This window comes from Lathyrus oleraceus, chromosome 5, assembly GCF_024323335.1.
Source record: "Lathyrus oleraceus cultivar Zhongwan6 chromosome 5, CAAS_Psat_ZW6_1.0, whole genome shotgun sequence".
NCBI classification, from domain to species: domain Eukaryota; kingdom Viridiplantae; phylum Streptophyta; class Magnoliopsida; order Fabales; family Fabaceae; genus Lathyrus; species Lathyrus oleraceus.
In genome coordinates this window covers 630,121,460-630,193,548 of record NC_066583.1, presented here as the reverse complement: position 1 = coordinate 630,193,548, position 72,089 = coordinate 630,121,460, and the positions used below count along the sequence as shown (strand labels likewise).

Genomic DNA, 72,089 nt, shown 5'->3' with positions numbered 1-72,089 from the left:
GACCTTAGAACACCTAACCCATCTTGGCCTATGTAGGACGTAGTGCGAAAACTGTTCAGGTGTAGACTTGATAACAGTTGTTAAACGATACTACACTCAGACGAGTTTCTCTTGAGAATATTATGGGTCGATGAGTCAGTCATCTTAACCTGTAATATCCGATAGATGGAATTAAGACTCTGGGAACTTTTTAGAACATGATCTACAGGTTTTTATCCTTAGTTCACTCCTTTGGGATGGTTCTTACCCAAACTCCATGCTCGTGACTTGCAACAAACCCTTGATTCTTGGTTGATCCAATCAAGTCTTGTCAATATCAATGAAACTTGGGTGTTGATAAGGTGAAAACCATAATCCACCAAAATGGATGATTGATCTTGACAATGACTTGATTCATCCCTTGACCTTTGTTTGCCTTGTGTGTGATCCCTTATTTGTGATTGTTGCATTCATGCATGCATGCGCATCATAACATTCATCACACGAAAATTTCAAGGAACTAAGGTATCATTTGCAAATATTTTCAGACCATGGATTATGGACGAAGGAAAACTAAGAAGTATAGTTTCAGATGTCCAGAATTTAAAGAGTTAAGGAAGCCAACATCTTTTGTATTAGATCCCTTGGGCTTCAAACAACGTCATGGGAAGCTTTTGTCCATCTTGTCTGCTGATATAGTTGAAGGACTCTTGAGTGTGTTGGTGCAGTTCTATGATCCTCTCTACCATTGTTTCACTTTCCTAGATTTTCAGCTTTTGCCTACCTTGGAAGAGTATTCTCATATTTTGGGGATACCCGTTTCTAGTAGTGTGCCTTTTAGTGGATTGGAGGAGATTCCCCGATCTAGTATTATTGTTGAAGTTATTCACTTGAAGAAGTCTGAGATAGAGGCTCATTGGGTGAAGAAAGGAGGGTTATATGGGTTGCCATCTGATTTCCTCATCAAGGAAGCTACCATTTTTGCTCAAGCTGGTAGTGTGGACACTTTTGAAGCTATCTTTGTGTTTCTCAGCTATGGATTAGCTTTGTTCCCTAACATTGATGGTTTTGTTGATGGTAACGCCATTAGAGTTTTCTTGATTGGGAATCCTGTGCCTACTTTGTTGGGTGATATGTATTTCTCTTTGCATCTAAGGAATTCTAAAGGTGGTGGAACAATTGTCTGTTGCATTCCTCTTCTGTACAAGTGGTTTATTTCGCACTTGCCTTAGACACCTGCTTTTATGGAGAACAAACAATGTCTAAGGTGGTCTCAGAGACTTATGTCTCTCACTAATGATGATATAGTTTGGTATGATCCGTCCTTAAGCATTTTGGAGATTATTGATAGTTGTGGTGAATTCTCTAATGTGCCTCTCATTGGTACACAAGGAGGAATTAACTACAACCCTGCTTTGGCTCGCCGTCAACTTGGGTTCCCCTTGAGAGACAAGCCTAATAACACTTTGTTAGAAGGTCTTTTCTATCAAGAGGGTAAACATCCCCAACATTTGAAGCAGAAGATTGTGCATGCTTGGCATAATGTGCATAGGAAAGGAAGATCCGAGCTTGGTCCGCGCAATTGTGTAGCTTTGGAAGCTTACACTCTTTGGGTGAAGAAGAGAGCTATGGAGTTGAAGATGCCTTATCCTTGTGAAAGACCTATGTTTATGGTTGTGGTTGAGCCATTAACTCTCCCTAACCAAGATATAGAGGAGTTGGAAGACACACTCATCAAGATGAAGCAAGAGAAAGACATGTGGGAAGAGCGTTTCCATGCTTTGAGCAAGAAGCATGAAGAGTTGCTATTGGAGTCTAAGGACAAAGATGCACTGATTGAGCTACTTGAAGACCGAGTGACGAAGAGATAGAGAGAGCCAGAGGTTTCATCTTCTAGCATGCCTCAGCCTTCCGTTGCTTGGAAGAAGATTGTTGACCATCTTGTCCTCGAGAAGACTCAGATGAGGGCTTCTTTTGAGACCGAGACTAGTCGCATTCGAAGGAAGTACGCGCCTTCATCCAGATCTTCTGACATTGTTATTAGGGATCCTTAGGATGACTAGTCTCCTTTTCTCTTGTATTTTTGTTTTTTGGTTTCTGAAATTGTACTCAGTGTAATCCTTCCAATTTAGATAAATAAAAAGAAAATTTTGGTCATATCAAATTATTGCAATTGCCATTTCAGTATTATATATTTGCAAATGATAAAGTAAGTTCCTTGGAAATAAAAATAATCAAGCATTGCATTTCATGCATCATTTGCATAAGCAGGTTTTTGCCAGGTGTTTGATTGGTGTTCTTCTGTGCTTTAGCCAAGCTGACTCACCGGTACAACCCCAGAGCTAATCGTCCAAGAATCATGGAGCACCTTGAGCAAGAGAATCGTGATTTGAAAGAGGAGATTGTCCAGCTGACTGCCATGATGGAGTCAGTTCTTGCTGCCCAAAGTCAAGCTTCTCCAACACCTGCAACTCCTCCCACGAGGACAGTTATTTCTAAAGTGGTTACCTTTACCGTGCCTGCTGCTACCGCCCACTTCGCGCCAAACCTGCCTGCCGGATTCCCGTGGGGAATGCCGCCCAATTTTGTGCCAGAAGGCTTCGCTCCTACTTTTGCTTCCATGTCGGCATCTAGCCCGGTCATGTCTGTGCCACTTCCCGTTGTGCACACTTTACCTCGCGTAGAGGACACCATCTATCATTCTGAGTCGTCTGAGGGTCCGGATGTTTATGAGAAGATGGACGAGATGAAAGATCAATTCCTTGAGCTGTGCAAGGAACTGAAAACGCTGAGAGGCAAAGATCTATTTAGGAAGAGTGTTGTTGAACTGTGCTTGGTACCCAATGTGAAAATCCTAGTGAAATTCAAAGTGCCTGACTTTGAGAAGTATAAGGGGAATTCTTGTCCACTCAGTTATCTTGTGATGTATGCCCGCAAGATGTCAACCCAGATAGATAATGATCAATTGCTGATTCACTATTTCCAGGATAGCCTGACAGGTGTTGCACTCCGTTGGTATATGGGGTTAGATAGTGCAAGCATTCGCACTTTCAATGATCTAGGTGAGGCTTTTGTGAAGCAATACAAGTACAACGTGGATATGGCGCCAGATAGGGACCAGCTGAGGTCCATGTCTCAGAAAGATAAGGAGACACTCAAGGAGTATGCGCAGCAATAGAGAGAGTTGGCTGCCCAGATCACTCCTCCTTTGGAGGAGAAAGAGATGACAAAAATCTTTCTGAAAACCCTGAGTTCATTTTACTATGAACGCATGATCGCCAGTGCCCCCAGTGATTTTACCAAAATGGTAAACATGGGGATGAGACTTGAAGAGGGGGTCCGTGAAGGAAGATTGTCAAAAGAGGAGACGTCAACCAGTAAGAAGTATGAGAGTAGTTTCAGCAAGAGGAAGGATGATGAAACTAATGCAATTTCTAGTGGGAGGCAGAGGAGGCCTCAAGCAAGAAGAAATCCACCACCCCGTCAACATCATCATCATCAAGTATCTTCCGTCATTCCAGTATTCTCTAATCAGCAAACAATACCAATTCAACAACAACAACATCAATATCAAAATCAACGTCAACAACAACAACCGCAACAAAGAACGAACACCTACAACAACAACAATTCCAATAACAATCATCACCAGCAACAGAATTTCGAGAGGAAGAAGGTCTCTTTTTACCCGATTCCGATGACGTACGCAGAACTGTATCCATCCCTGGTCCTCAAAAACTTGATTCAACCGAGGAACCCACCGCAGATCCTAGAACCACTTCCCTGGTGGTATAAACTCGAGCTTCGCTGTGCTTTTCGCCAGGGTGCACCTGGACATGATATTGTAAACTATTATTCGTTGAAGTACGAGGTGCAAAAGCTTATGAAGAGTGGCATGGTGTCTTTTGAAGACCGCGCGCCTAATATGAAAGCTAACCCTTTGCCCGCTCATGGGAACTCTTCAGTTAATATGGTGGATGGTTGTCCTGGTGAGTACAAAGTTTTTAATATGCGTTTTATCTGTGGATCCTTGGTGCAGATACATAAGGATATTTGTATGGTGAGTGACTGTGAACATGATCATGATGGTTGTGTTATTTGTAGCATGAACCTAAGGGGGTATGTTATGGTGAAAAGGGACATCTAGCGTCTGATGGATGAAGACATGATTCAGATTTGTCGATCCCGTCATGAAGATGACGATGTTAATGTCATAGTACCCGTTTTCAAGCAACCAGAGCGGTTGGTGACTCAGTATGATAGTAGCAGTAACAAGAACGTCAACAATAGATCAGTTTCGCCATTAGTAATACGGTTAGCAGGCCCAGTCCCGTATGCATCTAATAAGGTTGTACCATATCAATACAATGCTACGATGATAGAGAATGGTCAAGAGGTCACGTTGCCTACGACCAGTTCAGTGGTGAGCATTGCAGATGTTACGAAGGTGACCCGCGGTGGTCGAGTTTTTGGACCGGTGTTCCCGGAGAATAAAGAAGAAACAGTTGTTGGTAAGAAAGTGGAGTTGCCCAATGTAGATCCGGTTGGTTGTTCAAAGAATAAGTCCGGTGAATCCAGCAATTTGAAAACCAATGATGATGATGAGGTACTCCGACTGATTAAGAGGAGTGAATTTAATGTGGTTGAGCAGTTGCTCCATACCCCCTCAAAGATTTATGTGTTGTCTCTGCTTTTGAATTCTGAAGCACACAGAGAAGCACTCCAGAGAGTTCTTGAACAGGCATATGTGGAGCAGGATGTTACTGTGGATCAATTTGATCACATTGTGGCTAACATCACATCATGCAATAATTTGAGCTTTTGCGACGAAGAACTCCCTAAGGAGGGACGAAATCACAATCTGGCTTTGCATATTTCAATGAACTGTAAGGAAGATGCTTTGTCAAACGTGCTTGTTGACACCGGTTCGTCACTCAATGTGCTTCCGAAGTCAACATTGTCAAAGTTATCTTACCAAGGAGCTCCCATGAGGTACAGTGGAGTAATTGTCAAAGCCTTTGATGGCTCTCGCAAGACAGTTATTGGAGAAGTGGACCTTCCAGTCAAGATAGGTCCGAGTGATTTTCAGATTATTTTCCAGGTAATGGATATTCACCTGACCTACGGCTGTTTATTGGGAAGGCCTTGGATTCACGAGGCAGGGGCTGTTACTTCCACTCTGCATCAAAAACTCAAATTTGTCAAGAATGGCAAGCTGGTAATTGTTGGAGGAGAGAAGGCATTGTTGGTTAGCCATCTGTCATCTTTCTCCTATATGGAAGCTGAGGATGAGGTTGGAACTCTGTTCCAAGCCTTATCTATTGTTGTTGAGAAGAGAGTTGGGGCACCTATGTCCTCTATGAAAGATGCACAGAAGATTGTTAAAGAAGGTGCTATTGATTCATGGGGGCGCATGGTAGAGGTCTCCGACAACAGAGGAAGAACTAGTTTGGGGTTCCAGAAGGGCTCGTCAGCCGTTAGATCTGAAGAGATGTAACTCAGCTTCCGTAGCGGAGGGTTCATTCATGGCAGTGAACAACACTTAGCTGATGTGCTAGAGGATAGCAAAGAGGAAGACTGCACCAACTTTGTAATGCATGGAAGGACATGCAACAATTGGACTGCCGTTGATATTCTTGTTATTTTGCATTGATCTAAGTAATTGCTTTTATATTTTAAAAAATCCTTCTCCTATGCCTAAGGGAGAAGTGAACATTGTTTGGGCATTTTAAATGATCATCAATAAAATTAATTATATTCATCCACATCTTTGATGTTTGTTTTTACTTTTTGCTTTATTCTGAAAATGGTAATCACAAAAAATATAAATAAACAATATAATTATCCATCTACATAATATTTGATCACAAATTCACTTCTCTAAAATCAAAATATCAAATCATTATGCAGGTTGGTTCCTAACCCCATTGAATACAATGATCCTTCTCCTTCTCCAAATTTTGAATTCCCTGTGTTTGAAGCCGAAGAGGAAAGTGATGTAGAGGTGAGTGAGGAATTGTCTCGTCTTCTTGAGCAAGATGAAAAGATTATTCAGCCGTTTGAAGAGCAGATTGAGCTAGTCAACTTGGGTTCCGAAGATGATGTGAAGGAAGTCAAGATTGGGTCTCGACTGTGTCCAGATGCTAAGAAGGGGTTGATTGATCTTCTTCAAGAGTATTCAGATGTGTTTGCTTGGTCCTATCTAGACATGCCTGGGTTGGATTCTGAGATTGTGGAGCATAGATTGTCGTTGAAGCCAGAATGCCCGCCAGTCAAGCAGAAGTTGAGAAGAACGCATCCTGATATGGCTGTGAAGATCAAAGAGGAAGTGCAAAAGCAGATTGATGTCGGTTTCCTTGTAACTGCTGAGTATCCATAATGGGTGGCCAATATTGTGCATGTGCCGAAGAAAGATGGAAAAGTCCGCATGTGTGTCGATTATAGAGATTTGAATAGAGCCAGTCCGAAAGATGATTTCCCTCTGCCACACATTGATATGTTGGTAGACAATACTACTAAATTCAAAGTCTTCTCGTTTATGGATGGATTTTCCGGATATAATCAGATCAAGATGGCACCCGAAGATATGGAGAAAACCATATTCATTACACCCTGGGGAACATTCTGTTATAGAGTGATGTCTTTCAGTATAAAGAATTCTGGTGCAACTTACCAGAGAGCAATGACCACTCTTTTTCATGATATGATGCATAAAGAGATTGAGGTATATGTCGATGACATGATTGCCAAATCAATTGATGAAGAGGAACATGTTGAGCATTTGTTGAAGTTATTCCAGCATTTGAGGAAGTATAAACTCCGCTTGAATCCCAATAAGTGTACTTTTGGTGTTCGTTCTGGTAAGTTGTTGGGATTTATCGTCAGTGAGAAGGGTATTGAAGTTGATCCTGCCAAGGTCAAAGCAATACAAGAGATGCATGCGCCCAAAACTGAGAAACAAGTCAGAGGTTTTCTCGGCCGCTTGAATTATATTTCCAGATTCATTTCCCACATGACTGCCACATGTGCACCTATATTCAAGCTTCTTCAGAAAGATCAGTCTTGTGATTGGACCAAAGATTGCCAGAAAGAATTTGATAGTATCAAGGAATATTTACTTGAACCTCCGATTTTGTCTTCACCTGTTGAAGGAAGACCGTTGATCATGTATTTGATTGTACTTGAAGATAGTATGGGTTGTGTTCTTGGTCAGCAAGATGAGACTGGAAAGAAAGAATTTGCAATTTACTACCTCAGTAAGAAGTTCATCGACTGCGAGACTCGGTATTCGATGCTTGAGAAGACTTGTTGTGCATTGGCTTGGGCTGCTAAGCGTCTGCGTCAGTATATGCTGAATCATACCACTTGGTTGATATCCAAAATGGATCCAATCAAGTATATATTTGAGAAGCCTGCTTTAACTGGGAGAATTGCCTGTTGGCAGATGTTGTTATCAGAGTATGATATCGAATACTGATCTCAAAAAGCAATCAAAGGTAGTATCTTAGCTGACCATTTGGCTCACCAACCAATTGAAGATTATCAGTCAGTGCAGTATGACTTTCTTGATGAAGACATTTTGTACTTGAAAATGAAAGATTGTGATGAACCATTGCTTGAAGAAGGGCCAAAACCTGGTTCCCGTTAGGGCATTGTATTTGATGGAGCTGTTAATCAATATGGAAATGGCATTGGGGCAGTGATTATTACTCCTCAAGGCACGCACCTACAATTTACAGCTAGATTGACTTTCAAGTGTACAAACAACATGGCAGAATATGAAGCTTGCATTATGGGGCTGGAAGAGGCCATGAATCTCAGAATCAAATATTTGGATGTCTTCGGTGATTCGGCTTTGGTTGTGAATCAAATCAAAGGAGAATGGGAGACGAATCAACTCGGTTTGGTACCGTATAGAGATTATGCGAGGAGGATTTAAACATTCTTTACAAAGGTTGAATTTCATCATATCCCTCGAGATGAGAATCGGATGGCAGATGCTCTTGCAACATTGGCGTCAATGATTGTAGTGAAGTATTGGAATGAAGTTCCCAATTTATCTGTGATGCGTCTTGATAGGCCAGCTCATGTGTTTGCAGTAGAAGAGATCAAAGATGAGAAGCTGTGGTATTATGACATCAAGAGTTTCCTCCAAAGTCAGATTTACCCGCCTGGGGCATCTTTGAAAGATAAGAAGACTTTGAGAAGATTAGCTGGTAATTTCTACTTGAATGGTGATATACTATACAAGATAAACTTCGATATGGTTTTGCTCAGATGCGTGGATAGACACGAAGCAGACGTGTCGATGATTGAAGTGCATGAAGGTTCTTTTGGTACTCATTCCAATGGACATGCAATGGCGAGGAAGATGTTGCGAGCAGGTTACTATTGGCTGACGATGGAATCTGACTGTTGCAAATTTGTAAAGAAGTGCCACAAGTGTCAAATTTATGCTGATAAGATTCATGTTCCTCTGACACTATTGAATGTTATCTCTTCCCCATGGCCCTTCTCCATGTGGGGAATTGATATGATTGGGATGATTGAGCCCAAATCTTCGAATGGACATCGTTTCATTTTGGTGGCAATTGACTACTTCACAAAATAGGTTGAAGCGGCATCATATGCAAATGTAACCAAGCAAGTTATTGTAAGGTTTATCAAGAATCAGATCATATGCCGTTATGGTGTGCCAAGTAAGATCATTATTGATAATGGATCGAACTTGAATAACAATATGGTGGAAGCTCTTTGCAAAGACTTCAAGATTGCACATCATAATTCTTCTCCCTATAGACCCAAGATGAATGGGGTTGTTGAAGCTGCGAATAAGAACATCAAGAAGATTATCCAGAAGATGGTTGTAGCGTATAAGGATTGGCATGAGATGCTCCCATTTGCTTTGCATAGGTATCGTACATCCGTCCGCACTTCAACAGGGGCAACCCCTTTTGTCTCTTGTGTATGGTATGGAAGCAGTGCTCCCTGTAGAGGTTGAGATTCCTTCATTACGTGTGCTCATGGAAGCCAAGTTGACTGAGGCTGAATGGTGCCAGACCAGGTTTGACTAGTTGAATTTAATTGAAGAGAAGAGATTGACTGCCATGTGTCATGGCCAGTTATATCAGCAAAGAATGAAGAAAGCTTTTGATAAGAAGGTAAAACCTCGAGTGTTCAGAGAAGGTGACCTTGTGCTCAAGAAGATTTTATCGTTCAAACCAGATTCCAGAGGAAAATGGACTCCCAATTATGAAGGCCCATATGTTGTTAAGAGAGCCTTTTCAGGCGGTACACTTATTCTTATAACTATGGATGGTGAAGAGTTCACTCGTCCCGTGAATGCAGATGCAGTCAAGAAATACTTCGCCTAAAAAGAAAAGAACGGCTCGCTAAGTTGAAAACCCGAAAGGGCGGCTTAGGAAAAAATGAATGTCTCGGTGGATTGAAAACCCGAAAGGGCGGTCCAGACAAAAATTAGAGACATAAAAAAACAGAAAAAATTCCCGATAAGTTGAGTACCCACCTTGGGGCAACTTATGCAAAAATTAGGGATTATGGCAAGTAACTGCATTATGTTGATCTTCAGTGATTTTGAAGACTTATTTGAGCACAAGGGTTGACATCAGTTCATCATCCTAGTAGCGGTCAAGAGCACAGTGGTTATCAAAATTTGGTAGAGGGATTAAAGATCATTTGTATTCGATGTAACCTTTTCCATGTAAATTACCACTTTCAACTTTGTAAAATGTATGGAGTCTTGTCATTGACAGACTACCATCCTATTAAATAAAGTTGAACTTTTATCCAATTGTTTCTACTCTTATTTACTTCAGCCAATAGTTTTAAATTTTATTATGATCATTTTAAAATTAATGTTTTAAATCAAAATCAAGGTTTTTTAAAAATATAAAAGCAAGAACTTTTCCAAAGCAAGTAACAGTGATATCAACAGCATTTCAGTGAAAAGCAAGTTTTTGAGTGTGAAGCATCGGAGGTCCCCCAAGCAGTAACTCTTCGGGAATCCCTAGACATTTAGTGTTGATTCATTTCCTCAATGGATTGTTGTTGTCCCCAGCTAACAGATTCAGTTCCCCGGTGGAGTGTTTGATCCCCAGTGGGACTTCATTCTTTTTCCCAACTGAGTTGGTTGATTAAGATATCCTGTGGAGTATCCTTGTCCCCAACAGAGTTTCGTCCTTCCCCATCAGAGTTCGTATTTCCTCAGCAGGTGGATCTTCATCAGAGATGTTTGGTATTTTCCCTAGTAGATCGCTTTGGTGTCCCCACCAATCGCTGTATCTTTGCTCCCAGTCATAGTTTCCTCCTGGTTTTTGAGCAGGCTTTTGTTTCCTCTGTAGGGTTGTCTCCCATTTTTATGGTATTGACCTAAAATTCCCCCACAGAGTTGACATTTCTCTTTCTTCAGTGGATCTCCTCTCTCCCTAGCCAGAGTTGAGCCCTTGAGATGTTGATCTCTCTGTTCTCCAGCAGTTTGTCTCCATATTCTGTGGATTGACCGAGGATTGTACCGGTGGTTCAATTTCTTTGCGACACCTCTGTATCCTTCGAGATCGTTTTGTCAGCATAATCATCATATATACATATACATATACATTCATAAAATTTCATAATTTGCATATCTTGCATATTTGATTTATTTGAGATTCTCATTCTCTGTTATCGCGGTACTTTATCCCCATAAGAAATAGGGTGTCTGTCCTCCTTCAATTATAGAGTGTCAACCCCTTAAGCAGAAAGACTTTAACCTTTCTCTGTTTCCCCACTGAGTTTGTTTCCTCGTGGATGATTGTTATTTCCGTTTCCTCTCCGGCAAATTTTTTGGATGGAATTACTCCCCTTGAGTTATGTCCTCATTGGATGGAGTCTTGATTGACCATTTTCTTTCTAGCTCTTACCTAGATAGATATTTTGGTCCCCTAAGAGTCTATTACCCAGTAACTGGTAATATTCTTCTTAGCTTATAGTGTGTTACTTCTTGCCCAATACCCGACAAAAGTACTCTTTTTCTCCTCAGCAGTATCCCCAGTGGATCTATTCCCCGCAGGAGTCTATCCTTGATATGTTCACTTTAACCAGTGACAGATATTCTCGCCTTTGGTATTCTATCCAGTAACTGATAGATGTAATCCCTATATTTTCTCCCCTTTCAAAGTTTATCCTTGATATGTTCATCTTAACCGGTAACGGATTTTCTCTTTGATCGATCTTCTACCCAGTAACCGGTAGTTGCAAATCCTACTTTGTCCCCTCGCAGAGTTAATATTTGATATATTCATCTTAACCGGTGACGGATTCTCTCCGACGATTTTCTATCCAGTTTTGATAGATGTAATTCCTCCTTTTCTGTTAAATTGGTATATCCTTGATATGTTCATCCTAACCGATGACGGGTATCCTCCTTAACATCCCCAGGAAAGTCTATCCTTGATATGTTCACTCTAACCGGTGACGGATTTTCTTCCCTGTTGAGTTTATCCTTGATATGTTCATCATAACCGATGACGGATACTCTCACCCTTGGTTTTCTGCCCAGTAATTGGTAGTTGTAAATCCTATTCTTGTTTGCAGTTTTCCCCAGCAAGGATATTCTTACCCGGTAACCAGTAATGAATACTTCCTCCTGGCGGTTCCCAGTGAGTCATCCTTGATATGTTCATCCTAACCAATGACGGATGGTCTCTCTGTCAGATCTTTATTATCTCCTCACCCAGTAACAGGTAGTAGATAATAGATTTCTGCTCCTCCTATGTTGGAATTTTTATTTCTCCCCAGTTGAGTTGAGTGCGTTTTTCCTTAGTGAAATCGCTTTCCCCTGCACGAGTCGAGTACTTCAGTTTTATCCTGACTTAATCGTATTCCCTGCAGATGATGTTTGTTTCCCCGACTGAGTCTTTCCATTTTGTGTGGAATCCCTCTAGTCTCCCAGCAGTTTTAAGTCGTAGCCTGGCCTACGCATAACTCCTCTTTTCCCCCAGAGTCTCGGTCTCCCCAGTGAGTTTTCCTTACGGAATTCATTTCACTCCTGCGGACTTTCGGTCTCTCTGATTTCTTTTCCTTTGTGGCAATATTTCCTCACAAAGAATTTACTTTTGCAGTCATATCATATGCATCATGAGGTCTCTTAGGGACCAAAATTTGTTTCTATATGTTGTTATTTAAGCCTATTCTACTGAGTCGACATGAAGATTTTAACCTTCACCTCCTCAGTTAGAATGTCCTTAAATAGGGGCAGCTATAAGACCCCAATTTTGACCCTAATATCCCTCATGCAATTCCATCATAAGCATCAGCATTGGGATCATGTCTTGGCATACTCCTTACCCCTCTTCCATTGGGTTTGTTTTGGGAGAGATCACCAAGCACTTTGTGATTATATCATACTTGTATTTTATCACTTCACTAACCAAAATAACAAAAATATGTCTTTGCATTTGCCTAACTCTTTTGTAGGAAGGGCATGATCTCATTGATTCATCAAGATCACATCTAGGGTTTAAGACCCTCATGAACAAAGAGCACAACCAAGAATTGATTCAATAGTGGTTATTAACATCATATCTGAGTCCCAATGATCTCTACATGTTATATTGATCAAGTTTGCTTCAAGAGTTTGAGGGTGATTTTCCTTGGAAGCCCCAGTTTGACTGGGTATCTTGAGTAACTTCTCCAACAAGCTATCTCACCAATTGATCAAATTTCTCAAGGTACACTTCAAATTTCATCATCTTATGCATATATGATCTACCATGAGCCAATAAAGTCAAGAGAATTGGAAATTAGCAAGTTGGTTGATGGTGGTTGGCCAGATGAATTCATCTGATCAAAACTGGGTCTCCCTAGACCCTATCTCCTACAATTTTAACCATATGAAAATGATTCCAAGAGAAAACTTACTCTAAATGACATTACAAACAACTTTCACCTTTAGACCTAGATCTAGTTTTGCTTGGAAAATCATTTTCTATGTTGAAACATTATAGGTCATTTTGTCTAAACCCTAACTTGAAAGTCAACTTCCCAAGGCCATAACTTGCTCAATTTTTGTGAGATGAAGTATTTCCAAGTTGAAAAATAAATTTTAATGTTTCTACTTCAGCTTTTATGTTTGGAGTGGGAGCTAATTCAACTTTTTTGAGCATGTGATATGAGGCTACATTATAGGTCACTTTTGACTTATACCATTGATCAAGTGATTTTTCCAAACTTCAAAAATGCATAACTCTATCATTTAAAATCCAAATGACATGAAATTGGTGACAATTTTGAAGGTCTTTGAGAGAGATACAACTTTGATGAAGACACTTTTCTCATTTGAAGCTCCTATAAAAAGTTAAGCAAGGTGGAATATTGAGACATATGGCTTGACACTTAGAAAAAAATTTATATGTCAAAATTTTCCAAACTTCCACCTCAAATTTCTCCAAGTTACAAACTCCAAATGAAAAAATGTTCAACATCAAACTTGTTCCTCTTGATATCACCTTTCCAAAGAGCTCAAATTCATTCATTTTGGATGAGAAATGCATAGGCTGCGCATGGCTTAAACAGGCTGACATCATTTGGCATGGATCCAACTTCAAACAATAATGTTCAATTGCCTTGAATTCCAAGCTAGCTCCAACACATCTGATCATTCATTTTGGACTTCAAGCTATCAGTTCATGGGCCTATGCGTGCCCATGCACCATGCTATCATCATTTTCCAAATTTGGAAGGTTGAAAAGAGTGTGCAAATATCACATGGATTTGGCGATAAATACAGCTGCATTTGCTCAGAAATCACACACATATTGCGCTAGCTTTGAATCTCCATTGATAACCCTTCAGTCTCATAGGATAACCCTGGTAATTTCATTTGAATTTGAGCTTGAATCTCCACTATTTTGGAATTCAATTCTCCAGGAGTCCATTGCTTCTAAACCTTTCCATTCCTCTCCTGCAAGCAATTGAAGTGAAGCAAAGCACAATTCAAATCAAGATCCATCGTGTTCAGACCTCCATTGAAGGTAATTTGCAGAAATTTTAAACTCTTCGATTCTCTTAAATTGTTGCTTAATTCCATTGATTCTTTGGTTGTCTGAAGTCCTGCCAATGTAGGCAAGAAGATTCAGTTACTTTGACGCCAAATCGAAGTAACTCGGACCATGTACCTCATTTTTCAATTCCACATATCTCTTAATATATTTGGAATTGGAAGAATTGGAGGTCATATTCATGCTTAGTGATGTTTTTTTCTTTAAGATCATGTCCCTGTTTGTTATTTTGGTGATGGTTCATGTTGACCAGTCCAGTGAAGCTCACCAGAGAAGACAACCGAAGCTCTGGCCCCGGTAATGATGTGTCTTGTATCTGAGCCACATGATCCATGTTTCACGTTTTAATCTTAACTGTCCATTGTAATTACCAATGGTACAACGCAGTTGACTTGGACACATGTGGAACGCGCGTTTTGGATCATCCGATCTGCCACCTCAATTAATGAGGGAGATCTGATGGTCCACGTATTTTTGAATTTCAGATATTCTATTTTAATTGCATTTTCTTCAATAATTCATATTAAATTTAATATTGATCCAAAACATATGGGACTTTCACCAAAAAAATTCAAATATTTCTCCCTTTCATATTCTGAATTAAAATTATTTTTTGGATCATTATTAATATTTTTCATGAATTATATGATTTTACATTTGTTTTTAATTATTTAAAAATATTTTTAAGCGTCCAAAAATTATGAAATTTTATCCCCAAGGTCCTTTGACCTTGTTTGACCTATGATAAATCTCATGGTCATTTCTTTGGTGTTTTGATGAGATTTTAAGATTTGGACAAAACATATTTGAATTTAATGCATTATTTTATTATTTTTAATTGAATAAATGCCATTTTAATTGTGTTGACCATTTGTATTGACTTAATTGTGTTTGATTGTTTGTTGTTGGGCCTTGGTCAAGGTTGATTTGACTTTGTTAAGTTAATATCATTGAATTTAGGGGATTGATGGAATATACATTCCATCTCCCAAAATGAATGAATGATATTAATTTGGTAAAAGTCCTCCTTTGACCAATTTGTGATCTCATTCATCCCCTTCCCCTTCATCTAATTCCCCTTCTTCATTCATTCATTTCCATTTGGCCAATGACATCTTAAAGTCCTAATGCTAGTTGATTGAAAGATTAACATGAGTATGGATGAGATTAGGCCACACATTTTGCTTATTTTTGTGTGTGGTATGTTTAATGAGCATAGTTCTTAATACTATGTTTCCAACATGCATTAACACCAAAATTTTATTGCCCGGCCACAAATAGTTGTGACTTCTACATAAGTCCAATTACGATTGCTTAATATAGCGCTAAATTTGTGACACAAAAGGCATAAGCATTCTAGTTAGTGAGATTGTAAGTCTCCCCTCTTCCATGGTATTGTGTGGAAACTTGGCCTTCTTTCCTTCCTTTGGAAGATATTTTGGTTCAAGGATCCATGCTTGTGGTAAGTGGGTTGAGTGTTCTCCAAAGAATGTCTTGAAATGAAAAGCAAAACAACACTAACTATTAACTCACTAACTATTAACTTTTAACTTCAAGTCTTTACTTTAATGCAATTTACTCTTAGCACTTTATATCATTTGCCATTATACATATCATTCTAATTGTTTATGATAATGTAGTTTTCACTTTGTCCACTTGAACCATATTGTGTGATTTATTTTGTTTGTGTATACTTTGCTTGTTTGTGTGGTCTTTGACCATTTAATGTATATAATAACAACAAAAACCCTAAAAGACTTTTGAGTGGACTGTTGGTTTGATCTGTGGACCATTTGGACTTAGAACTTAGGTAACATCCCTAAGCTAAAGGACTTGGCCAATGCCAATTTGTTGAAGAACCAAGTGCTTGCAATTTGAACTTCACCTGATACATCTCTGAAGATCTCTCTAAGATTCATCTGCAACATGATTATTATGAAGCTGTTATTTTGAACTTATGACTTGTGGGATTCATCTGTTACATGGGCTATTTTGAAGAGGATCGTGGAATGGATAAGCTTGGATGAGGCCATCTTTATTTGATGCCTTGCTCTTCAAGATGATATAATTGTGCATTTGTGTGTTGCTTAATTCTAAAAGTCCAAGGGAATTCTGGGTTTCTATTGACATACTTGTCTATTGGATTGCTATCCATTTGGTCAGATCTTTTCAACTCTAAACTTTTAATTTTTGTGCATAGGGTAGCCTCTTCATCTTCTCCCCATTTCTTTAATTTCAAAATCTCTCCCTCCATTTTCAAAACCTTCTTTATGTGAACTACTTTTGTTCTAAACTTAGACCACTTTTGCAAAAAGATAGAAACTTTGGCCTTATGCCATTGCCTTTTTAAACTTATCTTCTTAAATCAAACTTGTAAATAAACTTAACTATACTTGACTTAAACTTTCAAAAAGCCAAAAAGAACTAACCCATTCAAACCATTTTAGGCATTTGTGCCTTCCAAACTTAAATTTGGTTAAAATCAACACACTCATTTTGAAATTTGTATCACGAACTACGAGGTTTTGATCCCTCATTTTTATGTTGGTACGTAGGCACAAGACCGAAAGTCTTGTCAAACACAAAAATATAATTAATGAATTCTTTTCTCATCCCCCCATTCTATTTGTTTGTAAATATCACTTTGTACAAAATACATATGCACACAAAAAGGGCTCCCTAGGAGTACCTAGGACACTTTGGGTGCTAACACCTTCCCTCTATGTAACCAACCCCCTTACCTGTAATCTCTGATTTTTATTAGTTTTTATTTGAAAACTTCTTACTATTTGGGTTTTTTTCGTACTTTTTCCCTTTTCCCTTGGAAACAATAAAAGTGTGGTGGCGACTCTTGTTAATTGATCCCTAGCTTGTCAATAGCTTGATGATCATGAATTTCCCGTTACAGATTGTCAAATCCAGAACTGGAGATGATCACTTGAAATATTTGAGGAAATTATTTGTCAGACTCTGAAAGTTCAAGTGGCGATTGAATCCAACGAAGTGCACTTTTGGTGTCTGATCTGGTAATTGTTGGGTTTCATAATAAGTCAGAAAGGCATTGAGGTTGATCCCGATAAAGTTCGAGCAATCCAAGATATGCCACATGCCCGAACATAAAAAGAAGTCGGAGGTTTCCTTGGTCAACTTAATTATATATCCAGGTTCATATCACATTTAACAGCTACTTGTGAACCAATCTTCAAATTGTTGAGGAAGAACCAATCGATCATGCGGGATAATGATTGTCAAGTGTCATTTGACAAAATAAAAAAGTATTTGCAAGAATCATCGATCCTCATACCATCTGTTCCTGATAGGCCTTTTATTATGTACCTCACGGTACTTGATGAATTTATGGATTGTGTTTTGGGTCAGCATGATGACACAGGCAAGAAAGAACATGCAATATATTATCGAAGCAAGAAATTCACTAAGTGTGAGACCATATACTCACTCTTAGAGAAGACTTGTTATGATTTAACTTAGGTTGCTCGACGCTTGAGAGAATATATGGTTTGTCATACTACTTTGTTGATATCCAAAATGGATCTGATAAAATATATATTTGAAAAGCCTGTTGTCACTGGTAGAATTGCTCGTTGGCAAATGTTGTTGATCGAGTATGATATCCAATATGTGACTCAAAAAGCTATAAAGGAGAGTGTTATGTCTGACTATCTAGCTCACTTACATGTGGAGGGTTATCAACCATTAAGGTTTGACTTTCCAGATGAAGATATCATGTTTATCAGAGACTACGCTATTTTAGGCCCCGAAGAAGGCCCTGAACTAGGATTGCGATGGACGCTCGTGTTCGACAGTGCTTCTAATGCTCGTAGACATGGGATGGGCGCAATTATTACTTCTCCAGTTGGCTTCTCGAGAATGGAACCAAGGAGGTGAATCGAGAACGGGATGACGGAGACGGATCGAGAATGGAACGGCGAAGACAGGTCGAGAATGGAACGTTGGAGGTGAATCAGAACAGAATAACGGAGATGGATCAGAACGGGAACGAGAGTGGGGATGAGTGAAAATGAAAGGAAACGAAAAACTTTTAAAAAATGTGATTAAAATTAAGTTTTAATTTTTTAATTAGTAAAGTTAAGTTTTATGGTTTTTTTAGTGTAAATAATAATTTTATAATTTTATGTTAAAATATTATTTGTTCGGAATAAATAATTGTTAAAATTTTTTAATGGATAAAATATATTATCTTCCACTAGACCAATCATTCAATTTAATTGTAACATACAACATGAATATGTATATATATTCTATAAATATTTTATTATTATTAATTTATTTATTTATTTCAATTATAAATTACTTAATATTCACTAAATACTTATGTATTAGTATTTCATATTATTTAATAAATTAATTTTCATTTTATATTAATACTTATGGTTAAAATAATTGATTAATTACTAATTTTTATTTCATATTATTTAATATTATATTTTATTTTTATTTTTATTGATATTATGAAATAATATTAATATTATTAAATAATTTATTAAATATTTCAACTATTATAGATTAAATAGTTACTTAATATTATTTCAACTATTTAATGGCAACATATCAATGTGTCATGGTAACCTTCTTTTACAACATGATTCATAAAGAGATTAAGGTTTATGTGAACGACATGATTGTCAAATCCAGAACGGAAGATGATCAGTTGGAATATTTGAGGAAATTATTTGCCAGACTCTGAAAGTTCAAGTTGCGATTGAATCCAGCGAAGTGCATCTTTGGGGTCCAATTTGGTAAATTATTGGGTTTCATAGTAAGTCACAAAGGCATTGAGGTTGATCCCGATAAAGTTCGAGCAATCCAAGATATGCCACATCCCCGAACAGAAAAAGAAGTTTGAGGTTTCCTTGGTCGGCTTAATTATATCTCCAGATTCATATCACATTTAACAACTACTTGTGAACCAATCTTCAAATTATTGAGGAAGAATTAATCGATTGTGTGGGATAATGATTGTCAAGTGGAATTTGACAAAATAAAAAAGTATTTGCAAGAACTATCGATCCCCATACCACTTGTTCTTGATAGGCCTCTTATTATGTATCTCACTGTACTTGATGAATCTACGGATTGTGTTTTGGGTCAGAATGATGACACAGGTAAGAAAGAACATGCAATATATTATCTGAACAAGAAATTCATTGAGTGTGAGACCAGATACTCACTCTTAGAGAAGACTTATTGTGTTTTGGTTTGGGTTGCTCGACGCCTAAGATAATATATGGTTTGTCATACTACTTTGTGTGATATCCAAAATGGATCTGATAAAATGTTGTTGACCGGGTATGATATCTAGTACGTTACTCAAAAAGCTATAAAAAGGAGTGTTATGTCTAACTATCTTGCTCACTTACATGTGGATGGTTACCAACCATTGAGGTTTGACTTTCCAGATGAAGATATCATATTTATTAGAGACTACGCTATTCCAAGCCCCGAAGAAGACCCTGAACCAGGATCGCAATGGACTCTCATGTTCAATGGCGCTTGAAATGCTCGTGGTCATGGGATAGGCGCAATTATTACTTCTCTAACTGGCTTTCACCTTCCATTTACCGCTAGATTATGCTTTGAATGCACCAACAATATGGCAGAATATGAAGAATGTATCTATGGTATAGAGGCGCCCATTGACTTAAGAATCAAAATTCTTGAAGTGTACAGAGATTCCGCTCTGGTAATTAGTCAGGTTAATGGTGACTGGGAGACTCGGGATGGCAAATTGATTCCTTACAAAGAGCATATCAAAAAATTGATTCCCTACTTTGATGAAATATTCTTTCATCATATCCCTAGGGAAGAAAATCAGTTGGCAGACGCTATGGCTACGTTGGCATCCATGTTTAAGGTCAAATGGAAGAATGAAGCACCTGTTATCTATATTGACCACCTGGATAAACCATCACATTATCTAGCAATCAAGGCAGATTCTGATGATTAACCTTGGTTTTGTGCAATGTTTTAAAAACTGGACCGGAGATCAAACTGTTGAAACTTCTAGTTTAAGATTTAATTGGTTAAACCTACGGTCGAACCGTTTATTAAATGAACTAATAATATGAAACTAAATTTCATAAATATGTCACATATAATCATATATTCATAACTTAATAAAATAAATCTTTCAAAAATCCATTACAAACTTAATACAACATTATATAGTTGTACACTTTATTTTAACTTTCATTTAAGAATGATTCATATAAATTAAAAAATTACAAAAAAAATAAGTTATATTAATTCAAACCAAAATTAAAATAATAAAACATAATAACTAAAGCTCAAAAAATTAAGAATACATAAATTAAATAAGATAGAATACCAAAATTAAATAATACAATATACTTAATTAAACAATAAAAATCGAATTCGAATTGAACTACGACAAACAAGTCATAATTGACAACAACAAACAATATTGACTTTAACGACAGACAATATTGAGTTGAACGGCGTGATTATGTTTGAAAGAGATGGCATGATGATGATGAAGTGTGGTTGAAAGAAATACTATAACGGAGTGACAAAACTTAGAAGCTTGTATGGTTGTAAAAAAACACAGAGTTCTTTTTTGTGTTTGGGAAATGTATGTTAAGTTTTGATATTGAAATAGTATACATTTTTTTTTTAAATGGTCAATTTGATGCATTTTTTTGAACCAGACGGTTTCACAAAACCGCCTCCGGTTCGAATGGTTTTGGACTGTTCAATTTGGTTTTTCTGGTTTTACTCCAGTTTTTAGCCACTAGCGATTTTGAAAGGTTGATCCAACCGGATTCATCTCTGGTTCCTGGTCTAACTGGTTAAACTGGCCAGTTTGGTCTGGTTTTTAAAACATTGGTTTTATGACATAAATACATATCTAGAGAAACAACAATATCCCGAGGGTATACCCATTACTGACAAGAAAGGTTTGAGAAGACTTTCCTCCAAGTTTTTCTTGAATGGTGATGTGCTATATAAGAGGAATTATGATTTTGTGCTGCTCAGATGCATGGATAGACACGAAGCGAGCACGATCATAAAGTCCATACATGAAGGTTGCGATGGTGTACATGCAAAAGATCCTGCCATGGCCAAGAAGATCCTTCGAGCTGGTTACTATTGACAACAATGGAGGTTGATTGTTACAACTTTGTTAGAAGATGTCACAAGTGATAAATATACGGTGACAAGATTTTTGTGCCACCAACTCCGTTGAATCTTTTGACTTCTCCATGGCCGATCTCTATGTGGGGTATTGATATGATTGGAATGATAGAGCCGAAAGCTTCCAACGGCCATCGATTCATTCTAGTTGCTAATGATTACTTTACAAAGTGGGTCAAAGTTTCTTTATATGCCAATGTCAATCAACAAGTGGTTACCCGGTTCATTAAGAAAGAGATAATTTATCGCTATGGTATTCCTAGCAAGATCATCATGTAACGGTTTCTTATTTTTATTATAATAATTATTACAACTTTGTTAGAAGATGTCACAAGTGATAAATATACGGTGACAAGATTTTTGTGCCACCAACTCCGTTGAATCTTTTGACTTCTCCATGGCCGATCTCTATGTGGGGTATTGATATGATTGGAATGATAGAGCCGAAAGCTTCCAACGGCCATCGATTCATTCTAGTTGCTAATGATTACTTTACAAAGTGGGTCAAAGTTTCTTTATATGCCAATGTCAATCAACAAGTGGTTACCCTGTTCATTAAGAAAGAGATAATTTATCGCTATGGTATTCCTAGCAAGATCATCATGTAACGGTTTCTTATTTTTATTATAATAATTATTAATAATAAAAAACCAATTTTAATGTGGTCCATAGTTTTGGGATTTTGGTTCTGAAAAGGGTATAATTTATTTTGGTTTTAATGTAAATTGACATGACAATTTAATTGGGTGGTAATGGGTTTTAATGACTTTAAATTCTTGATGGTAGAAAGTCTATAAATAGTCTTTGGTCCCCAAAGCTTTCTCGGTTCTGAAAAGGGTATGATTAAATTATTTTTCTATTTTTTCTATGGCTAGGTATTGGCATTCATGAATGTTACTGTTGGGCTACTTTGTTAAACATGTATTTTAATTCTGTTCATATTCATATGATTTCATTTTTACTGATCATTATGCCTTATTATTTAATCTTTGAATTAAATTTGTGCATAAAATAAAATTGATTTATAATGTTATTATTTTGTTAAGCAATTGTATAAGAGATCTTATTTATTTAATTTTGTTCTCTCATATAATTGATTTACTATGTCTAGTGATCGTTATAATTTTGATTAATTTGGATTAGCCACAGCATCCTTAAATTAATTGAGATTATTTTTTTAAAGTTTTGAGATCATATAAATTATCTACTTTTAATATATAAAAGTTAATTACCACCATAATTACTTAATTACCCTAACTACAATCCATAATACAGCTAATTTCATGTTCCTATTAGTAATTTCGTACTAAACTCTATTTAATACTCTAACTAACTCTACCATTTTACAATTTAATAAATTTGCCTCGACAACATAAAAATTGATTCAACTATATATTATATAAAATATAATTAAAAAATTGATTCAAATATATCAAAATACATTAATTAATATATAAAAGTTAATTACCACCATAATTACTTAATTACCCTAATTACAATCCATAATATTAGGGTTTTATTTAATTGAATAAATTGATATTATTATTATTATTAATATTGTTATTTATTAATATTTATTATCATCATTATTAATCCCATTTACCCACTTAATAACTCAAAATATTCCAAAACCACTATTTCAAAACCACCGACAATATTATACCATTTTAAATGTAATGGATACAGATATGCAACTTCCAATACACGTGTTTCAACCCTAAAAAATCAGTATATCCACACCTTTCACTTCAATATTTTTTGCTTATATTTGAAGCAAACTTTCCCAGAAGTAACCATCATTAATGCTCTACTTTAACCTCACATCAAACCTATATCTATCATACTTTTCAATAAAGATAGAAACCAAATTTGAATAATATAATATTAATTTTTTTGAAATCTAACAAATTTATTTCATTCCCCTATAAGATTACTAAAATACAATTTTAAATTAATTCCAGGTACAATATTCTGTTTGGATTCATATATATATTTTTTTTAAAATCATTATGTAATTGCAATTTTTATAAATTCATTCTGTACATTGACAATATTTTTTCTTAATACTGTTTTTTTCTTACATTGACAATACTTTTTCTTACCTATTTATACTACTAAAAAATATTACCGTTATTTTATTGTTGTTGCAATCTTATCATTCCAAAACGAAATCAATATCCTGAAATCAAATTAATTATTATTGTAGTTTTTTTGCCAAATATTATCGTTGCTTGATTTTCTTTAAATGACAAAATGAATTTTTTTAATAATAAATATTACCGTTATTTTATTGTTGTTGCAATCTTATCATTCCAAAATGAAATCAATATCCTGAAATCAAATTAATTATTATTGTATTTTTTTGCCAAATATTATCGTTGTTTGATTTTCTTTAAATGACAAATTGAATTTTTTTAATAATAAATATGAACCACTTAAATTGTAGGAGCGTGTGTTTCTTTATGGACATTGCAAATGAGAGATCGTTGGAAAATCTCAAATATCCAAATGCTTCTGACACAGCAACATCGGTAAATGTGTAGGAACTTGGGAAAACTATAGATAAACATGCTCTAATGAAATCCCTTTAGGTTTTACGGCTATATTAATACATAGGCTGATGAAAAACTTTTCATTTCCCTATATTACACATATCCACATGTTACGGAATTGCCAATTATTTTGGAGGGAACAGACGAATTTTCGTACCAAATATATATATATATATATATATATATATATATATATATATATATATATATATATATATATATATATATATATATATATATATATATATATATATATATATATATAATGGAAATGATCCATTCTTAACATGTACCTTATATATTATATATTAGCATTTCAAGTATTGTTCCAAATTCAAGAAATGAACTTATCATGTTGAATGAGCAAAAGCTGTAAGAAAACTTTATTCAAATAAAGCCATGGCAATGTAAGTTATGTTTTTTATCAGGTGAACATTTGATATTTTTATTCACTATAAAATTATATATCTTTTGTTTTATTTATAATGATGAAGATATATAATATCTGTTATATATGTGTAATTTTTTCAGATGTATGATCAAGTATGATCATTTTGAATTATAGAGCCTGAGTGAGTACTATAATAGAAAATATTCAAAATGGTAGATGAAGAATTACATTTTAAAACTATTTTGAGGAGGAAGAATGTTGCAAAAGCCAGAATTTATAGAAAGAGTGTTATTAATGACAAGAAATCTAAGAGGTTGAAAACTGCTCTAAAAGAAAACGGTACATTTGATAAAAGACGCGGCAATGACTCAACAGCTTTGAGGATACCACTATCAGAACTTTCGCCAAACATACTAAATGACGGTCGTGGTATAGCCAACGTTGAAGTAAGTCGTCAACTTCATTCGTCCTTAAAGACTAAGCCAAGTACCAATAATAATATCAGATCAAAAAGGATATCAAGCAGAAACATTACCAAATTAGGAGTTAACTTATCTAAGAGGTTTGACAATACATTTGCTGCAACAACATCAAACCAAGATCCAATACCAGAATTGCAACTCAATGAGCTTTTTGCATCTGATAGTGGAGACGATAATATGAATGATGAATCTGACGGTATATTCTTAATAATTTTTCATTTGAGTTAATTTGTTTATGATATGTCATAGAATATTACAATATTCTTAACACAATAAATGTTATGTCAAAAGGTTACAGTTCAGCAACAAATTCAAGTTTTGATGAAGATGAAATGTCTAATGGAACAGATGCTATGGAAACTTTTGAAATTACATAAGGTATTTTAAAATGATTTACTATAAATAATATTTTATTATTATGAAATACAACTCATTTAACATATGAATTAAATACTATTGATGATCATGAGGGTATTATGATATAGGGGATCCTGTCATTGAATGTCAATATTGTGGTGCAAATATGTGGTATTCGGAAAGGAAAAACAAATGCCGTCATGCGTCCAATCCTAAATTTTCCATGTGTTGTGGATCAGGAAAAGTTCAGTTACCTTTGTTAAAACCCGCTCCTAAAGTTCTATAACATCTGTTGTTTGACAACGAATCATGTGAATCAAAAAATTTCCAACAACAAATTCGAATGTACAACGTTATGTTTGCATTTACATCTCCCGGTGCGAAAGTGGACAATCGATTTAACAACGGTAGATTCCCTCCCAATTTTCGTATCCAAGGTCAATCATGTCACCGAATAGGAAGCATGTTACCGATGTCAGGTCAAAATCCACGATTTGCACAACTATATGTTTATGACACTGAGAATGAAATTGAAAACAGAATGCATGGATTCAGGTTAGATATCTATTATTTTCCAAACTTTAAATTTATTTATTTAAGAAACTTGCAATAAACTGTTTCAACTCTTTTCATTATAGGTCAAAAAGTGGAGTTGATGTTAATATTGTGAGAAAACTATCTGAAATGTTATATGAACATAATGTTCATGCACAATCATTTCGCATGGCAAGGGACAGACTTTGTGAAGAAGGTGTTTCTGATTTAAAACTTCGTTTAATATCTGAACGAAGAAATGATGGAAGGATATATAATCAACCAACTGTATCTGAAGTAGTTGCTTTAATTGTTGAAGATGTCGACACTGCAGAAAAAAGAGACATTATAGTGCAAAAACAATATGGCGAACTTCAAAGGATAGATGAGTATCATACCAGTTATTTAGGATATCAGTACCCATTATTATTTCCATATGGTGAGGATGGATATAGACCTAATGTGAGGCACCGTGATAAAGGGACAAATATTCGCCACTTCACAGACATAACACAGTCAGAACAGAACAATAAAGATATTCCTTGGGAAGAAGCAACAAAGCGAAATCGACTTACAATAAGAGAGTGGTTGGCCTTTAGAATTCAATCAAGATCTAATGAAGCACAAACATTGTTGCGATCAAGGAGACTTTATCAACAATTTTTGGTAGATGGTTTTACAATAATGGAATCAGAAAGACTTAGGTGGCTTCGAAAGAATCAGTCAAAACTGAGGGTTGGCAAGTATCACAATTTGAATGAATATAATTCAAATGGAGAAATGCACGGGTCAAACACAGGTAAGAGGGTTGTGCTACCTTCTTCATACGTTGGTAGTCGTAGATATATGGATCAACTATACTTTGACGGAATGGCAATATGCAGCTATGTCGGATTTCCAGATCTTTTCATTACATTCACATGTAACCCCAACTGGCCTGAAATTCAGCGTTTGCTTGGTTCTGTTCATCTAAAAGCATCAGATCATCCTGACATCATTTCAAGAGTCTTTAAAATGAAATTTGATGAGCTTTTGTCTGATCTCACAAAGAAAAGTCTATTGGGGAAAGTTCTTGCATGTGAGTAACTTATTCCATATTCAATTAATCGTATTGTTATTTTCAAATTTATCATTCGTGTGCTGACTATTGTATATATTTTATATATTTATTTTTATAGATATGTATACAATTGAGTTTCAAAAGAGAGGATTACCACATGCTCACATCTTAATTTTCCTCCATCCATCTAACAAATATCCAACTCCAAGTGATATTGATCGCATTATTTCAGCTGAAATACCTGACCAAGATACCAATGAAGAGTTGTATAATTTGGTTAAAACTCACATGATTCATGGCCCGTATGGATTTGCAAATCGATCTTCACCGTGCATGAAAGATGGAAAATATTCTAAATATTTTCCAAAACAGTTTCAGCCCGAAACAATTGTTGATCAAGATGGATTTCCGGTATATAGAAGAAGGGACAATGGACATACAGTTCTTAAGAATGGAATTCAAGTCGATAACCGGAATGTTGTTCCACACAATGCAAAGTTGTTGACAAAGTACCAAGCTCACATAAACATGGAATGGTGCAATCAAAGTACATCGATTAAGTACTTATTCAAGTACATCAACAAAGGTTACGACAGAATCACCGCTGCCATTGTACCGAATGATGATGGAACTTCCAACCATCCACAGAATATTGATGAGATCAAACAGTATATTGATTGTAGGTACGTTTCTAATATATCACTTGAAATATGATGTCATGCAATTTATCTATTTCAACTAAAAGTGTGCAATTTTTCTTTACGTGCATGGTGTAGAAAATTTTATATGTACACTGTTTTGACTATATGTGTTATAATAAAATTTATATATTATGTCTACAATAATCATTCTATTAATTTTAAATCCATTGCCTTTCATTATATTATTTGTAGGTACGTTTCTCCGAGTGAAGCATCTTGGAGGATATTCTCCTTTCCAATCCATGGTAGAAAACCAGCTGTTGAGAGACTGTACTTTCATTGTGAAGGTCAAAATTCGGTATATTACACTGATTTTGATCGTATCAATATAGTTCTGGAAAAACCAAGTGTAACTGAATCGATGTTTACATCATGGTTCGAAGCAAATTGCAAGTATCCTGAAGCACAAAATTTAACTTACAACAAATTTGTTTCAAAATTTGTTTATGTTAAGAAAAAAAGAGAATGGAAACCCCGTCAAAAAGGTTACACAATTGGTAGGCTTATATGGGTTCCTCCAACAACTGGCGAATTGTACTATCTTAGATTGATGCTCACACATGTCAAAGGCCCCCGCAGTTATAATGATATAAAAACAGTGAATAACGTAAAATATGATACTTTCCGGGATGCCTGTTTTGCTATGGGTTTTATCGGCGATGATAGAGAATTCATTGCAGCTATTAAAGAGGCAAATCATTGGGGTTCAGGTCAATATTTGAGATTACTATTTGTTCACATGTTATTATCAGGCAGCATTAACAGGCCAAGACATGTATGGAGTAAAACATGTCATCTCTTAGCTGATGGAATACTATATGCTCAACAGCGAATTGCAAACAATAAAGGTATTATTTTTCCTATATTGTGAATTTTTATTATATTTATTTGTTTGATTCTTAAAAGTAAATTTGTTTTATAGTTTACACTTATAATTACTATTGTATAAAGGTTTGAGGTTGTCGGATGAAGAGATAATGAATTTAACATTAATTGAGATTGAACGAAATCTTCAAAGGAAGAGCCGAAGTCTAAAGGAATTTGCTGGAATGCCTTATCCAAGTGGATATGTGGTTGAGCAGTTGGGAAATAAGCTCATATACGAAGAGCGGAGTTACAATCCAGCCGAACAATTGCAAGAATACAATAATTTGTTCTTAAATCTTACAGGTAAATATGTTAAATGTTTGTAAGTTTTGTCATAATTTTATAAAGTTAACTTTTAAAGTATGATTTTATCTTACAATTTTTTTTAATGTATAATTAATTTATTCACTGCATGTTTGCTATGTATTTTTTTAAATTAGATGAGCAAAGAGGTGTATTCAAGCGAATAATGGAAGCAGTAAACAATCAACAAGGAGGCGTATTTTTTTTGTATGGATACGGTGGCACAGGGAAAACCTACATGTGGAGAACTCTAGCTTCCTACATAAGATCAAAGAAACAAATTTGTTTAACTGTTGCTTCATCGGGCATAGCTTCACTACTACTTCCAGGAGGTCGAACGGCTCATTCAATGTTCAAGATTCCAATACCTACAATGGAGTCTTCTACATGTAATATCGACAAAGGTAGTGATCGTGCAGAGCTACTAAAAATGGCAAAGTTGATAATTTGGGATGAAGCTCCAATGGCACACAGATTTTGTTTTGAAGCGTTTGATAAAACCCTTAAAGACATAATGGGGCGTTCCAATTGTTCTGACAAATTATTCGGAGGGAAACTAATTGTATTTGGTGGAGATTTTCGGCAAATATTACCAGTTGTACCAAGGGGCAGCCGTTCAGATATAATACATTCTACAATAAATTCATCATACATCTGGGATCATTGTGTTGTGCTGAAGCTTACAAAGAACATGCGACTCCAACAAGCCGGCAATACTTCAAGTACATCTGAATTAGAATTGTTTTCTAATTGGATATTAAAAGTTGGCGATGGGAAATTGGAAGAACCTAACGATGGTTACACGGATATTCCTATTCCAAATGATTTCTTAATTTCTAACTATGATGATCCACTAGAAGCCATTGTTAGTGAAACATATCCGAATTTTCTTAACAATTACAAGAATCCAAAATTTTTGCAATCAAGAGCTATATTGGCAGGAACAATTGAAACGGTTGACATCATAAATCAATACGTTTTGGGATTCATACCAGGTATGCGTTATCCATTGTAAACATATTTATAGATACATTCATATATTTATATGTACTAACATAGATTTATAATAATAAAATTTCAAAAAATTTCCCAAAGGTGAAGAAAAGGAATATTTAAGTTCAGATTCTGTAGACACTTTTGACGGTGAAGGAAATGAAGCTTTTGATGTTTTGACCCCGGAATTTTTGAATACACTTACAACTTCCGGTCTACCTAACCACAAGATTAAATTGAAGATTGGGACCCCTATTATGTTGCTTCGAAACATTGATCAACCTGAAGGTCTCTGCAATGGAACAAGGCTTATAGTTACAAGATTGGCAAACCACGTTATCGAGGCAAAGATTATATCTGGAAAGAATATTGGAGGGGTTATCTATATTCCAAGAATGGATATGACTCCAACACAATCTCCGTGGCCATTCAAAATGACTAGAAGGCAATTTCCCATAACTATATGTTATGCTATGACAATTAACAAATCTCAAGGTCAGTCATTGGATTATGTTGGATTGTATTTGCCTAGAAGTGTATTTAGTCATGGTCAACTATATGTTGCAATATCAAGGGTCAAAAGCAAAAAAGGGCTTAAGATATTAATCCATGACAAGGATAACCATCCATTGAATTCTACAACAAACGTCGTGTTCAAAGAAGTTTTTGAAAACTTATAGAACGTAAGTTTTTCATTAGTTATATTATATCAACAAATGTCGTTGTTTATTATTAGAATTTTATTGAATGAGTTGTATAAAATATACATTATGTTTTAACATTTGTTTATATGGATGGTTCAATCTTGATATGATCAGATGAATCCAATTGAAGAAAATCATTTGATGTATGTCTGCCATGGTCAGTTGTACCAAAGACGCATCAAACGAGCTTTTGATAAGAAGGTTCTTCCTCGTGAGTACCACGCAAGAGAACTAGTGCTCAAGAGACATTTTGCTATTCACTCGGATCCCCGGGGCGAATTGACTAACAACTATGAAGGACCTTTTGTCATTAAGAAGGCCTTCTCAGGCGGATCCCTAATCCTCACCACCATGGATGGGGACGATTTATCGTCGCTAGTGAATTCCCACATAGTCAAAAAATATTACGCCTAAAAAGAAATGATGATAAAAGCCCGCTAGATTGACTTTCACATGGACAATCTAGGCAAAAAGGGGTATCCCGATAGACCAAAAAATGAATTATCCATGTAAAAGTTAGGGATCAAATGAAAATATATAAAACTCACTAATTTGAAAACCCGAAAGGGAGACTTAGGAAAAAATGAGCATTCCGGTGGACGGAAAAAATAGAAAATGTCTAGACAAAAGTTAAGGATAAAGGCATTTGACTATGTTCCTTGAGCCTATCTCACTACAACTATATCTCAGACGGTCGAAGATCGATCCAATCATCGTCAATCAAAGTGAAGTATTGGAGCTTAGATCCTACAGTGGATGATTTCCAATGTTGTAATCAATGGAAAAATACTAAAATATTTCACATTGTCATTTCCTTAATTTTTCAATTTTTGTAGTTTTCTCTTTAAGGACTTTTGCATCCTTGTACGCATTGTATGTACAGATTTTATAATCAATAAAATTCATTTCTTTTACCAATTACTTTTCATTTCTCATGTATTTTGTTTGCGAAATAACTGATTTATTTTGATCACACAACGCTATAAAAATTAGGGAATAATAAAAGCTACATAAAAAGAAAACCTTATGCATTACTTTAACCTCCTGAAGAATCCTAAAAGATGATCGGTATTTTGAATTTTTTTGCTTAACATCTGGAAATGTCTTGATGACTCCCCGGTTAGATCATATATCTTTGTACTCGTCAGCAGAACCATGTGGAATCCCTAGCAGTGGTGGTAATACATAGCGTTCTCATTAATAACATTTTCTTTAGTATAATCAGTGACGAGTCAAAGTCTCATATCTTGTGAATGACATTCATATGGCACACATCACATGTAACATGCATATCATGTTCCTCATTTGCAATTAATATCCCCACATAATATCAATAAATCCCACCAGATGAACCTATAAAAGTCAAGCTGTCATCACAATATTCCGTGTGACCCGTTCTCAACAGAAATTTTCGGATACTTTGGTATTTAATCCTCTTCTACCTTGAATACTCGAAAAGTTCTCGCAATTCGTGTATTCAGATTTAAGAAGATTAAACAGAGGTTGCTGTTATACCCCAAAATTTGCCCTCCCCTTTTCACCTTTTTACTCAACCCTTGACTTGAGAATCATCTGCACACACTCATTATTCATTCATGTGCATCATTCATTCATTGATACTTGATAGTATATCAATATATATTCAAAGCTCTTGGCTTATAAAGATAAGGTTTGTGTATGGACCAAACCTTAAAGGTGTGACTTGGCTATTCATCTGATCATAGGGGAAGTGAAAACCTGATTGCTTGGTCTTTGAGGCATGGATTCAAGAAGACCTCACCGTTGCATTTCTCTAGGGAGCGAAACACTAATTCTTGATCATGTTTCTATGGGACTTTGTGGATGCTCTTTGGGCCTTATTTGGACCATCTAAGCTCGAATGGAGGGCTCGTACATTGGATATTTGCTCGTGAAGCATCTTGATTCATTCAAAGGCATTGTTTGAGGAGTATGCCTCATTAAAACCCTAATCAAGGAAGGTATGGTCCTAATGTGCCTTGTGACTTGACTTTTCATCTAGTGATAAGGGAAACCCTAATTTCTTGATCTTTGATTCAAGAGACTTCATTATGGTATGCCTCAGGTCATCAAAACCCTAATGTTGTCTCTTTTTCATTGGAGGGCCTCCTAACCATAGTTTCATATGGTTCTTCAACCATTGTGGTTTGATTCCCCTACTTGATCAATGTTCGCCCAATAACCTCTTGTTCATAATGCATTCATATTGTTACCTTGGGTTTTGATTCTATACATTGGTGCTAGTCCAAGTTCTTGACCTCACAAACTTTATCTACCTCCATTCATTCATCTGATCATGGTCATGTTATCATTGATTGGTCAATGGTTTTTTTATGCTCTAGTACAATGCACTATATTATCCTTCTCAGCAACTTGACCAACATTTGTCATTCTTATACGGGAAGAATGCCTTACTACAATGAAAATAAATAAAAATACAAAATATATTGTTTGAGATTTCATAGTGAATATAGAAAGAAGAATGAAGTGCGATTATAGAATATACTTTCACAGCTTTATATAACATCTCAAAATTCTACCTATAACCTAACTATATTAAATAGAGAAACATAGCATTTGGTTTTCTAACCTGATAGAACATGCGATGTTTTCTAAAACCAAACAAAATAAATGTCATATAATATTTTCTGAAACCAAACAAAATAAATGTCTTGAAGAAGGAATGTGGAGACAAACCATCAAAATTCAAATCTTTTTTTCGATCATTCCATCTTCATCACACGCTTTCCAATAAATATTTATATTTTTTAAAAATATATTCGTCTGATCTTAATCACACGGTTATCCACATTTTAACGTGTGATTTTATAACATATTTGACTGCACCAAATCTCAATTCGTATAATATATCTCTCTCCCTTTGATTTTGATCTTAGGGTTTAAAAACATAATATCTTTAACTTTTTATTTTTAAATATAAATAACCATTTTAAACGTGATATAACATGTACTGATGTTTGAAACACAACACTAATATAGAAAAAATATATATAAAATAGAGAAACATTCAATCTATTACCATTTGATTTTCTACTCACCCAACCTTAATATATAAGAAAATATACATCACATGTGATATAACATGCAGTGATACTTGAAATCACACCTATGATATAATACACAGAATGTGATATAACATGCAGTTATACTTGAAATCACACCTATATATAACATGTAGTGATTTTTGAAACCCAACAAAAATCAAACAAAAATAGAAGAAATTAATGTGGACTAAAGAGAGAAAAATGAGTACAAATCATGAAATTCAATCCCTTTTTTCCAATCCTTCCATCTTTATCCCAACAAATAATTATATTTTTATTTTATAATTTTAAAATAATTAGCTGCTATTATACAACTAGAGTTTACAATAGGGTGTTTAGCCAGCGCGAGTGTTGAAGCCTTGGCAAGCAATGATGTCATAGTAACTTTCTTTGATTTAATCTGATATGTCATAAAAACAAAATAAATAAATAACATGATAAAATCTTACCAATGTGATAATCATCTAGCTAACATGACGAGGCTTTGTATAGAACAGTGCTCTAGATACCAGATGTTGGAAATTCTCCAATTTTCCTTCAAGAACTTCACCAAAACTTGATGAATTCCGAACCAAATCTTGATGATCAAGAATCAATCTTTCTAATTGATTAATCCTCTTGTTCTTCACTCTTTACTCGAGTGAATCAACCACACTTTGGTTGCAATATTTTCGTTGAAACAAAATTGAATTGGGAAGAAAATAAGATTAGGGTGTCTCGAGTAAGGAAGAAGACAAAGAAATTTCTGCAGAGTTTCTCTTTGCTCTCAACCTGAGAATTTTATTCTTTGTAACGGAAAATTCTCAGTGTATTACAATGATAGGTGTTACTCCATATTTATAGATTTTTTGCTTGCTTGCTCCTTAAGCAAAGCCCAAAATACCTAATTCTACTAACACTATAAAATTAAACCTAAGACAAAATTCATGTCGAGGTACACTCCTTCGACATTTCAACAGCTATCACAATTCGGCACTTCCTTACTTATGTTGAGCAACCTGCTTCGACACAAGAAATTACAATTCAACAATCATAAGAGTTCCAATGAGTTTAATAAAACGGATAACTTACTTTGAGAGTTTCGGTTTGCAAATTTTCCTTATATGTATCGGATATCTTGTACAATGAATTCTAGTATTTCTATTTTTCATTTTGTATCGGAAGACTTCGGATGCAAATAAGGTAAGATTTCAGACACAAATGAGTTCCAGTTGTTGTCATCGCCTCCTTATGTCACTGTCACCTACCGCCTCTGCCACCTGTTGCCTTCGGCTAGCTCATTTGGATATCTTCTTCTTTTCGTCGTTGTCGGTGTTACGGTCTTAATTGTTTTCAAACATGAGGTAAGATTTGGAAAATTGTTGAATTTCAAATTTGTGGGTTGAATTCAACGGTTCTTGTTTGGTCAAAAGTTGAATTCAACTGTAAACTAGGGCTTCTCTCAAAAACAAATCACACAACCTTAATTATGTTTATGAAACATAAAACTCTCCCCATGTATCATGTCAAAATTGGACTATGATATATTTGGTTTGTATTATGCGGACATTGTATGTGAAGAATGGAGTGTGATATGTTTGGATTATGCAGGCAAAGCATGAAGGAGAAATTTTGGCGCACTTACTATGCAGACACTTGTGAAGTATAACAAGCAAAATACTTTCAGACAATTTTTGAAGCATAAAGAAGATAAATTTTATTCAAATAGTACACTTGTGAAGCATAAAGAAGATGAAGAAACAAAATAGTTTTAGACCATAATGTAATTTTAGGATATAATGTATAAGTTGATAGTTTGTTTTTTCAAGTTCAAGTAAGAGGATCAATTTATGATCTCTACCAATATAAATCTTAAGCTGCTGTTCATTTTGGTTACGAAATCCTGCTTCAAATTATACTTTCAAAGTTCCAAAATTCTGCTTAAAATCATGTCTAAATGCAGAATTTAACTAAGCATGATCACATGCAGAATTTTGATTTCCAAAGTTCCAAAATCTTGCTTAAAATCATGTCTAAATGCAGAATTTAACTAAGCATAATCACGTGCAGAATTTTGGTTTACAAAGTTCCAAAATCCTTCTTCAAATTATGTCTAAATGCAGAATTTAACTAAGCATAATTACATGCAGAATTCTGGTTTACAAAATTCCAAAATCCAGCTTCAAATCATGTCTAACATCTTGGTTCATGACATAATTCTACATATCAATAACAACTTCATAATACTACATCATGAGCTACCAAAATAATAGCATTTGCAGTTTACTCTAATAATAACATCGGCAACTTTATGTGATTATCTCAATAAAAATTTCTATATTTTCATCTTCAAATTATGAAATTGTGCAACTCTGAAAGATGCTAAGGAAGTAGATTTGGGGACTAGAAAAATTGAATTTTGCATGTATGGCGTTGTAGAGAAAAAAAACACACCAAAATTTGATATTTATTAAATGCAATATGCTCTTGGAGGTTGATTTATATGCTTTTGGTAGCAACTTTTCTTGTCACTTATTTAAGCCGTACTATACATATGATTGAAGAGGATAAAAGCTGCAACAAAAATTATTTTTTGTTTAAAGAAGCTTAAGATGATCAACATGAAAGGGAACAAACTCACTTTAATACACTATTTTCCAGATCAACAAAAACAATAATAAAAGAAAGGTAACAAACTTGATATACTATTGAATTGGAAAGGAAAGATTTCCAAGTGAAAATTGGAGGTGAATGTTAGTGGTGATGATTTAAAACTGGTCTAGCAAGTGAGGAGAAACAGACACAATCATTTTGTTTCCTATAAACTAATCCAAACATTTCTTCTCCAACATAATTGTCTCTGCTTATGTGACAAATCCAGTATAAGTACCAAAGAAACAAATTTAATTATAATTGCATATAAAACTTAATTACTTACACTTTGACATTATCAACAACACCATAGACTTGGAAACAAAATAATTAACATCAAACTTTTAATAAACCTTAACTGGTAAATGACGGGATGAAACTAGGAATAACTATGTATCTAAAGCTCACATCATAATCATATATTGCATTAAGGCTGCAAGAAAATAAATAGAAACAATTAATTTAAAACATTACAGTTCCATTGTCAGATATTTATAAAAAATTTAAAACATTACAGTTCCATTCTAATAGGTTATGGAGGCATGAAGTTTCAAGTACATAGCTTTCGACCAAATTTTTCATAAAATTTCTTAACCCAAGTCCCTTACTTTATTTTTTGACACAACACCATAATCATATCTTATATTTGAGAAATAGTAAAATGGATATGGATTATTTTTATTTAATATTTTATAAAAATCCAAATCCTATATTTACTAATTCATTCAAAGGAAGGAGGAGTTGGAGTTGGAGGAGCAGGAATATGAATAAAAAGTATACACTTCCCCCAATTTTTCCCAATGCAGCAAAAGAAACATTTCTTGTTTCCCTGAGTGGCAGTAGCTTCAGAAACATCAACTGCAGGACCAACAACTTCACCAAAATCTATCATATCAGCAACTGGACCAAAAGCCTCACCAAAATCTACCTTCTCAGCAACTTGACCAACATTTGTCATTCTTATACGGGAAGAATGCGTTACTACAATGAAAATAAATAAATATACAAAAGTTATTGTTTGAGATTTCATAGTGAATATAGAAAGAAGAATGAAGTGCGATTATAGAATATACTTTCACAACTTTATATAACATCTCAAAATTTTACCTATAACCTAACTATATTAAATAGAGAAACATAGCATTTGGTTTTCTAACGTGATAGAACATGCGATGTTTTTTGAAACCAAACAAAATAAATGTCATATAATGTTTTCTGAAACCAAACAAAATAAATGTCTTGAAGAAGGAATGTGGAAACAAACCATCAAAATTCAATTCTTTTTTTCAATCATTCCATCTTCATCACACGTTTTCCAATAAATATTTATATTTTTTAAAAAGATATTCATCTGATCTTAATCACACGGTTATCCACATTTTAACATATGATTTTATAACATATTTGCTGCACCAAATCTCAATTCATATAAAATATCTCTCTCCCTTTAATATATCTCAATTTATAAAAAATTTAAAACATTACAGTTCCATTCTAATGGGTTATGGAGGCATGAAGTTTCAAGTACATAGCTTTCGACCACAATTTTCATAAAATTTCTTAACCCATGTCCCTTGCTATATTTTTTGACACAAGACCATAATCATATCTTATATTTGAGAAATAGTAAAATGGATATGGATTATTTTTATTTAATATATTATAAAAATCCAAATCCTATATTTACTAATTCATTCAAAGGAAGGAGGAGTTGGAGTTGGAGGAGCAGGAATAAGAATAAAAAGTATACGCTTCCCCCAATTTTTCCCAATGCAGCAAAAGAAACATTTCTTGTTTCCCTGAGTGGCAGTAGCTTCAGAAACATCAACTGCTGGACCAACAACTTCACCAAAATCTATCATCTCAGCACCTGGACCAAAAGCCTCACCAAAATCTACCTTCTCAGCAACTTGACCAACATTTGTCAGTCTTATACGGGAAGAATGCGTTACTACAATGAAAATAAATAAATATGCAAAACTTATTGTTTGAGATTTCATAGTGAATATAGAAAGAAGAATGAAGTGCGATTATAGAATATACTTTCACAGCTTTATATAACATCTCAAAATTTTACCTATAACCTAACTATATTAAATAGAGAAACAGAGCATTTTGTTTTCTAACCTGATAGAACATGCGATGTTTTTTGAAATCAAACAAAATAAATGTAATATAAGGTTTTCTGAAACCAAACAAAATAAATGTCTTGAAGAAGGAATGTAGAGACAAACCATCAAAATTCAATTCTTTTTTTCGATCATTCCATCTTCATCACACGTTTTCCAATAAATATTTATATTTTTTAAAAATATATTCGTCTGACCTTAAACACACGGTTATCCACATTATAACGTGTGATTTTATAACATATTTGACTGCACCAAATCTCAATTCATATAATATATCTCTCTCCCTTTAATATATCTCAATATATAAAAAATTTAAAACATTACAGTTCCATTCTAATGGGTTATGGAGGCATGAAGTTTCAAGTACATAGCTTTCGACCAAATTTTTCATAAAATTTCTTAACCCAAGTCCCTTGCTTTATTTTTTGACACAACACCATAATCATATCTTATATTTGAGAAATAGTAAAATGGATATGGATTATTTTTATTTGATAAATTATAAAAATCCAAATCCTATATTTACTAATTCATTCAAAGGAAGGAGGAGTTGTAGTTAGAGGATCAAGAATAGGAATAAAAAGTATACACTTCCCCCAATTTTTCCCAATGCAGCAAAAGAAACATTTTCTGTTTCCCTGAGTGGCAGTAGCTTCAGAAACATCAACTGCTGGACCAACAACTTCACCAAAATCTGTCATCTCAGCAACTGGACCAAAAGCCTCACCAAAATCTACCTTCTCAGCAAATTGACCAACATTTGTCATTCTTATACGGGAAGAATGCGTTACTACAATGAAAATAAATAAATATACAAAAGTTATTGTTTGAGATTTCATAGTGAATAAAGAAAGAAGAATAAAGTGCGATTATAGAATATACTTTCACAGCTTTATATAACATCTCAAAATTTTACCTATAACCTAACTATATTAATTAGAGAAACATAGCATTTGATTTTCTAACCTGATAGAACATGCGATGTTTTTTGAAACCAAAATAAATAAATGTCATATAATGTTTTTTGAAACCAAACAAAATAAATGTCTTGTAGAAGGAATGTAGAGACAAACCATCAAAATTCAATTCTTTGTTTCGATCATTCCATCTTCATCACACGTTTTCCAATAAATATTTATATTTTTTAAAAATATATTCGTCTGATCTTAATCACACGGTTATCCACATTTTAACGTGTGATTTTATAACATATTTGACTGCACAAAATCTCAATTCATATAATATATCTCTCTCCCTTTAATATATCTCAATTTTTAAAAAAATTTAAAACATTACAGTTCCATTCTAATGGGTTATGGAGGCATGAAGTTTCAAGTACATACCTTTCGACCAAATTTTTCATAAAATTTCTTAACCCAAGTCCCTTGCTTTATTTTTTGACACAACACCATAATCATATCTTATATTTGAGAAATAGTAAAATGGATATTTATTATTTTTATTTAAAATATTATAAAAATCCAAATCCTATATTTATTAATTCATTTAAAGGAAGGAGGAGTTAGAGTTGGAGGAGCATGAATAGGAATAAAAAGTGTACACTTCCCCCAATTTTTCCCAATGCAGCAAAAGAAATATTTCTTGTTTCCATGAGTGGCAGTAGCTTCAGAAACATCAACTGTTGGACCAATAACTTCACCAAAATCTATCATCTCAACAACTGGACCAAAAGCCTCACCAAAATATACCTTCTCAGCAACTTGACCAACATTTGTCATTCTTATACGGGAAGAATGCGTTACTACAATGAAAATAAATAAATATACAAAAGTTATTGTTCGAGATTTCATAGTGAATATAGAAAGAAGAATGAAGTGCGATTATAGAATATACTTTCACAGCTTTATATAACATCTCAAAATTTTACCTATAACCTAACTATATTAAATAGAGAAACATAGCATTTGGTTTTCTAACCTGATAGAACCTGTGATGTTTTTTGAAACCAAACAAAATAAATGTTCTATAATGTTTTCTGAAACCAAACAAAATAAATGTCTTGAAGAAGGAATGTAGAGACAAACCATCAAAATTCAATTCTTTTTTTCGATCATTCCATCTTCATCACACGTTTTCCAATAAATATTTATATTTTTTAAAAATATATTTATCTGATCTTAATCACACGGTTATCCACATTTTAACGTGTGATTTTATAACATATTTGACTGCACCAAATCTCAATTCATATAATATATCTCTCTCCCTTTAATATATCTCAATTTATAAAAAAACTTTATAACATTACAGTTCCATTCTAATGGGTTATGGAGGCATGAAGTTTCAAGTACATAGCTTTCGATCAAATTTTTCATAAAATTTCTTAACCCAAGTCCCTTGCTTTATTTTTTGACACAGCACCATAATCATATCTTATATTTGAAAAATAGTAAAATGGATATGGATTATTTTTATTAAATATATTATAAAAATCCAAATCCTATATTTACTAATTCATTCAAAGGAAGGAGGAGTTGGAGTTGGAGGAGCAGGATTAGGAATAAAAAGTACACACTTCCCCCAATTTTTCCCAATGCAGCAAAAGAAATATTTCTTGTTTCCCTGAGTGGCAGTAGCTTCAGAAACATCAACTGCTGGACCAACAACTTCACCAAAATCTATCATCTCAGCCACTGGACCAAAAGCCTCACCAAAATCTACCTTCTCAGCAACTTGACCAACATTTGTCATTCTTATACGGGAAGAATGCGTTACTACAATGAAAATAAATAAATATACAAAAGTTACTCTTTGAGATTTCATAGTGAATAAAGAAAGAAGAATGAAGTGCGATTATAGAATATACTTTCATAATTTTATATAACATCTCAAAATTTTACCTATAACCTAACTATATTAAATAGAGAAACATAGCATTTGGTTTTCTAACCTGATAGAACATGCGATGTTTTTTGAAACCAAACAAAATAAATGTCATATAATGTTTTTTGAAACCAAACAAAATAAATGTCTTTTAGAAGTAATATAGAGACAAACCATCAAAATTCAATTCTTTTTTTAGATCATTCCGTCTTCATCACACGTTTTCCAATAAATATTTATATTTTTTTAAAATATATTCGTCTGATCTTAATCACACGGATATCCATATTTTAACGTGTGATTTTATAACATATTTGACTGCACAAAATCTCAATTCATATAATATATCTCTCTCCCTTTAATATATCTCAATTTATAAAAAAAATTAAAACATTACAGTTCCATTCTAATGGGTTATGGAGGCTTGAAGTTTCAAGTACATAGCTTTCAACCAAATTTTTCGTAAAATTTCTTAACCCAAGTCCCTTACTTTATTTTTTGACACAACACCATAATCATATCTTATATTTGAGAAATAGTAAAATGGATATTGACTATTTTTATTTAAAATATTATAAAAATCCAAATCCTATATTTACTAATTCATTTAAAGGAAGGAGGAGTTGGAGTTGGAGGAGCAGGAATAGGAATAAAAAGTGTACACTTCCCCCAATTTTTCCCAATGCAGCAAAAGAAACATTTCTTGTTTCCCTGAGTGGCAGTAGCTTCAGAATTATCAACTGCTGGACCAACAACTTCACCAAAATCTATCATCTCAACAACTGGACCAAAAGCCTCACCAAAATATACCTTCTCAGCAACTTGACCAACATTTTTCATTCTTATACGGGAAGAATGCGTTACTACAATGAAAATAAATAAATATACAAAAGTTATTGTTTGAGATTTCATAGTGAATATAGAAAAAAGAATGAAGTGCGATTATAGACTATACTTTCACAGCTTTATATAACATCTCAAAATTTTGCCTATAACCTAACTATATTAAATAGAGAAACATACCATTTGGTTTTCTAACCTGATAGAACATGCGATGTTTTTTGAAACCAAACAAAATAAATGTCCTATAATGTTTTCTGAAACCAAACAAAATAAATGTTTTGAATAAGGAATGTAGAGACAAACCATCAAAATTCAATTCTTTTTTTCGATCATTCCATCTTCATCACACGTTTTCCAATAAATTTTTATATTTTTTAAAAATATATTTATCTGATCTTAATCACACGGTTATCCACATTTTAACGTGTGATTTTATAACATATTTGACTGCACAAAATCTCAATTCATATAATATATCTCTCTCCCTTTAATATATCTCGATTTATAAAAAATTTAAAACATTACAGTTCCATTCTAATGGGTTATGGAGGCATGAAGTTTCAAGTACATAGCTTTCGACCAAATTTTTCATAAAATGTCTTAACCCAAGTCCCTTGCTTTATTTTTGACACAACAGCATAATCATATCTTATATTTGAGAAATAGTAAAATGGATATGGATTATTTTTATTTAATATATTATAAAAATCCAAATCCTATATTTACTAATTTATTCAAAGGAAGGAGGAGTTGGAGTTGGAGGATCAAGAATAGGAATAAAAAGTATACACTTCCCCCAATTTTTCCCAATGCAGCAAAAGAAACATTTCTTGTTTCCCTGAGTGGCAGTAGCTTCAGAAACATCAACTGCTGGACCAACAACTTCACCAAAATCTATCATCTCAGTAACTGGACCAAAAACCTCACCAAAATCTACCTTCTCAACAACTTGACAAACATTTGTCAGTCTTATACGGGAAGAATGCGTTACTATAATGAAAATAAATAAATATACAAAAGTTATTGTTTGAGATTTCATAGTAAATATAGAAAGAAGAATGAAGTGCGATTATAGAATATACTTTCACAGCTTTATATAACATCTCAAAATTTTACCTATAACCTAACTATATTAAATAGAGAAACATAGCATTTGGTTTTCTAACCTGATAGAACATGCGATGTTTTTTGAAACCAAACAAAATAAATGTCATATAATGTTTTCTGAAACCAAACAAAATAAATGTCAGATAATGTTTTCTGAAACCAAACAAAATAAATGTCTTGAAGAAGGAATGTGGTGAGAAAACATCAAAATTCAATTCTTTTTTTCGATCGTTCCATCTTCATCACACGTTTCCAATAAATATTTATATTTTTTAAAAATATATTCGTCTGATCTTAATCACACGGTTATCCACATTTTAACGTGTGATTTTATAACATATTTCACTGCACCAAATCTCAATTCATATAATATATCTCTCTCCCTTTAATATATCTCAATTTATAAAAAAACTTTATAACATTACAGTTCCATTCTAATGGGCTATGGAGGCATGAAGTTTCAAGTACATAGCTTTCGATCAAATTTTTCATAAAATTTCTTAACCCAAGTCCCTTGCTTTATTTTTTGACACAGCACCATAATCATATCTTATATTTGAGAAATAGTAAAATGGATATGGATTATTTTTATTAAATATATTATAAAAATCCAAATCCTATATTTACTAATTCATTCAAAGGAAGGAGGAGTTGGAGTTGGAGGAGCAGGATTAGGAATAAAAAGTACACACTTCCCCCAATTTTTCCCAATGCAGCAAAAGAAACATTTATTGTTTTCCTGAGTGGCAGTAGCTTCAGAAACATCAACTGCTGGACCAACAACTTCACCAAAATCTATCATCTCAGCAACTGGACCAAAAGCCTCACCAAAATCTACCTTCTCAGCAACTTGACCAACATTTGTCATTCTTATACGGGAAGAATGCGTTACTACAATGAAAGTAAATAAATATACAAAAGTTATTGTTTGAGATTTCATAGTGAATATAGAAATAAGAATGAAGTGCGATTATAGAATATACTTTCACATCTTTATATAGCATCTCAAAATGTTACCTATAACCTAACAATATTAAATAGAGAAACATAGCATTTGGTTTTCTAACCTGATAGAACATGCGATGTTTTTTGAAACCAAACAAAATAAATGTCATATAATGTTTTCTGAAACCAAACAAAATAAATGTCATATAATGTTTTCTGAAACCAAACAAAATAAATTTCTTGAAGAAGGAATGTGGAGACAAACCATTAACATTCAATTCTTTTTTTTTATCATTCCATCTTCATCACACGTTTTCCAATAAATATTTATATTTTTTAAAAATATATTCGTCTGATCTTAATCACACGGTTATCCATATTTTAACGTGTGATTTTATAACATATTTCACTGCACCAAATCTCAATTCATATAATATATCTCTCTCCCTTTAATAAATCTCAATTTATAAAAAATTTAAAACATTACAGTTTCATTCTAATGGGTTATGGAGGCATGAAGTTTCAAGTACATAGCTTTCGACCAAATTTTTCATAAAATTTCTTAACCCAAGTCCCTTGCTTTATTTTTTGACACGGCACCATAATCATATCTTATATTTGAGAAATAGTAAAATGGATATGGATTATTTTTATTTAATATATTATAAAAATCCAAATTCTATATTTACTAATTCATTCAAAGGAAGGAAGAGTTGGAGTTGAAGATGGAGGTGCAGGAATTGGAATAGAAAGTATACACTTCCCCCAATTTTTCCCAATGCAGCAAAAGAAACATTTATTGTTTTCCTGAGTGGCAGTAGCTTCAGAAACATCAACGGCTGGACCAACAACTTCACCAAAATCTATCATCTCAGCAACTGGACCAAAAGCCTCACCAAAATCTACCTTCTCAGCAACTTGACCAACATTTGTCATTCTTATACGGGAAGAATGCGTTACTACAATGAAAGTAAATAAATATACAAAAGTTATTGTTTGAGATTTCATAGTGAATATAGAAATAAGAATGAAGTGCGATTATAGAATATACTTTCACATCTTTATATAGCATCTCAAAATGTTACCTATAACCTAACAATATTAAATAGAGAAACATAGCATTTGGTTTTCTAACCTGATAGAACATGCGATGTTTTTTGAAACCAAACAAAATAAATGTCATATAATGTTTTCTGAAACCAAACAAAATAAATGTCATATAATGTTTTCTGAAACCAAACAAAATAAATGTCTTGAAGAAGGAATGTGGAGACAAACCATCAAAATTCAATTCTTTTTTTCGATCGTTCCATCTTCATCACACGTTTCCAATAAATATTTATATTTTTTAAAAATATATTCGTCTGATCTTAATCACACGGTTATCCACATTTTAACGTGTGATTTTATAACATATTTCACTGCACCAAATCTCAATTCATATAATATATCTCTCTCCCTTTAATATATCTCAATTTATAAAAAAACTTTATAACATTACAGTTCCATTCTAATGGGCTATGGAGGCATGAAGTTTCAAGTACATAGCTTTCGATCAAATTTTTCATAAAATTTCTTAACCCAAGTCCCTTGCTTTATTTTTTGACACAGCACCATAATCATATCTTATATTTGAGAAATAGTAAAATGGATATGGATTATTTTTATTAAATATATTATAAAAATCCAAATCCTATATTTACTAATTCATTCAAAGGAAGGAAGAGTTGGAGTTGAAGATGGAGGTGCAGGAATTGGAATAGAAAGTATACACTTCCCCCAATTTTTCCCAATGCAGCAAAAGAAACATTTATTGTTTTCCTGAGTGGCAGTAGCTTCAGAAACATCAACGGCTGGACCAACAACTTCACCAAAATCTATCATCTCAGCAACTGGACCAAAAGCCTCACCAAAATCTACCTTCTCACCAACTTGACCAACATTTGTCATTCTTATACGGGAAGAATGCGTTACTACAATGAAAGTAAATAAATATACAAAAGTTATTGTTTGAGATTTCATAGTGAATATAGAAAGAAGAATGAAGTGCGATTATAGAATATACTTTCACATCTTTATATAGCATCTCAAAATGTTACCTATAACCTAACAATATTAAATAGAGAAACATAGCATTTGGTTTTCTAACCTGATAGAACATGCGATGTTTTTTGAAACCAAACAAAATAAATGTCATATAATGTTTTCTGAAACCAAACAAAATAAATGTCATATAATGTTTTCTGAAACCAAACAAAATAAATGTGTTGAAGAAGGAATGTGGAGACAAACCATTAACATTCAATTCTTTTTTTTTTATCATTCCATCTTCATCACACGTTTTCCAATAAATATTTATATTTTTTAAAAATATATTCGTCTGATCTTAATCACACGGTTATCCATATTTTAACGTGTGATTTTATAACATATTTCACTGCACCAAATCTCAATTCATATAATATATCTCTCTCCCTTTAATAAATCTCAATTTATAAAAATTTAAAACATTACAGTTTCATTCTAATGGGTTATGGAGGCATGAAGTTTCAAGTACATAGCTTTCGACCAAATTTTTCATAAAATTTCTTAACCCAAGTCCCTTGCTTTATTTTTTGACACGGCACCATAATCATATCTTATATTTGAGAAATAGTAAAATGGATATGGATTATTTTTATTTAATATATTATAAAAATCCAAATTCTATATTTACTAATTCATTCAAAGGAAGGAAGAGTTGGAGTTGAAGATGGAGGTGCAGGAATTGGAATAGAAAGTATACACTTCCCCCAATTTTTCCCAATGCAGCAAAAGAAACATTTATTGTTTTCCTGAGTGGCAGTAGCTTCAGAAACATCAACGGCTGGACCAACAACTTCACCAAAATCTATCATCTCAGCAACTGGACCAAAAGCCTCACCAAAATCTACCTTCTCACCAACTTGACCAACATTTGTCATTCTTATACGGGAAGAATGCGTTACTACAATGAAAGTAAATAAATATACAAAAGTTATTGTTTGAGATTTCATAGTGAATATAGAAAGAAGAATGAAGTGCGATTATAGAATATACTTTCACATCTTTATATAGCATCTCAAAATGTTACCTATAACCTAACAATATTAAATAGAGAAACATAGCATTTGGTTTTCTAACCTGATAGAACATGCGATGTTTTTTGAAACCAAACAAAATAAATGTCATATAATGTTTTCTGAAACCAAACAAAATAAATGTCATATAATGTTTTCTGAAACCAAACAAAATAAATGTGTTGAAGAAGGAATGTGGAGACAAACCATTAACATTCAATTCTTTTTTTTTTTATCATTCCATCTTCATCACACGTTTTCCAATAAATATTTATATTTTTTAAAAATATATTTGTCTGATCTTAATGACACGGTTATCCATATTTTAACGTATGATTTTATAACATATTTCACTGCACCAAATCTCAATTCATATAATATATCTCTCTCCCTTTAATAAATCTCAATTTATAAAAAATTTAAAACATTACAGTTTCATTCTAATGGGTTATGGAGGCATGAAGTTTCAAGTACATAGCTTTCGACCAAATTTTTCATAAAATTTCTTAACCCAAGTCCCTTGCTTTATTTTTTGACACGGCACCATAATCATATCTTATATTTGAGAAATAGTAAAATGGATATGGATTATTTTTATTTAATATATTATAAAAATCCAAATTCTATATTTACTAATTCATTCAAAGGAAGGAAGAGTTGGAGTTGAAGATGGAGGTGCAGGAATTGGAATAGAAAGTATACACTTCCCCCAATTTTTCCAATGCAGCAAAAGAAACATTTATTGTTTTCCTGAGTGGCAGTAGCTTCAGAAACATCAACGGCTGGACCAACAACTTTACCAAAATCTATCATCTCAGCAACTGGACCAAAAGCCTCACCAAAATCTATCTTCTCAGCAACTTGACCAACATTTGTCATTCTTATACGGGTAGAATGCGTTACTACAATGAAAATAAATAAATATACAAAAGTTATTGTTTGAGTATTCATAGTGAATATAGAAAGAAGAATGAAGTGCGATTATAGAATATACTTTCACATCTTTATATAACATCTCAAAATGTTACCTATAACCTAACTATATTAAATAGAGAAACATAGAATTTGGTTTTCTAACCTGATAGAACATGCTATGTTTTTTGATTCAAACAAAATAAATGCCATATAATGTTTTCTGAAACCAAACAAAATAAATGCCATATTATGTTTTCTAAAACCAAACAAAATAAATGTCTTGAGGAAGGAATGTGCAGACACACCATCAAAATTAAATTTTTTTTTTCGATCATTCCATCTTCATCACACGTTTTCCAATAAATATTTATATTTTTTAAAAATATATTCGTCTGATCTTAATCACACGGTTATCCATATTTTAACGTGTGATTTTATAACATATTTCACTACACCAAATCTCAATTCACATAATATATCTCTCTCCCTTTACTATATCTCAATTTATAAAAAATTTAAAACATTACAGTTCCATTCTAATGGGTTATGGAGGCATGATGTTTCAAGTACATAGCTTTCGACCAAATTTTTCATAAAATTTCTTAACCCAAGTCCCTTGCTTTAATTTTTGACACAACACCATAATCATATCTTATATTTGAGAAATAGTAAAGTGGATATGGATTATTTTTATTTAATATATTATAAAAATCTAAATCCTATATTTACTAATTCATTCAAAGGAAGGAAGAGTTGGAGTTGGAGTTGGAGGAGCAGGAATAGGAATAAAAAGTATACACTTCCCCCAATTTTTCCCAATGTAGCAAAAGAAACATTTATTGTTTCCGTGAGTGGCAGTAGCTTCAGAAACATCAACTGCTGGACCAACAACTTCACCAAAATCTATCATCTCAGCAACTGGACCAAAAGCCTCACCAAAATCTACCTTCTCAGCAACTTGACCAACATTTGTCATTCTTATACGGGAAGAATGCGTTACTACAATGAAAATAAATAAATATACAAAAGTTATTGTTTGAGATTTCATAGTGAATATAGAAAGAAGAATGAAGTGTGATTATAGAATATACTTTCACAGCTTTATATAACATCTCAAAATTTTACCTATAACCTAACTATATTAAACAGAGAAACATAGCATTTGGTTTTCTAACCTGAAAGAACATGCGATGTTTTTTGAAACCAAACAAAATAAATGTCATGTAATGTTTTCTGAAACCAAACAAAATAAATGTCATATAATGTTTTCTGAAACCAAACAAAATAAATGTCTTGAAGAAGGAATGTGGAGACAAACCATCAAAATTCAATTCTTTTTTTCGATCATTCCATCTTCATCACACGTTTTCCAATAAATATTTATATTTTTTAAAAATATATTCGTCTGATCTTAATCACACGGTTATCCATATTTTAACGTGTGATTTTATAACATATTTCACCGCACCAAATCTCAATTCATATAATATATCTCTCTCCCTTTAATATATCTCAATTTATAAAAATATTCGATCATAAAATTTCTTAACCCAAGTCCCTAGCTTTATTTTTTGACACAGCACCATAATCATATCTTATATTTGAGAAATAGTAAAATAGATATGGATTATTTTTATTTAATATATTATAAAAATCCAAATCATATATTTACTAATTCATTCAAAGGAATGAAGAGTTGGACTTGGAGATGGAGGAGCAGGAATAGGAATAAAAAGTATACACTTCCCCCAATTTTTCCCAATGCAGCAAAGAAAAATTTATTGTTTTCCTGAGTGGCAGTAGCTTCAGAAACATCAACGGCTGGACCAACAACTTCACCAAAATCTATCATCTCAGCAACTGGACCAAAAGCCTCACCAAAATCTACCTTCTCACCAACTTGACCAACATTTGTCATTCTTATACGGGAAGAATGCGTTACTACAATGAAAGTAAATAAATATACAAAAGTTATTGTTTGAGATTTCATAGTGAATATAGAAAGAAGAATGAAGTGCGATTATAGAATATACTTTCACATCTTTATATAGCATCTCAAAATGTTACCTATAACCTAACAATATTAAATAGAGAAACATAGCATTTGGTTTTCTAACCTGATAGAACATGCGATTTTTTTGAAACCAAACAAAATAAATGTCCTATAATGTTTTCTGAAACCAAACAAAATAAATGTTTTGAATAAGGAATGTAGAGACAAACCATCAAAATTCAATTCTTTTTTTCGATCATTCCATCTTCATCACACGTTTTCCAATAAATTTTTATATTTTTTAAAAATATATTTATCTGATCTTAATCACACGGTTATCCACATTTTAACGTGTGATTTTATAACATATTTGACTGCACAAAATCTCAATTCATATAATATATCTCTCTCCCTTTAATATATCTCAATTTATAAAAAATTTAAAACATTACAGTTCCATTCTAATGGGTTATGGAGGCATGAAGTTTCAAGTACATAGCTTTCGACCAAATTTTTCATAAAATGTCTTAACCCAAGTCCCTTGCTTTATTTTTGACACAACAGCATAATCATATCTTATATTTGAGAAATAGTAAAATGGATATGGATTATTTTTATTTAATATATTATAAAAATCCAAATCCTATATTTACTAATTTATTCAAAGGAAGGAGGAGTTGGAGTTGGAGGATCAAGAATAGGAATAAAAGTATACACTTCCCCCAATTTTTCCCAATGCAGCAAAAGAAACATTTCTTGTTTCCCTGAGTGGCAGTAGCTTCAGAAACATCAACTGCTGGACCAACAACTTCACCAAAATCTATCATCTCAGTAACTGGACCAAAAACCTCACCAAAATCTACCTTCTCAACAACTTGACAAACATTTGTCAGTATTATACGGGAAGAATGCGTTACTATAATGAAAATAAATAAATATACAAAAGTTATTGTTTGAGATTTCATAGTAAATATAGAAAGAAGAATGAAGTGCGATTATAGAATATACTTTCACAGCTTTATATAACATCTCAAAATTTTACCTATAACCTAACTATATTAAATAGAGAAACATAGCATTTGGTTTTCTAACCTGATAGAACATGCGATGTTTTTTGAAACCAAACAAAATAAATGTCATATAATGTTTTCTGAAACCAAACAAAATAAATGTCAGATAATGTTTTCTGAAACCAAACAAAATAAATGTCTTGAAGAAGGAATGTGGTGAGAAAGCATCAAAATTCAATTCTTTTTTTCGATCGTTCCATCTTCATCACACGTTTCCAATAAATATTTATATTTTTTAAAAATATATTCGTCTGATCTTAATCACACGGTTATCCACATTTTAACGTGTGATTTTATAACATATTTCACTGCACCAAATCTCAATTCATATAATATATCTCTCTCCCTTTAATATATCTCAATTTATAAAAAAACTTTATAACATTACAGTTCCATTCTAATGGGTTATGGAGGCATGAAGTTTCAAGTACATAGCTTTCGATCAAATTTTTCATAAAATTTCTTAACCCAAGTCCCTTGCTTTATTTTTTGACACAGCACCATAATCATATCTTATATTTGAGAAATAGTAAAATGGATATGGATTATTTTTATTAAATATATTATAAAAATCCAAATCCTATATTTACTAATTCATTCAAAGGAAGGAGGAGTTGGAGTTGGAGGAGCAGGATTAGGAATAAAAAGTACACACTTCCCCCAATATTTCCCAATGCAGCAAAAGAAACATTTATTGTTTTCCTGAGTGGCAGTAGCTTCAGAAACATCAACTGCTGGTCCAACAACTTCACCAAAATCTATCATCTCAGCAACTGGACCAAAAGCCTCACCAAAATCTACCTTCTCAGCAACTTGACCAACATTTGTCATTCTTATACGGGAAGAATGCGTTACTACAATGAAAGTAAATAAATATACAAAAGTTATTGTTTGAGATTTCATAGTGAATATAGAAATAAGAATGAAGTGCGATTATAGAATATACTTTCACATCTTTATATAGCATCTCAAAATGTTACCTATAACCTAACAATATTAAATAGAGAAACATAGCATTTGGTTTTCTAACCTGATAGAACATGCGATGTTTTTTGAAACCAAACAAAATAAATGTCATATAATGTTTTCTGAAACCAAACAAAATAAATGTCATATAATGTTTTCTGAAACCAAACAAAATAAATGTCTTGAAGAAGGAATGTGGAGACAAACCATTAACATTCAATTCTTTTTTTTTTATCATTCCATCTTCATCACACGTTTTCCAATAAATATTTATATTTTTTAAAAATATATTCGTCTGATCTTAATCACACGGTTATCCATATTTTAACGTGTGATTTTATAACATATTTCACTGCACCAAATCTCAATTCATATAATATATCTCTCTCCCTTTAATAAATCTCAATTTATAAAAAATTTAAAACATTACAGTTTCATTCTAATGGGTTATGGAGGCATGAAGTTTCAAGTACATAGCTTTCGACCAAATTTTTCATAAAATTTCTTAACCCAAGTCCCTTGCTTTATTTTTTGACACGGCACCATAATCATATCTTATATTTGAGAAATAGTAAAATGGATATGGATTATTTTTATTTAATATATTATAAAAATCCAAATTCTATATTTACTAATTCATTCAAAGGAAGGAAGAGTTGGAGTTGAAGATGGAGGTGCAGGAATTGGAATAGAAAGTATACACTTCCCCCAATTTTTCCCAATGCAGCAAAAGAAACATTTATTGTTTTCCTGAGTGGCAGTAGCTTCAGAAACATCAACGGCTGGACCAACAACTTCACCAAAATCTATCATCTCAGCAACTGGACCAAAAGCCTCACCAAAATCTACCTTCTCACCAAATTGACCAACATTTGTCATTCTTATACGGGAAGAATGCGTTACTACAATGAAAGTAAATAAATATACAAAAGTTATTGTTTGAGATTTCATAGTGAATATAGAAAGAAGAATGAAGTGCGATTATAGAATATACTTTCACATCTTTATATAGCATCTCAAAATGTTACCTATAACCTAACAATATTAAATAGAGAAACATAGCATTTGGTTTTCTAACCTGATAGAACATGCGATATTTTTTGAAACCAAACAAAATAAATGTCATATAATGTTTTCTGAAACCAAACAAAATAAATGTCATATAATGTTTTCTGAAACCAAACAAAATAAATGTGTTGAAGAAGGAATGTGGAGACAAACCATTAACATTCAATTCTTTTTTTTTTATCATTCCATCTTCATCACACGTTTTCCAATAAATATTTATATTTTTTAAAATATATTCGTCTGATCTTAATCACACGGTTATCCATATTTTAACGTGTGATTTTATAACATATTTCACTGCACCAAATCTCAATTCATATAATATATCTCTCTCCCTTTAATAAATCTCAATTTATAAAAAATTTAAAACATTACAGTTTCATTCTAATGGGTTATGGAGGCATGAAGTTTCAAGTACATAGCTTTCGACCAAATTTTTCATAAAATTTCTTAACCCAAGTCCCTTGCTTTATTTTTTGACACGGCACCATAATCATATCTTATATTTGAGAAATAGTAAAATGGATATGGATTATTTTTATTTAATATATTATAAAAATCCAAATTCTATATTTACTAATTCATTCAAAGGAAGGAAGAGTTGGAGTTGAAGATGGAGGTGCAGGAATTGGAATAGAAAGTATACACTTCCCCCAATTTTTTCCAATGCAGCAAAAGAAACATTTATTGTTTTCCTGAGTGGCAGTAGCTTCAGAAACATCAACGGCTGGACCAACAACTTTACCAAAATCTATCATCTCAGCAACTGGACCAAAAGCCTCACCAAAATCTATCTTCTCAGCAACTTGACCAACATTTGTCATTCTTATACGGGTAGAATGCGTTACTACAATGAAAATAAATAAATATACAAAAGTTATTGTTTGAGTATTCATAGTGAATATAGAAAGAAGAATGAAGTGCGATTATAGAATATACTTTCACATCTTTATATAACATCTCAAAATGTTACCTATAACCTAACTATATTAAATAGAGAAACATAGAATTTGGTTTTCTAACCTGATAGAACATGCTATGTTTTTTGATTCAAACAAAATAAATGCCATATAATGTTTTCTGAAACCAAACAAAATAAATGCCATATTATGTTTTCTAAAACCAAACAAAATAAATGTCTTGAGGAAGGAATGTGCAGACACAACATCAAAATTAATTTATTTTTTTCGATCATTCCATCTTCATCACACGTTTTCCAATAAATATTTATATTTTTTAAAAATATATTCGTCTGATCTTAATCACACGGTTATCCATATTTTAACGTGTGATTTTATAACATATTTCACTACACCAAATCTCAATTCACATAATATATCTCTCTCCCTTTACTATATCTCAATTTATAAAAAATTTAAAACATTACAGTTCCATTCTAATTGGTTATGGAGGCATGATGTTTCAAGTACATAGCTTTCGACCAAAATTTTCATAAAATTTCTTAACCCAAGTCCCTTGCTTTAATTTTTGACACAACACCATAATCATATCTTATATTTGAGAAATAGTAAAGTGGATATGGATTATTTTTATTTAATATATTATAAAAATCTAAATCCTATATTTACTAATTCATTCAAAGGAAGGAAGAGTTGGAGTTAGAGTTGGAGGAGCAGGAATAGGAATAAAAAGTATACACTTCCCCCAATTTTTCCCAATGTAGCAAAAGAAACATTTATTGTTTCCGTGAGTGGCAGTAGCTTCAGAAACATCAACTGCTGGACCAACAACTTCACCAAAATCTATCATCTCAGCAACTGGACCAAAAGCCTCACCAAAATCTACCTTCTCAGCAACTTGACCAACATTTGTCATTCTTATACGGGAAGAATGCGTTACTACAATGAAAATAAATAAATATACAAAAGTTATTGTTTGAGATTTCATAGTGAATATAGAAAGAAGAATGAAGTGTGATTATAGAATATACTTTCACAGCTTTATATAACATCTCAAAATTTTACCTATAACCTAACTATATTAAACAGAGAAACATAGCATTTGGTTTTCTAACCTGAAAGAACATGCGATGTTTTTTGAAACCAAACAAAATAAATGTCATGTAATGTTTTCTGAAACCAAACAAAATAAATGTCATATAATGTTTTCTGAAACCAAACAAAATAAATGTCTTGAAGAAGGAATGTGGAGACAAACCATCAAAATTCAATTCTTTTTTTCGATCATTCCATCTTCATCACACGTTTTCCAATAAATATTTATATTTTTTAAAAATATATTCGTCTGATCTTAATCACACGGTTATCCATATTTTAACGTGTGATTTTATAACATATTTCACCGCACCAAATCTCAATTCATATAATATATCTCTCTCCCTTTAATATATCTCAATTTATAAAAATATATTCGATCATAAAATTTCTTAACCCAAGTCCCTTGCTTTATTTTTTGACACAGCACCATAATCATATCTTATATTTGAGAAATAGTAAAATAGATATGGATTATTTTTATTTAATATATTATAAAAATCCAAATCATATATTTACTAATTCATTCAAAGGAATGAAGAGTTGGACTTGGAGATGGAGGAGCAGGAATAGGAATAAAAAGTATACACTTCCCCCAATTTTTCCCAATGCAGCAAAAGAAAAATTTATTGTTTTCCTGAGTGGCAGTAGCTTCAGAAACATCAACGGCTGGACCAACAACTTCACCAAAATCTATCATCTCAGCAACTGGACCAAAAGCCTCACCAAAATCTACCTTCTCACCAACTTGACCAACATTTGTCATTCTTATACGGGAAGAATGCGTTACTACAATGAAAGTAAATAAATATACAAAAGTTATTGTTTGAGATTTCATAGTGAATATAGAAAGAAGAATGAAGTGCGATTATAGAATATACTTTCACATCTTTATATAGCATCTCAAAATGTTACCTATAACCTAACAATATTAAATAGAGAAACATAGCATTTGGTTTTCTAACCTGATAGAACATGCGATGTTTTTTGAAACAAAACAAAATAAATGTCCTATAATGTTTTCTGAAACCAAACAAAATAAATGTTTTGAATAAGGAATGTAGAGACAAACCATCAAAATTCAATTCTTTTTTTCGATCATTCCATCTTCATCACACGTTTTCCAATAAATTTTTATATTTTTTAAAAATATATTTATCTGATCTTAATCACACGGTTATCCACATTTTAACGTGTGATTTTATAACATATTTGACTGCACAAAATCTCAATTCATATAATATATCTCTCTCCCTTTAATATATCTCAATTTATAAAAAATTTAAAACATTACAGTTCCATTCTAATGGGTTATGGAGACATGAAGTTTCAAGTACATAGCTTTCGACCAAATTTTTCATAAAATGTCTTAACCCAAGTCCCTTGCTTTATTTTTGACACAACAGCATAATCATATCTTATATTTGAGAAATAGTAAAATGGATATGGATTATTTTTATTTAATATATTATAAAAATCCAAATCCTATATTTACTAATTTATTCAAAGGAAGGAGGAGTTGGAGTTGGAGGATCAAGAATAGGAATAAAAAGTATACACTTCCCCCAATTTTTCCCAATGCAGCAAAAGAAACATTTCTTGTTTCCCTGAGTGGCAGTAGCTTCAGAAACATCAACTGCTGGACCAACAACTTCACCAAAATCTATCATCTCAGTAACTGGACCAAAAACCTCACCAAAATCTACCTTCTCAACAACTTGACAAACATTTGTCAGTCTTATACGGGAAGAATGCGTTACTATAATGAAAATAAATAAATATACAAAAGTTATTGTTTGAGATTTCATAGTAAATATAGAAAGAAGAATGAAGTGCGATTATAGAATATACTTTCACAGCTTTATATAACATCTCAAAATTTTACCTATAACCTAACTATATTAAATAGAGAAACATAGCATTTGGTTTTCTAACCTGATAGAACATGCGATGTTTTTTGAAACCAAACAAAATAAATGTCATATAATGTTTTCTGAAACCAAACAAAATAAATGTCAGATAATGTTTTCTGAAACCAAACAAAATAAATGTCTTGAAGAAGGAATGTGGTGAGAAAGCATCAAAATTCAATTCTTTTTTTCGATCGTTCCATCTTCATCACACGTTTCCAATAAATATTTATATTTTTTAAAAATATATTCGTCTGATCTTAATCACACGGTTATCCACATTTTAACGTGTGATTTTATAACATATTTCACTGCACCAAATCTCAATTCATATAATATATCTCTCCCTTTAATATATCTCAATTTATAAAAAACTTTATAACATTACAGTTCCATTCTAATGGGTTATGGAGGCATGAAGTTTCAAGTACATAGCTTTCGATCAAATTTTTCATAAAATTTCTTAACCCAAGTCCCTTGCTTTATTTTTTGACACAGCACCATAATCATATCTTATATTTGAGAAATAGTAAAATGGATATGGATTATTTTTATTAAATATATTATAAAAATCCAAATCCTATATTTACTAATTCATTCAAAGGAAGGAGGAGTTGGAGTTGGAGGAGCAGGATTAGGAATAAAAAGTACACACTTCCCCCAATATTTCCCAATGCAGCAAAAGAAACATTTATTGTTTTCCTGAGTGGCAGTAGCTTCAGAAACATCAACTGCTGGTCCAACAACTTCACCAAAATCTATTATCTCAGCAACTGGACCAAAAGCCTCACCAAAATCTACCTTCTCAGCAACTTGACCAACATTTGTCATTCTTATACGGGAAGAATGCGTTACTACAATGAAAGTAAATAAATATACAAAAGTTATTGTTTGAGATTTTATAGTGAATATAGAAAGAAGAATGAAGTGCGATTATAGAATATACTTTCACATCTTTATATAGCATCTCAAAATGTTACCTATAACCTAACAATATTAAATAGAGAAACATAGCATTTGGTTTTCTAACCTGATAGAACATGCGATGTTTTTTGAAACCAAACAAAATAAATGTCATATAATGTTTTCTGAAACCAAACAAAATAAATGTCTTGAAGAAGGAATGTGGAGACAAACCATTAACATTCAATTCTTTTTTTTTTATCATTCCATCTTCATCACACGTTTTCCAATAAATATTTATATTTTTTAAAAATATATTCGTCTGATCTTAATCACACGGTTATCCATATTTTAACGTGTGATTTTATAACATATTTCACTGCACCAAATCTCAATTCATATAATATATCTCTCTCCCTTTAATATATCTCAATTTATAAAAATATATTCGATCATAAAATTTCTTAACCCAAGTCCCTTGCTTTATTTTTTGACACAGCACCATAATCATATCTTATTTTTGAGAAATAGTAAAATAGATATGGATTATTTTTATTTAATATATTATAAAAATCCAAATCATATATTTACTAATTCATTCAAAGGAATGAAGAGTTGGAGTTGGAGATGGAGGAGCAGGAATAGGAATAAAAAGTATACACTTCCCCCAATTTTTCCCAATGCAGCAAAAGAAACATTTATTGTTTTCCTGAGTGGCAGTAGCTTCAGAAACATCAACGGCTGGACCAACAACTTCACCAAAATCTATCATCTCAGCAACTGGACCAAAAGCCTCACCAAAATCTACCTTCTCACCAACTTGACCAACATTTGTTATTCTTATACGGGAAGAATGCGTTACTACAATGAAAGTAAATAAATATACAAAAGTTATTGTTTGAGATTTTATAGTGAATATAGAAAGAAGAATGAAGTGCGATTATAGAATATACTTTCACATCTTTATATAGCATCTCAAAATGTTACCTATAACCTAACAATATTAAATAGAGAAACATAGCATTTGGTTTTCTAACCTGATAGAACATGCGATGTTTTTTGAAACCAAACAAAATAAATGTCATATAATGTTTTCTGAAACCAAACAAAATAAATGTCATATAATGTTTTCTGAAACCAAACAAAATAAATGTCTTGAAGAAGGAATGTGGAGACAAACCATTAAAATCCAATTCTTTTTTTTTTATCATTCCATCTTCATCACACGTTTTCCAATAAATATTATATTTTTTAAAAATATATTCGTCTGATCTTAATCACACGGTTATCCATATTTTAACGTGTGATTTTATAACATATTTCACTGCACCAAATCTCAATTCATATAATATATCTCTCTCCCTTTAATAAATCTCAATTTATAAAAATTTAAAACATTACAGTTTCATTCTAATGGGTTATGGAGGCATGAAGTTTCAAGTACATAGCTTTCGACCAAATTTTTCATAAAATTTCTTAACCCAAGTCCCTTGCTTTGTTTTTTGACACGGCACCATAATCATATCTTATATTTGAGAAATAGTAAAATGGATATGGATTATTTTTATTTAATATATTATAAAAATCCAAATTCTATATTTACTAATTCATTCAAAGGAAGGAAGAGTTGGAGTTGAAGATGGAGGAGCAGGAATTGGAATAGAAAGTATACACTTCCCCCAATTTTTCCCAATGCAGCAAAAGAAACATTTATTGTTTTCCTGAGTGGCAGTAGCTTCAGAAACATCAACGGCTGGACCAAAAACTTTACCAAAATCTATCATCTCAGCAACTGGACCAAAAGCCTCACCAAAATCTATCTTCTCAGCAACTTGACCAACATTTGTCATTCTTATACGGGAGGAATGCGTTACTACAATGAAAATAAATAAATATACAAAAGTTATTGTTTGAGTATTCATAGTGAATATAGAAAGAAGAATGAAGTGCGATTATAGAATATACTTTCACATCTTTATATAACATCTTAAAATGTTACCTATAACCTAACTATATTAAATAGAGAAACATAGAATTTGGTTTTCTAACCTGATAGAACATGCGAAGTTTTTTGAAACCAAACAAAATAAATGTCATATAATGTTTTCTGAAACCAAACAAAATAAATGTCATATAATGTTTTCTGAAACCAAACAAAATAAATGTCTTGAAGAAGGAATGTGGAGACAAACCATTAAAATTCAATTCTTTTTTCGATCATTACATCTTCATCACACGTTTACCAATAAATATTTATATTTTTTAAAAAAATATATTCGTCTGATCTTAATCACACGGTTATCCATATTTTAACGTGTGATTTTATAACATATTTCACTGCACCAAATCTCAATTCATATAATATATCTCTCTCCCTTTAATATATCTAAATTTATAAAAAAAATTAAAACATTACAGTTCCATTCTAATGGGTTATGGAGGCATGAAGTTTCAAGTACATAGCTTTCGACCAAATGTTTCATAAAATTTCTTAACCCAAGTCCCTTGCTTTATTTTTTGACACAGCACCATAATCATATCTTATATTTGAGAAATAGTAAAATGGATATGGATTATTTTTATTTAATATATTATAAAAATCCAAATCCTATATTTACTAATTCATTCAAAGGAAGGAAGAGTTGGAGTTGGAGTTGGAGGAGCAGGAATAGGAATAAAAAGTATACACTTCCCCCAATTTTTCCAATACAGTAAAAGAAACATTTATTGTTTCCCTGAGTGGCAGTAGCTTCAGAAACATCAACTGCTGGACCAACAACTTCACCAAAATATATCATCTCAGCAACTGGACCAAAAGCCTCACCAAAATCTACCTTCTCATAAACTTGACCAACATTTGTCAGTTTTATACGGGAAGAATGCGTTACTACAATGAAAATAAATAAATATACAAAAGTTATTGTTTGAGATTTCATAGTGAATATAGAAAGAAGAATGAAGTGCGATTATAGAATATACTTTCACATATTTATATAACATCTCAAAATGTTACCTATAACCTAACTATATTAAATTGAGAAACATAGCATTTGGTTTTCTAACCTGATAGAACATGCGATGTTTTTTGAAACCAAACAAAATAAATGTCATATAATGTTTTCTGAAACCAAACAAAATAAAGGTCATATAATGTTTTCTGAAATCAAACAAAATAAATGTCTTGAAGAAGGAATGTGGAGACAGACCATTAAAATTCAATTCTTTTTTTCGATCATTCCATCTTCATCACACGTTTTCCAATAAATATTTATATTTTTTAAAAATATATTCGTCTGATCTTAATCACACGGTTATCCATATTTTAACGTGCGATTTTATAACATATTTCACTGCACCAAATCTCAATTCATATAATATATCTCTCTCCCTTTAATATATCTCAATTTATAAAAATATATTCGATCATAAAATTTCTTAACCCAAGTCCCTTGCTTTATTTTTTGACACAGCACCATAATCATATCTTATTTTTGAGAAATAGTAAAATAGATATGGATTATTTTTATTTAATATATTATAAAAATCCAAATCATATATTTACTAATTCATTCAAAGGAATGAAGAGTTGGAGTTGGAGATGGAGGAGCAGGAATAGGAATAAAAAGTATACACTTCCCCCAATTTTTCCCAATGCAGCAAAAGAAACATTTATTGTTTTCCTGAGTGGCAGTAGCTTCAGAAACATCAACGGCTGGACCAACAACTTCACCAAAATCTATCATCTCAGCAACTGGACCAAAAGCCTCACCAAAATCTACCTTCTCACCAACTTGACCAACATTTGTTATTCTTACACGGGAAGAATGCGTTACTACAATGAAAGTAAATAAATATACAAAAGTTATTGTTTGAGATTTTATAGTGAATATAGAAAGAAGAATGAAGTGCGATTATAGAATATACTTTCACATCTTTATATAGCATCTCAAAATGTTACCTATAACCTAACAATATTAAATAGAGAAACATAGCATTTGGTTTTCTAACCTGATAGAACATGCGATGTTTTTTGAAACCAAACAAAATAAATGTCATATAATGTTTTCTGAAACCAAACAAAATAAATGTCATATAATGTTTTCTGAAACCAAACAAAATAAATGTCTTGAAGAAGGAATGTGGAGACAAACCATTAAAATCCAATTCTTTTTTTTTTATCATTCCATCTTCATCACACGTTTTCCAATAAATATTTATATTTTTTAAAAATATATTCGTCTGATCTTAATCACACGGTTATCCATATTTTAACGTGTGATTTTATAACATATTTCACTGCACCAAATCTCAATTCATATAATATATCTCTCTCCCTTTAATAAATCTCAATTTATAAAAAATTTAAAACATTACAGTTTCATTCTAATGGGTTATGGAGGCATGAAGTTTCAAGTACATAGCTTTCGACCAAATTTTTCATAAAATTTCTTAACCCAAGTCCCTTGCCTTGTTTTTTGACACGGCACCATAATCATATCTTATATTTAAGAAATAGTAAAATGGATATGGATTATTTTTATTTAATATATTATAAAAATCCAAATTCTATATTTACTAATTCATTCAAAGGAAGGAAGAGTTGGAGTTGAAGATGGAGGAGCAGGAATTGGAATAGAAAGTATACACTTCCCCCAATTTTTCCCAATGCAGCAAAAGAAACATTTATTGTTTTCCTGAGTGGCAGTAGCTTCAGAAACATCAACGGCTGGACCAACAACTTTACCAAAATCTATCATCTCAGCAACTGGACCAAAAGCCTCACCAAAATCTATCTTCTCAGCAACTTGACCAATATTTGTCATTCTTATACGGGAGGAATGCGTTACTACAATGAAAATAAATAAATATACAAAAGTTATTGTTTGAGTATTCATAGTGAATATAGAAAGAAGAATGAAGTGCGATTATAGAATATACTTTCACATCTTTATATAACATCTTAAAATGTTACCTATAACCTAACTATATTAAATAGAGAAACATAGAATTTGGTTTTCTAACCTGATAGAACATGCGAAGTTTTTTGAAACCAAACAAAATAAATGTCATATAATGTTTTCTGAAACCAAACAAAATAAATGTCATATAATGTTTTCTGAAACCAAACAAAATAAATGTCTTGAAGAAGGAATGTGGAGACAAACCATTAAAATTCAATTCTTTTTTCGATCATTACATCTTCATCACACGTTTACCAATAAATATTTATATTTTTTAAAAAAATATATTCGTCTGATCTTAATCACACTGTTATCCATATTTTAACGTGTGATTTTATAACATATTTCACTGCACCAAATCTCAATTCATATAATATATCTCTCTCCCTTTAATATATCTAAATTTATAAAAAAAATTAAAACATTACAGTTCCATTCTAATGGGTTATGGAGGCATGAAGTTTCAAGTACATAGCTTTCGACCAAATGTTTCATAAAATTTCTTAACCCAAGTCCCTTGCTTTATTTTTTGACACAGCACCATAATCATATCTTATATTTGAGAAATAGTAAAATGGATATGGATTATTTTTATTTAATATATTATAAAAATCCAAATCCTATATTTACTAATTCATTCAAAGGAAGGAAGAGTTGGAGTTGGAGTTGGAGGAGCAGGAATAGGAATAAAAAGTATACACTTCCCCCAATTTTTCCAATACAGTAAAAGAAACATTTATTGTTTCCCTGAGTGGCAGTAGCTTCAGAAACATCAACTGCTGGACCAACAACTTCACCAAAATATATCATCTCAACAACTGGACCAAAAGCCTCACCAAAATCTACCTTCTCATAAACTTGACCAACATTTGTCAGTTTTATACGGGAAGAATGCGTTACTACAATGAAAATAAATAAATATACAAAAGTTATTGTTTGAGATTTCATAGTGAATATAGAAAGAAGAATGAAGTGCGATTATAGAATATACTTTCACATATTTATATAACATCTCAAAATGTTACCTATAACCTAACTATATTAAATAGAGAAACATAGCATTTGGTTTTCTAACCTGATAGAACATGCGATGTTTTTTGAAACCAAACAAAATAAATGTCATATAATGTTTTCTGAAACCAAACAACATAAAGGTCATATAATGTTTTCTGAAATCAAACAAAATAAATGTCTTGAAGAAGGAATGTGGAGACAGACCATTAAAATTCAATCCTTTTTTTCGATCATTCCATCTTCATCACACGTTTTCCAATAAATATTTATATTTTTTAAAAATATATTCGTCTGATATTAATCACACGGTTATCCATATTTTAACGTGTGATTTTATAACATATTTCACTGCACCAAATCTCAATTCATATAATATATCTCTCTCCCTTTAATATATCTCAATTTATAAAAATATATTCGATCATAAAATTTCTTAACCCAAGTCCCTTGCTTTATTTTTTGACACAGCACCATAATCATATCTTATTTTTGAGAAATAGTAAAATAGATATGGATTATTTTTATTTAATATATTATAAAAATCCAAATCATATATTTACTAATTCATTCAAAGGAATGAAGAGTTGGAGTTGGAGATGGAGGAGCAGGAATAGGAATAAAAAGTATACACTTCCCCCAATTTTTCCCAATGCAGCAAAAGAAACATTTATTGTTTTCCTGAGTGGCAGTAGCTTCAGAAACATCAACGGCTGGACCAACAACTTCACCAAAATCTATCATCTCAGCAACTGGACCAAAAGCCTCACCAAAATCTACCTTCTCACCAACTTGACCAACATTTGTTATTCTTATACGGGAAGAATGCGTTACTACAATGAAAGTAAATAAATATACAAAAGTTATTGTTTGAGATTTTATAGTGAATATAGAAAGAAGAATGAAGTGCGATTATAGAATATACTTTCACATCTTTATATAGCATCTCAAAATGTTACCTATAACCTAACAATATTAAATAGAGAAACATAGCATTTGGTTTTCTAACCTGATAGAACATGCGATGTTTTTTGAAACCAAACAAAATAAATGTCATATAATGTTTTCTGAAACCAAACAAAATAAATGTCATATAATGTTTTCTGAAACCAAACAAAATAAATGTCTTGAAGAAGGAATGTGGAGACAAACCATTAAAATCCAATTCTTTTTTTTTTATCATTCCATCTTCATCACACGTTTTCCAATAAATATTTATATTTTTTAAAAATATATTCGTCTGATCTTAATCACACGGTTATCCATATTTTAACGTGTGATTTTATAACATATTTCACTGCACCAAATCTCAATTCATATAATATATCTCTCTCCCTTTAATAAATCTCAATTTATAAAAAATTTAAAACATTACAGTTTCATTCTAATGGGTTATGGAGGCATGAAGTTTCAAGTACATAGCTTTCGACCAAATTTTTCATAAAATTTCTTAACCCAAGTCCCTTGCTTTATTTTTTGACACGGCACCATAATCATATCTTATATTTGAGAAATAGTAAAATGGATATGGTATATTTTTATTTAATATATTATAAAAATCCAAATTCTATATTTACTAATTCATTCAAATGAAGAAAGAGTTGGAGTTGAAGATGAAGGAGCGGGAATTGGAATAGAAAGTATACACTTCCCCCAATTTTTCCCAATGCAGCAAAAGAAACATTTATTGTTTTCCTGAGTGGCAGTAGCTTCAGAAACATCAACGGCTGGACCAACAACTTTACCAAAATCTATCATCTCAGCAACTGGACCAAAAGCCTCACCAAAATCTATCTTCTCAGCAACTTGACCAACATTTGTCATTCTTATACGGGAGGAATGCGTTACTACAATGAAAATAAATAAATATACAAAAGTTATTGTTTGAGTATTCATAGTGAATATAGAAAGAAGAATGAAGTGCGATTATAGAATATACTTTCACATCTTTATATAACATCTCAAAATGTTACCTATAACCTAACTATATTAAATAGAGAAACATAGAATTTGGTTTTCTAACCTGATAGAACATGCGATGTTTTTTGAAACCAAACAAAATAAATGTCATATAATGTTTTCTGAAACCAAACAAAATAAATGTCATATAATGTTTTCTGAAACCAAACAAAATAAATGTCTTGAAGAAGGAATGTGGAGACAAACCATTAAAATTCAATTCTTTTTTCGATCATTACATCTTCATCACACGTTTACCAATAAATATTTATATTTTTTAAAAAAATATATTCGTCTGATCTTAATCACACGGTTATCCATATTTTAACGTGTGATTTTATAACATATTTCACTGCACCAAATCTCAATTCATATAATATATCTCTCTCCCATTAATATATCTCAATTTATAAAAAAAATTAAAACATTACAGTTCCATTCTAATGGGTTATGGAGGCATGAAGTTTCAAGTACATAGCTTTCGACCAAATGTTTCATAAAATTTCTTAACCCAAGTCCCTTGCTTTATTTTTTGACACAGCACCATAATCATATCTTATATTTGAGAAAAAGTAAAATGGATATGGATTATTTTTATTTAATATATTATAAAAATCAAAATCCTATATTTACTAATTCATTCAAAGGAAGGAAGAGTTGGAGTTGGAGTTGGAGGAGCAGGAATAGGAATAAAAAGTATACACTTCCCCCAATTTTTCCAATACAGTAAAAGAAACATTTATTGTTTCCCTGAGTGGCAGTAGCTTCAGAAACATCAACTGCTGGACCAACAACTTCACCAAAAGCTGTCATCTCAGCAACTGGACCAAAAGCCTCGCCAAAATCTACCTTCTCAGCAACTTGACCAACATTTGTATTCTTATACGGGAAGAATGCATTACTACAATGAAAATAAACAAATGTACAAAAGTTATTGTTTGAGATTTCATAGTGAATATAGAAAGAAGAATGAAGTGCGATTATAGAATATACTTTCACATCTTTATATAACATCTCAAAATGTTACCTATAACCTAACTATATTAAATAGAGAAACATAGCATTTGGTTTTCTAACCTGATAGAACATGCGATGTTTTTTGAAACCAAACAAAATAAATGTCATATAATGTTTTTTGAAACCAAACAAAATAAATGTCATATAATGTTTTCTGAAACCAAACAAAATAAATGTCTTGAAGAAGGAATGTGGAGACAAACCATTAAAATTCAATTCTTTTTTTTTTATCATTCCATCTTCATCACACGTTTTCCAATAAATATTTATATTTTTTAAAAATATATTCGTCTGATCTTAATCACACGGTTATCCATATTTTAACGTGTGATTTTATAACATATTTCACTTCACCAAATCTCAATTCATATCATATATCTCTCTCCCTTTAATATATCTCAATTTATAAAAAATTTAAAACTTTACAGTTCCATTCTAATGGGTTATGGAGGCATGAAGTTTCAAGTACATAGCTTTCGACCAAATTTTTCATAAAATTTCTTAACCCAAGTCCCTTGCTTTATTTTTTGACACATACCATAATCATATCTTATATTTGAGAAATAGTAAAATGGATATGGATTATTTTTATTTAATATATTATAAAAATCCAAATCCTATATTTAGTAATTAATTCAAAGGAAGGAAGAGTTGGAGTTGGAGTTGGAGGAGCAGGAATATGAATAAAAAGTATACACTTCCCCCAATTTTTCCAATACAGCAAAAGAAACATTTATTGTTTCCCTGAGTGGCAGTAGCTTTAGAAACATCAACTGCTGGACCAACAACTTCACCAAAATCTATCATCTCAGCAACTGGACCAAAAGCCTCACCAAAATCTACCTTCTCAGCAACTTGACCAACATTTGTCATTCTTATACGGGAAGAATGCGTTACTACAATGAAAATAAATAAATATACAAAAGTTATTGTTCGAGATTTCATAGTGAATATAGAAAGAAGAATGAAGTGCGATTATAGAATATACTTTCACATCTTTATATAACATCTCAAAATGTTACCTATAACCTAACTATATTAAATATAGAAACATAGCATTTGGTTTTCTATTCTGATAGAACATGCGATGTTTTTTGAAACCAAACAAAATAAATGTCATATAATGTTTTCTGAAACCAAACAAAATAAATGTCGTATAATGTTTTCTGAAACAAAACAAAATAAATGTCTTGAAGAAGGAATGTGGAGACAAACCATCAAAATTTAATTCTTTTTTTCGATCATTCCATCTTCATCACACGTTTTCCAATAAATATTTTTAAATTTTTTAAAAATATATTCGTCTGATCTTAATCACACGGTTATCCACATTTTAATGTGTGGTTTAATAACATATTTCACTGCACCAAATCTCAATTAATATAATATATCTCTCTCCCTTTAATATATCTCAATTTATAAAAAATTCAAAACATTACAGTTCCATTCTAATGGGTTATGGAGGCATGAAGTTTCAAGTACATAACTTTCGACCAAATTTTTCATAAAATTTCTTAACCCAAGTCCCTTGCTTTATTTTTTGACGCAACACCATAATCATATCTTATATTTGAGAAATAGTAAAATGGATATGGATTATTTTTATTTAATATATTATAAAAGTCCAAATCCTATATTTACTAATTAATTCAAAGGAAGGAAGAGTTGGAGTTGGAGATGGAGGAGCAGGAATAGGAATAAAAAGTATACACTTCCCCCAATTTTTCCCAATGCAGCAAAAGAAACATTTATTGTTTTCCTGAGTGGCAGTAGCTTCAGAAACATCAACGGCTGGACCAACAAATTCACCAAAATCTATCATCTCAACAACTGGACCAAAAGCCTCGCCAAAATCTACCTTCTGAGCAACTTGACCAACATTTGTCATTCTTATACGGGAAGAATGCGTTACTACAATGAAAATAAATAAATATACAAAAGTTATTGTTCGAGATTTCATAGTGAATATAGAAAGAAGAATGAAGTGCGATTATAGAATATACTTTCACATCTTTATATAACATCTCAAAATGTTACCTATAACCTAACTATATTAAATAGAGAAACATAGCATTTGGTTTTCTAACCTGATAGAACATGCGATGTTTTTTGAAACAAACAAAATAAATGTCATATAATGTTTTCTGAAACCAAACAAAATAAATGTCATATAATGTTTTCTGAAACCAAAAAAAATAAATGTCTAGAAGAAGGAATGTGGAGACAAACCATTAAAATTCAATTCTTTTTTTTGATCATTCCATCTTCATCACACGTTTTCCAATAAATATTTATATTTTTTAAAAATATATTCGTCTGATTTAATCACACGGTTATCCATATTTTAACGTGTGATTTTATAACATATTTCACTGCACCGAATCTCAATTCATATAATATATCTCTCTCCCTTTAATATATCTCAATTTATAAAAAAATTAAAATATTACAGTTCCATTCTAATGGGTTATGGAGGCATGAATTTTCAAGTACATAGCTTTCGACCGAATTTTTCATAAAGTTTCTTAACCCAAGTCCCTTGCTTTATTTTTTGACACAGCACCATAATCATATCTTATATTTGAGAAATAGTAAAAGGGATATGGATTATTTTTAGTTAATATATTATAAAAATCCAAATCCTATATTTACTAATTCATTCAAAGGAAGGAAGAGTTGGAGTTGGAGTTGGAGGAGCAGGAATAGGAATAAAGAGTATACACTTCCCCCAATTTTTCCAATACAGCAAAAGAAACATTTATTGTTTCCCTGAGTGGCAGTAGCTTCAGAAACATCAACTGCTGGAACAACAACTTCACCAAAATCTATCATCTCAGCAACTGGACCAAAAGCCTCACCAAAATCTACCTTCTCAGCAACTTGACCAACATTTGTCATTCTTATACGGGAAGAATGCGTTACTACAATGAAAATAAATAAATATACAAAAGTTATTGTTTGAGATTTTCATAGTGAATATAGAAAGAAGAATGAAGTGCTATTATAGAATATACTTTCACAGCTTTATATAACATCTCAAAATTTTACCTATAACCTAACTATATTAAATAGAGAAACATAGCATTTGGTTTTCTAACCTGATAGAACATGCGATGTTTTTTGAAACCAAACAAAATAAATGTCATATAATGTTTTTTGAAACCAAACAAAATAAATGTCATATAATGTTTTCTGAAACCAAACAAAATAAATGTTTTGAAGAAGGAATGTGGAGACAAACCATCAAAATTTAATTCTTTTTTTCGATCATTCCATCTTCATCACACGTTTTCCAATAAATATTTTTAAATTTTTTAAAAATATATTCGTCTGATCTTAATCACACGGTTATCCACATTTTAATGTGTGGTTTAATAACATATTTCACTGCACCAAATCTCAATTAATATAATATATCTCTCTCCCTTTAATATATCTCAATTTATAAAAAATTCAAAACATTACAGTTCCATTCTAATGGGTTATGGAGGCATGAAGTTTCAAGTACATAACTTTCGACCAAATTTTTCATAAAATTTCTTAACCCAAGTCCCTTGCTTTATTTTTTGACGCAACACCATAATCATATCTTATATTTGAGAAATAGTAAAATGGATATGGATTATTTTTATTTAATATATTATAAAAGTCCAAATCCTATATTTACTAATTAATTCAAAGGAAGGAAGAGTTGGAGTTGGAGATGGAGGAGCAGGAATAGGAATAAAAAGTATACACTTCCCCCAATTTTTCCCAATGCAGCAAAAGAAACATTTATTGTTTTCCTGAGTGGCAGTAGCTTCAGAAACATCAACGGCTGGACCAACAAATTCACCAAAATCTATCATCTCAACAACTGGACCAAAAGCCTCGCCAAAATCTACCTTCTGAGCAACTTGACCAACATTTGTCATTCTTATACGGGAAGAATGCGTTACTACAATGAAAATAAATAAATATACAAAAGTTATTGTTCGAGATTTCATAGTGAATATAGAAAGAAGAATGAAGTGCGATTATAGAATATACTTTCACATCTTTATATAACATCTCAAAATGTTACCTATAACCTAACTATATTAAATAGAGAAACATAGCATTTGGTTTTCTAACCTGATAGAACATGCGATGTTTTTTGAAACAAACAAAATAAATGTCATATAATGTTTTCTGAAACCAAACAAAATAAATGTCATATAATGTTTTCTGAAACCAAAAAAAAATAAATGTCTAGAAGAAGGAATGTGGAGACAAACCATTAAAATTCAATTCTTTTTTTTGATCATTCCATCTTCATCACACGTTTTCCAATAAATATTTATATTTTTTAAAAATATATTCGTCTGATTTTAATCACACGGTTATCCATATTTTAACGTGTGATTTTATAACATATTTCACTGCACCGAATCTCAATTCATATAATATATCTCTCTCCCTTTAATATATCTCAATTTATAAAAAAATTAAAATATTACAGTTCCATTCTAATGGGTTATGGAGGCATGAATTTTCAAGTACATAGCTTTCGACCGAATTTTTCATAAAGTTTCTTAACCCAAGTCCCTTGCTTTATTTTTTGACACAGCACCATAATCATATCTTATATTTGAGAAATAGTAAAAGGGATATGGATTATTTTTAGTTAATATATTATAAAAATCCAAATCCTATATTTACTAATTCATTCAAAGGAAGGAAGAGTTGGAGTTGGAGTTGGAGGAGCAGGAATAGGAATAAAGAGTATACACTTCCCCCAATTTTTCCAATACAGCAAAAGAAACATTTATTGTTTCCCTGAGTGGCAGTAGCTTCAGAAACATCAACTGCTGGAACAACAACTTCACCAAAATCTATCATCTCAGCAACTGGACCAAAAGCCTCACCAAAATCTACCTTCTCAGCAACTTGACCAACATTTGTCATTCTTATACGGGAAGAATGCGTTACTACAATGAAAATAAATAAATATACAAAAGTTATTGTTTGAGATTTTCATAGTGAATATAGAAAGAAGAATGAAGTGCTATTATAGAATATACTTTCACAGCTTTATATAACATCTCAAATTTTACCTATAACCTAACTATATTAAATAGAGAAACATAGCATTTGGTTTTCTAACCTGATAGAACATGCGATGTTTTTTGAAACCAAACAAAATAAATGTCATATAATGTTTTTTGAAACCAAACAAAATAAATGTCATATAATGTTTTCTGAAACCAAACAAAATAAATGTTTTGAAGAAGGAATGTGGAGACAAACCATCAAAATTTAATTCTTTTTTTCGATCATTCCATCTTCATCACACGTTTTCCAATAAATATTTTTAAATTTTTTAAAAATATATTCGTCTGATCTTAATCACACGGTTATCCACATTTTAATGTGTGGTTTAATAACATATTTCACTGCACCAAATCTCAATTAATATAATATAT

At 32.2% G+C, this 72,089-nt stretch overlaps 1 protein-coding gene and 1 pseudogene across 1 annotated transcript; one reads left to right on the top strand and one right to left on the bottom strand.

Annotated features, from left to right (window-relative positions):
* The first annotated feature begins 24,382 nt into the window (after positions 1-24,382).
* On the top strand, positions 24,383-30,150 carry LOC127082554 (uncharacterized; annotated as a pseudogene).
* Positions 30,151-37,510: 7,360 nt separating this feature from the next.
* LOC127087357 (uncharacterized) lies at positions 37,511-48,866 on the bottom strand. Its single transcript, XM_051028242.1, has 2 exons — positions 48,719-48,866; positions 37,511-37,786 (listed from the first exon to the last, which is right to left on the bottom strand). The coding sequence occupies exons 1-2, from the start codon at positions 48,818-48,820 to the stop codon at positions 37,580-37,582; spliced, it is 309 nt and encodes a 102-aa protein (XP_050884199.1). The 5' UTR covers positions 48,821-48,866; the 3' UTR covers positions 37,511-37,579.
* Positions 48,867-72,089: the final 23,223 nt, after the last annotated feature.

Bases quoted from the DNA above. Each gene is read 5' to 3' on its own strand.
- LOC127087357 (XM_051028242.1), bottom strand. From the start codon at position 48,820: ATGAAATCTCAAACAATAACTTTTGTATATTTATTTATTTTCATTGTA. The intron at 37,787-48,718 runs GTAGATTTTGGT...GTTGCTGAGAAG, and splicing joins TTGGTCAAGTTGCTGAGAAG to GTAGATTTTGGTGAGGCTTT.